General features: G+C 31.2%; 9 protein-coding genes across 11 annotated transcripts in view; 5 read left to right on the top strand and 4 right to left on the bottom strand.

Annotated features, from left to right (window-relative positions):
• LOC112734327 (BTB/POZ domain-containing protein At1g30440) overlaps positions 1-4,253 on the top strand; it is a 4,387-nt gene extending 134 nt beyond the window's left edge. Inside the window, exons 1-6 of one of the 2 annotated variants that reach the window (XM_025783583.3) lie at positions 1-185; positions 295-342; positions 868-1,579; positions 1,693-1,762; positions 2,073-3,287; positions 3,539-4,253. The exon at positions 1-185 is cut by the window's left edge and continues 134 nt beyond it. In XM_025783583.3, the coding sequence (XP_025639368.1) occupies positions 1,521-1,579; positions 1,693-1,762; positions 2,073-3,287; positions 3,539-4,087 (1,893 nt within the window). In that variant the 5' untranslated portion in view covers positions 1-185; positions 295-342; positions 868-1,520 and the 3' untranslated portion in view covers positions 4,088-4,253. Of the gene's footprint in view, positions 343-867; positions 1,580-1,692; positions 1,763-2,072; positions 3,288-3,538 lie in introns of both variants that reach the window. The other variant, XM_072233627.1, reaches the window with a different exon arrangement.
• Positions 4,254-5,557: 1,304 nt separating this feature from the next.
• Positions 5,558-8,948, bottom strand: LOC112734326 (protein LSD1). The gene is made up of 7 exons (XM_025783582.3): positions 8,416-8,948; positions 8,073-8,186; positions 7,606-7,719; positions 6,718-6,830; positions 6,334-6,414; positions 6,145-6,216; positions 5,558-6,038 (listed from the first exon to the last, which is right to left on the bottom strand). Exons 2-7 carry the CDS (start codon positions 8,182-8,184, stop codon positions 5,997-5,999), a joined length of 534 nt encoding a protein of 177 aa, XP_025639367.1. The 5' UTR covers positions 8,185-8,186; positions 8,416-8,948; the 3' UTR covers positions 5,558-5,996.
• Positions 8,949-11,515: 2,567 nt separating this feature from the next.
• On the top strand, positions 11,516-13,146 carry LOC112734325 (CASP-like protein 1B1). Its single transcript, XM_025783581.3, has 3 exons — positions 11,516-11,824; positions 11,933-12,056; positions 12,635-13,146. Exons 1-3 carry the CDS (start codon positions 11,592-11,594, stop codon positions 12,851-12,853), a joined length of 576 nt encoding a protein of 191 aa, XP_025639366.1. The 5' UTR covers positions 11,516-11,591; the 3' UTR covers positions 12,854-13,146.
• An 11,047-nt stretch (positions 13,147-24,193) lies between these two features.
• Positions 24,194-30,013, top strand: LOC112734324 (lysine-specific demethylase JMJ18). Its single transcript, XM_025783580.3, has 12 exons — positions 24,194-24,452; positions 24,626-24,702; positions 25,203-25,274; positions 25,530-25,607; positions 25,697-26,209; positions 26,299-26,517; positions 26,838-26,999; positions 27,307-27,675; positions 27,825-28,647; positions 28,736-28,839; positions 28,937-29,134; positions 29,227-30,013. Exons 2-12 carry the CDS (start codon positions 24,673-24,675, stop codon positions 29,590-29,592), a joined length of 2,934 nt encoding a protein of 977 aa, XP_025639365.1. The 5' UTR covers positions 24,194-24,452; positions 24,626-24,672; the 3' UTR covers positions 29,593-30,013.
• Positions 30,014-39,531: 9,518 nt separating this feature from the next.
• On the bottom strand, positions 39,532-42,038 carry LOC112734323 (gamma-soluble NSF attachment protein-like). The gene is made up of 9 exons (XM_025783579.3): positions 41,875-42,038; positions 41,689-41,756; positions 41,512-41,596; positions 41,266-41,424; positions 40,974-41,111; positions 40,789-40,867; positions 40,580-40,659; positions 40,342-40,471; positions 39,532-39,780 (listed from the first exon to the last, which is right to left on the bottom strand). The coding sequence occupies exons 1-9, from the start codon at positions 41,919-41,921 to the stop codon at positions 39,676-39,678; spliced, it is 891 nt and encodes a 296-aa protein (XP_025639364.1). The 5' UTR covers positions 41,922-42,038; the 3' UTR covers positions 39,532-39,675.
• A 1,644-nt stretch (positions 42,039-43,682) lies between these two features.
• LOC112734322 (subtilisin-like protease SBT2.2) lies at positions 43,683-50,281 on the top strand. Its single transcript, XM_025783577.2, has 10 exons — positions 43,683-44,245; positions 44,737-44,896; positions 45,034-45,431; positions 45,590-45,685; positions 46,342-46,414; positions 46,840-47,122; positions 48,040-48,371; positions 48,522-48,792; positions 48,971-49,252; positions 49,477-50,281. The coding sequence occupies exons 1-10, from the start codon at positions 44,025-44,027 to the stop codon at positions 49,908-49,910; spliced, it is 2,550 nt and encodes an 849-aa protein (XP_025639362.1). The 5' UTR covers positions 43,683-44,024; the 3' UTR covers positions 49,911-50,281.
• Positions 50,282-50,601: 320 nt separating this feature from the next.
• LOC112734321 (uncharacterized) lies at positions 50,602-54,001 on the bottom strand. Its single transcript, XM_025783576.2, has 2 exons — positions 51,346-54,001; positions 50,602-51,264 (listed from the first exon to the last, which is right to left on the bottom strand). The coding sequence occupies exons 1-2, from the start codon at positions 53,912-53,914 to the stop codon at positions 50,843-50,845; spliced, it is 2,991 nt and encodes a 996-aa protein (XP_025639361.1). The 5' UTR covers positions 53,915-54,001; the 3' UTR covers positions 50,602-50,842.
• An 8,225-nt stretch (positions 54,002-62,226) lies between these two features.
• Positions 62,227-64,171, top strand: LOC112734320 (beta-amyrin 28-monooxygenase). Its single transcript, XM_025783575.3, has 3 exons — positions 62,227-63,229; positions 63,359-63,546; positions 63,667-64,171. Exons 1-3 carry the CDS (start codon positions 62,290-62,292, stop codon positions 63,958-63,960), a joined length of 1,422 nt encoding a protein of 473 aa, XP_025639360.1. The 5' UTR covers positions 62,227-62,289; the 3' UTR covers positions 63,961-64,171.
• A 499-nt stretch (positions 64,172-64,670) lies between these two features.
• Positions 64,671-69,609, bottom strand: LOC112734318 (UDP-arabinose 4-epimerase 1). 2 transcript variants are annotated; one of them, XM_025783572.3, is made up of 11 exons: positions 69,280-69,609; positions 68,497-68,660; positions 68,065-68,189; positions 67,493-67,606; positions 67,285-67,392; positions 67,078-67,169; positions 66,544-66,685; positions 66,189-66,283; positions 65,571-65,700; positions 65,294-65,438; positions 64,671-65,197 (listed from the first exon to the last, which is right to left on the bottom strand). In XM_025783572.3, the coding sequence occupies exons 2-11, from the start codon at positions 68,558-68,560 to the stop codon at positions 64,959-64,961; spliced, it is 1,254 nt and encodes a 417-aa protein (XP_025639357.1). In that variant the 5' UTR covers positions 68,561-68,660; positions 69,280-69,609; the 3' UTR covers positions 64,671-64,958. The 2 variants fall into 2 exon arrangements, with proteins under 2 accessions (XP_025639357.1, XP_025639358.1); XM_025783573.3 differs by lacking the exon at positions 69,280-69,609 and having other exon boundaries at positions 68,497-69,185.
• Between the last annotated feature and the right edge of the window lie 558 nt (positions 69,610-70,167).

The raw sequence follows: 70,167 nt of genomic DNA, 5'->3' as shown, positions 1-70,167 counted from the left end.
GCGGAGGAAACCGCCGCCTACAGCCGGCGCCGAAGAAGCCTCCGAACGCCGCCTTCGCATTCTAAAACCCTAACGTGTCCCTTTGTACGGTTCCGACGTTCCTGCATGGTCGTCACAGAACGCGCTTGGCTTCCTTCCCCGGCATTTGCTCCAATCCAAGACCTCTGGAGCTGAGGAAGCCATCGGTTTTTCTTACTTAATATCTACACTACTTCCCGTTACATGGTTTTGGAAAATCGATAATGCATTACAAGTTAATTTGCCTAACTTCTTCTCCATCATGCTTTCTTTCAGGCAGGAACTGATATAACAGACTTAATAGCTCTTGAGATGTCGAAGCAGGTGAATTAGCTAATTATTGTTTTTCATTTTTTGTGACAATTGGCAATGTTCTTCCATTTTCATGGACTAATGTTTGTGAATTTATGATTTAAATTTATATATCAACTTTGGATTTGGATTTAGATTTAGGCGAAAGCTAGCGCATTATGTGAATGCATCGAACACACACATTCTTTTCCACTAATGAGCCAATTATCTTTTTATCTTTGGAACGATTTCATTCATTTAACCCCAAATATACATAAATTATTATCCACTGATGTCAGTACTGGTCCCCTCCATTAAATGACCTAATCCTGTTCTTTTTCCTAATCCCAAGACAGAATTGCTATTATAATAATTTCAACGATCATCCTAATTTTATTATCTTTGCCCCCATATGGCCTGGTTGGTAAAGCTAACCCACTAGCTAAGCTGTTACAAAGAACCTGACACCAGCATTAAACTGAAATTCTCCTTAATAAATACAAAACGGTTCTTGTATATAATTTTTTAAGTCTAATTGAGTTAGTGCTTGATTTACAGATTCTAAGTTCGAGGAATGCAATGAGTGTCTTTGAAGCCAAAGGACCCCACAGATGCTTCGTTAATCAAATAAAAAATTACCCTATATCACATCCAAAGAAAGTGCAGTTTTGCCAGAGACAATTACTTAAATGCATCTTTCTTAAACGGGTATAAGTAATCATGGCTCCCTGAGTCCCTGGGTTATTACTTAACTCTGTTTATGCTTTTTCTTTTTACATAAACAATCATGATTTCTTTCTCGTAACAGAGATATTTGGTACTAATTTATTTCCTTTGCAGAAGACTTATTCTTTATGTGCAGTAGGTAGCTGTTTGATAAGGTGGTTTTGGGGATTTAGTATTTGTATTTTTGACAAGCTGGTAAGAGCACCATTGTAGGATTTTCATCTATCCGCTGGTGGTTTTGTCTCTGTTGGGTTGCAGAGAACTGACATGAATGTTTTGCTACTCTACTTTTGAGGTTGTGGGAGACAAAGTTTCACAGACCTTCTGGTGTCAGATATCTTGCTTCGATGCTTGTCATATAATTGAACAATAGGCCTTTATTTGGCGCTGCTTAATAAAAAGATTTAAGTATAAGGTGTGATCTATTTTGGACACTGGTTATTGAGTTCTTCTTTTGTAGCTTTGAGCCTTTGAGCGAATACTCAATGGCTTGCATGAAGTTGGGTTCCAGAGCTGATGTATTCCAACGTCAAGGCCAGGCCTGGTATTTAATCTCTTTCCTTATGCATCATAAAATTCTAACGTTGATATTGCTTTCACTTCATTGATAATAAGGCGCTTGTATAATGTCTAACCTCTCGTTGATATGTAACACAGGTTCTGCAGAACGGGGCTACCAAGTGATATAGTTGTTGAAGTTGGTGACATATCCTTCCATCTTCACAAGGTATCTCATATTTATTATATTAATTTAGTTATAACTTCTTGTTGATGATATCCATGGGGATAGTGTATTGTTCTAGTTTCTTGAATGTATAATTAATTTTTTCTAAAGTCTGGTTTTTCTTGAAGACTCACTGAAGCTTACGCGAGTACAGACAAACAAAAACAGATTTTATGCAACTAAATTTGAAGTCCTTGTCTGTTTACAATAAGTACAAAATAGTAAATACGTGATGCTGCTACAACTGGAATCTTGTTCTACATATAATATACCAAGTCCTAACTCAGTTTTCCTTCAATTATCATCAATGCAGTTCCCTTTACTCTCTAGAAGTGGTGTTTTGGCAAGACTGATAGCTGAAGCTCCGAAAGAAAGGGAAGATTGTGTCATAGAACTTCCTGACATTCCAGGTGGATCCAAAACATTTGAACTGGTAGCAAAATTCTGCTACAATGTGAAATTCGAGCTTACTGCCTCAAACATTGTACACCTCCGGTGTGCTGCTGAGCATCTTCAAATGACTGAGGAATATGGTGATGCCAATCTTATTTCACAAACGGAAACCTTTCTTAACCAAGTAGTCCTCAGAAGTTGGAAAGATACACTTAAGGCACTTCAAACCTGTGATGGGGACGTTTTACCATATGCTGAAGAGCTTCACATTGTGAAAAGTTGCATTGAGTCACTCTCAGGAAAAGCGTCATCTTCTGGTCCAAACCTCTTTGGGTGGCCAATAGTGGAGCAGGGTTTGTGGTCAATGCAGAGCCCTGGCGGTAGTGTTTTGTGGAATGGAATAAGTATTGGTGCAAAACCAAACATCTCAAGTTCAGATTGGTGGTATGGAGATTTAACAACTCTGAGTTTACCTCTTTATATGAGGCTTATAGCAGTAATGGAATCTCACGGCATTAGCCACAAGATCATTGCTGGTTCTCTTGTTGTCTATGCAGAAAAGTTTCTGCCAGGTTTCAATCGTCACAAGGTATCTGATGAGTCTAGTAACCATTTGACACCATTATCTGAAGAAGAGCAGAAGATTTTGCTGGAAGATATTGATAAGTTACTTCCATTGCAAAGAGGTCTTGTTCCAACCAAATTCTTGCTTGGTCTACTTCGCCTTGCCATGATACTCCAGCTTAGCCCCTCTTGCAAATCAAGTTTGGAGAAGAGGATCGGGATGCAGCTTGATGAGGCTACTGCAGAAGATCTCTTGATGCCCAATTTCACATGTTCAGATGAGACACTTTACAATGTTGACTGTGTGCAAAGAGTACTTGAACACTTCCTTGCCATGGATCAGGTGGCAGGTGGTGCTTCTCCGTGTTCGACTGACAGCAGCCATTTGATTGGCTCACCATCACAAACACCAATCACCATGGTAGCCAAGCTGATTGATGGTTACCTCGTAGAGATTGCCCCGGACGTCAACCTGAAACTTCCCAAGTTCCAAGCCCTTGCTGCAGCAGTTCCAGAGTTTGCCAGGCCTTTGGATGATGGTCTATACCGCGCTATAGACATGTATTTGAAGGTAATAACTTAATTGTATATATACCATGAATAATAACTTAAATTTGCATACTCCTAAAGAGTATTTAACTTGTACTATAGGAACACTTATAGCCGCTCGTTCTCATACTTTATATAATTTTTAAACATTATATACGAGTATGAGTAGCTATGAATCTTCCTGGAACATGCAAAATGGTGCTGTTTTGAATCCAACTGGTAAAACACCTGTATACTGGACTGACTTAATGTTGATACCATTAAAAAATGCAGAATCACCCATGGTTGACAGAATCTGAGAGAGAGCAATTATGCAGGGTGATGGATTGTCAGAAGCTGTCGTTAGAAGCATGCACACATGCTGCACAGAATGAGAGGCTACCCTTGAGAGTTATAGTTCAAGTCCTGTTCTTTGAGCAACTCCAACTTAGGACTTCAATTGTTGGTTGCTTCATGGTTTCAGATAATCTTGAAGGGTCCAGATACTTACTAAGAAGTGGGGCAACAGCTGCAAGGGAAAATCAGATTCTAAAAGTGGGAATGGACAGCATGAGGATGAGGGTGTGTGAGCTTGAGAAGGAATGTTCAAACATGAGGAAGGAGATTGAGAAATTGAGTGGCGTAAAGAATTCTACTTCTAGCACTAGCTCTTGGGGAAATATGCCAATGTTGCTTGGGTTTAAGATGTGTAGTGCCAATGAAGGATCGGTTAGAAAACAAAAAATTGGAGAGAGTAAAGTTAAGACATTGAAGAACAGATACGGTAAACATAAGAATTCTTCTCATGGTGATAAGGCATCCATCTCTTCAGCTCTTTCATAGTGTAACCTTTCCATTTGCTAAAAAGTGGAATCTCCATTTGTATATATGGTATCCTGTGTAATGTGATTTCCACTGCCTGTGCAGATATAATGTTTATACGCATCTTGCTAGCAAGTATGAACCGAACACATTCCGCCCCCTAAAAAGAAAATTTTCCTTTTGAATCTTTGCCCAAGTTTTGACATAATTGTTGGTTCACTTAATTTCTTCAGTCATACAAACGTTTTTGTAACTAAGTCCAACAAAAAAAAAATGTGTGCATGCATTACCGCCTTTTTCTTTTCTGTACTTTTTCATCACATAAATTTTTGTTGGAGAGCACAGAAATTTATTGACATAACACAAAAATGTTTGCATATAGCACAAATTTAATAATTTATTGATATAGCATAAAATATTTGCACATAGTACATAAAATTTTTATGCGAATATATTTTTAGTTGCGTAAATCAATTGTTGTCTTTCAAAAATTTATGTGCATAAAAAAATTCTGTTGTATTTGTACACCAAAATTTCTACACTATATGTATTTTGTTGGTTGGGTCTCAATGTTTTAGAAATTTAGCTCTTCAAAAATTTGTACCGCGCACCAAAATTTGTGATGTGCACCAAATTTTTTATGTTGTGCGTATTTTGTTGGTTGAGTGCCAAAATTCTAGGCATGTGGTCTTTTAAAAATTTATGTTGTGTTTGTGTTATAGTTTTGTGAACATATATAAGAAAAGAAGATGACGATGACAATGGTAATAATGAAAGAGGATGGAAAGGAAAAATAAAGAGAAGAAATCAAACAAGAAAAGAAGACGACGTCATTGAAGAAGTGCGTAGAAGAAGCTCGAAGTAGTTGTTGAAGACGACGACGACGACCACGTTTAAAAAAGAAATGCACGTATCTGACTTGGTTGGGACTTAGTCGGTAAAATTACTTGGCCGTGTAACTTTATTGTAATTTTTTACCCCAAGTTTTAATCAAACCCGGGTTTACAGATTAGATTCTTGTTTCAAAGCAAAATTGGAATATTCACATTCCAATTGCTTGATATGTACAAATTTTTAGATTTTGATTCTCTAAATTTTGAATTTAACTTTAGAGGGTAAAATATGATCTATCACTATTTATTTTATAGATGAAACCAAGAGAATACATGAGAGAGAAAACATTCAATGGTGAGAAATCTTACTTTATTCTCTAAAGTGTAAATCTAAATCTAAAATTTAGAGGATCCAAATTCCAAATTTTTAACCCAAGGCAACCAAATTGCTAACAAAGAAAGTGAGTATCAATATTAGAAAAAGTGCATCTTTGTTACTTCAATATGCTTAAGAGAAATTTTATATCCTTTCTGAGATACGTTTTTGCTACTTTTTCCCTTTAACCTTTTCATTTAAGATACTTTTTGGTTCTGGAGTAGCATTAATGCATGATATTCACTGCAGCACCATTATTGGTATTATCCCAGACATTTCAAATGATTGGTAAAAATCTATCACATAAGCCACCTCATCATCAGTGGGTACATCATATCAAATAAATCTCAACAAATTGTTCTTAACATGTCATCATGAAAAGCACAAGCTTCACAATCCATGAAATAAATATAAGAAAAAAGACCAAAAAGAGCATATGCTAGTCCAGGACTTGTAAGTCAAGAGATAGAATCTGAATGAACCAATAGATTTGGCAATTACACACATATTAATGCCCCTTTACACGACTTGTCCTCCTCAATTCATATACATGCATATATGATATGATACCCTCCAACTCTGGCATTGGACAAAAGATTCATTTCAATTGAAATCATTGCAGGCTGCAACATCATTATACACAAGAAAAAGAAGAAAAAACATCTTCCTATGACAGCACTGTGATAATTTGTTGTACACTATGCTTCTAAATCTTATTCCATTATTTTTTATCTGTTGTAACCCCAACAACAACATTGCTAACCTGCAACATGTCAAATTTCATGTCAGTCAGTCTTGCTGGCTGAAGTTACCAAAAAAAACATATACAAATGAACAAAAAAAAGAAACTGAAAATAGATGACAATTACCAATTTTCCATTTGAATCAACAGTCATGGGATTCTCTATCACAACGGTTTGGGTCTGAGATTGGGGCATCGACTGCAGGAAGTGAAATAGAATCATATACATATTCATGATACCACAATAGAAAATCATCAATTCACCATAACGTTTCATAATCACTATATTTCTATATATTTAAATTTAAAAACATACTGTTGAAGTAGAGGGTACTGTCCCATAGTTGGTTGTTCCATTAGGTCTATGGACTGGGATTGGAAGCCTTCCATTGTTCATCTATAAAAAGATAGGGATGTTACACAAATTGTAGTTACCCTACTCCGTATGAGTGGGTTTTAAAATTCCATTTTGAGATCCAATCAATTACTGTGAGAAAAAATTAGTGGCATGCATATCAAAGAAACCAATTATTTAAAAGAAGAAAATTAAAATGATTTCAGGAATTTATCAAATTTTACATTTAAATGAAGCAACAATAATGGAAAATGAACTTGAATTTTATTTTTTTGGCATATTGAAGCATTGATGAGAATATATAATCAATCCACATATTAACTAACGCTTTAAATGTATACTTACATTGACATTAGTAACATATTGGCAAAGTGCACATTTGACAGAAGGAGCTCCGTAAGGATACATGAGTGTTGTCCGGCAGTTCCCACAATGGACATGGGCGACTTGACTGGGTGCTTTTTAATGCAAACAACAAGATCAAAAGCAGTCAGTCAGTAAACAACAAACAACCTTCAACCAGATAAAAAGCATAGGTTATTACATAAGGTACGCGAAACACAACCAAATGAACCAACACCTCAAAAACAGGCAACATCTTGTAGCATAAGCATTAAGCATGGCTTTGTGCACATAAGGCCCTCATCACTGATCTCTAGATATAGAATGAATATAGTTCCAGATTGTTGGCTACAAACTGATCATGAAAGTGTATTTTTTTAACAAAGGAATGTCAACACCAAGTGGTTGGATATAAATGACATTACAATTGCCTAAGAGTTGTCATAACATAGTCATGATTCTATATCTTCATGATTTAATATTATTGTTCTCCATATTGTAAACAAAAGATGTGAAGCAAGGATAAACATAAAGGATCAAAATAGTCATTTATCCAGTATGATATTTTACCAGAATGAAGACTGTTTCAAAAGTCAAAAGCAATGGCTTCTGCTGGGATGGGAAGGATTTTCTCTCATATCATCACATTTTTATGATTTGCTAGGGGGAAAGAATCACAAAATGAAGTATCATCAACAGACTGCAGGTGAGAAACATCCATACCCTCAGGTCCAAGAACTAAGCTTTAGGTTTTAACTTTTAATCAACCCCTTTTTACTATCTCTTACGGACATACACTCATTTCATTTTCTTAGACCAATTGAAGCACTTAGTAGTCAGCACATAGACAAATAAGCTTCACACAACCGAAAATAAACAAGTATACAGTACCTGGTGGTGCAAGGTTTACAGTTTGACAGCAGGAACATCTCACGCTTGTAGCTCCACGTGTGTACATTAGCAGTGTCCTACATCCCCCGCAAACAAGTTGAGACATCTCCATTCCTGCAGAGGTATAAGAGAAAGGTCCTCAATAAAAGCATCAATTCAGACTCTGGCTACATTTAAGTATTTAATCCAGCAGGCCAAAGTTATCAAACTCGAGAATTCACCTAACTCGCAAAGCCTGGGTAGACTTTAAAATGTAAAATTCAACCCATAAAACCAAAACTAGTAAGTGTTGTTGAGTTAATTCAGGAGTTTGATAACCTTGCCGCAGGCTGCATAGTCCATTTCTAGTTTAATCTTGTCTATACAGAGAATAATGTTGCATATAATGAACGAAGATTGCAGGATAATACACAAATTATCAAGCCCACAAAATTCTCCAATCAAGAAATTTGAAGGACACAGCTTACCAGGTGGAGGAACAGAGGTAATTGTGTTGCACAATGCACAACACACATTGGTTGCCCCTCTAGGATAAAGCAAAATGCTCCTACACCCATTACACACAAGTTGGCTCTGCATAGCTGCCAAACAAAAAAGAGGAAAAGATCAATTCACCAAGATTCTCAAACAAAATAAATCTATGTAGTGCCACATACAATCGTGATTAATAATCTAATCTCAATTAAAAGTTCACTTCTGTACAAAACATCTAATTCTTTATGAATTTGAAATGGCAACCACACCCAGAAACCCCAAAATTAAGACAACGAAAAACACAAAACGGTAAAATAAATGATCTGACAATAATACCTGCGAATGACCCTGCTTCAATAATCCCGAAACCAAGTCAACGGAAAAAAAAAAAACTTTCTGAGAAACAAAGATGGAAGAAAGGGGAAAAACCGATGGGGGCAACAAGAAGATGCGAAATTGAAGAAAGAATCTGGGGAAGAATCGAAACGGTGGCTCGATGAATGAAAAGGGGCCACGAAGGCGGTGGTTTGGCGATAAACTTGATTTTATTTTGGTTAATTGAGGGATTGGAATTGGGAATAGATTGGATTGAAGGAAGGACGAGAAGAGGAAGAAAAAAGGGGGAAAAGGGGGGGGAAAAGTAAACCCAACCAAACACGCCCTTTTTCTCTCTCTTTCTCTTTCTCTTTCACTTTCTCTTTCTCTCAGCCTAAGCTTCCTCTGTGATTCTGTGTTGTTTGTTTTGTTGTGTGCTACTTCGCATATTTTCCCATGAAATTCAATTTCTTCATCCCTTCCGAAAAACACAGATTTTGAAATTTCGATGACCTTTACTTTTGGTCCACTTTTTGAGGTTTTATTATCGTTTTATTATTTACTTAGTCAAAATTACAAAACCCCATTTAATGGATGGATAGTTAAAGTTTTATTTTTTTTATTGGTAAAAACTCAGTTTTGTCGTAAGAATTTTTTTTTTTATCAAAGATAAGAGACTCCAACCCACAATTTCTTAGATGAATATAAAAAGATTATACTATTTAAACTATAATTTATTGGTCTTTTCGTAAAAAACTTAATTATTAAGAGTTGGTGTGAAATGATAATTTGACGTATTTATTTAAATACAAATAATAAAACATTAAATATTTTTTAAATCAAGCTAACCAAATTAAATTTGCATGCTTTTTTTTTCTTGATTTTCTTCTTTTTCTTTTTCTGATGCTATTTTTACCATCATCTCCATTATTATTATATTTTCTCCCTTCTTTTATTTATTTATTTATTTATTTTTATTTATTTTTTTTATTATCATCGTTATAGTCATCATCATCTTTTTATTAATATTATCACATAATTAAGTTAATGATAATAAAAGTGATACAAAAATTTTTAATTAAATACACAAAAAATTTATTAAAAATAATATCAATTTTTTATAAATAACATAAAAAATGTTTAAAATACCATAAATCCAAACTCATAATTAATTATTCACTCAACTAATAAAATACATTTAAATATATTTTAAAACCAAAAAAATATATCACTTTATTATAAATAGCATGAAAATGGTTAGATTTTTTATATATGAGTTAAATATCATTTAAGTAGTTTAATAATAAAAAAATAGATTATTTAACTTAAAATGATATGTAAATTTTTAGTGAATGACACAAAAAAATTTTAAAACACCAAAAGTTAAGAAATTTTTTAATAATTTCTAATTAGTTAAACAATTACTTATGTGATAATTAAAATTTTTCAGTGTCAAGATTAAAAAATAGTGTCACAACTAAAAATTTAGAGATTATTTTTCTAATAAATTCTACCTACTTTAAAATTTCTCCTTCTCTTCTGCCTCCTCCTTATTATCATCATCATCACCATGCTCATCATTCAAAACAACAACTCCTCCTGCTCCTCTTCATCGTCATCATCATTTCACATTTTTACAATTCTTATTTCATCCTCTTGATTAATAAGAATTTGTTTCACAGTTGAAATATTTTAATGTTATTTTTTCTAATAAATTTTACACAATTTAAAATTTTTCTTCTTAATTTTACTTTCTCATAATTTTTTTTATTTCATCCTCTTAACAAAAATAAATACAATTAAAACAGAAGAAAAAAAATAATGCAATAATCTCCAGCAAAAAGAGAAAAAAAAGGAAAAAAAATAAAAAATGCAATAACATCAGCAATAAAAAAACGACGATGAATAAAAAACGCGTGAAAAAAAATGCCAAAAAGAGAAAATGTGTGATTCGTGAATATATTGTGTGAATAATTTTTATTGAGTTTGAATCAACTTTATTAGTTTTGGTTGACGAAAATATTTAAATGTATAACAAAAATATTATTTAAATTACTATATAATGATTTTTAACTAGCTATTAACTTGTATAATGAATAAAATAATTTAAAATAAATTTGTGTTATGGAAATTAATTTCCTTTTTAATATTAAAAGAAATTTATTAGTTACAGTAATTTGGATTATCTGGAAGCGATATTTCTAAAGAGATATAAATAAAATAAGAAAAGGAATATTTTCTACTGCTCCTAAGTCCTATGGTCCCATTGCTTTTGTCAAACACGGAAGCTAAAATCTGGAAGGAAATTCTATCTGATGATTATTCGTCTACCGAAAATAATAGTCAAGAATTATTACATCTATTACCGTATTTGACTAAATAATTTAATATAATATTTAATTTATATTTTAAATATTATTTTTATATAATATATTTTATGTGAATAGTTATTTTTTCATTTTTTATCTAAAGGCAAATACTATTGTTATTAATTTATTATGTTTTTCTTGAAAAAAATATTAACATTAGTTATCTAAGCATTATCATGATTAAAAGTGTTATTTGTAATAAGGTAATACTAAAAACTCATATAATTCTTAACTATTAACTTTCATATGAAGAAGGTTTTATGCGAATTTTTATCTTTCAACAATTGTATAGCTTATTTTCTTCTTTGGAAAATCAACTCCCAAGGAAAAGCTAAAATCTATCCTTTGTTGTAAACTGATTCATCAAATTGAGTGCATTCAATCTCCATAGAGCACAGAAATGATTTGTAACTTTTCACTAGAACGAACTCGTGAGTCTCACTTCAATTTCTTCTTATTTTTATTGCCTTTAAAACTTAGTGTCTTGAAAAACAGTTTATCAGAAATGATTTTTTTTTGCCATATAAAAATAAAACTATAAAACATACATAAAATTTTTACACAAAACTTAAACTTGTTTCTAAAATATTTTAAACATAAGAACTTTGTTACATTAATCTAATTAGCACACTATCACATGTTTCTTACCAATTAACAACCACCAAAAAGTTTAGTTGGTAAGACAACCTACTAAGGAATTTACAGACATAACCAAAATATGTCTTCTTAGACTTACCAAATGATATGGTTCATCAATTTTTCTATCAAGTCTCTATAATAAGACACCCCTCTCTTCTTTCACACTTAATTAGCTTAGCTTGCACAAAAATGGCCTCCGGAAATGTTGAAAAGTTAGAGCTTAGTTTCAGTGCTGTTCCTGACAAACCAAAGAAAGATTGGGTCCTTATGTCTCTAAGGGTTCTTGCATTTTTGGCCACAGCTTCAGCTACACTTGTTATGGCACTCAACAAACAAACCAAAAACTTTGTTGTTGCCACCATTGGTACCACCCCTATAACAGTGTCTATTACTGCAAAGTTTCACCACACCCCTGCTTTTATGTTAGTTCTAATCAATTATCATTTCATTATTCATGATTAATTATTTATATATAGTGCCATGTTAGAGAATATTTTTCATCTATGTAAATGTTATTTATGGTGTGACAGATTCTTTGTGATAGCCAATGGAGTTGCAAGTCTTCATAACTTGGTCATGATAGGAGTGGACATATTAGGACCCCGATTTGATTATAAAGGACTCCGATTTGTATTAATTGCAATATTGGACATGGTACTTTATATATATATATATATATATATATATATATATATATATATATATATATATATATATATATATATATATATATATATATATTTTTTTTTTTTTATTTGTCGCTATAAACTTTTAGTCATGCATAAACCAATATATATATTTGTATACTAAAAAAAGGTTTAATTAAGTTCTATAGTTTCACCAAATTTTTAATTAGATTTTTATATTTTTTTTTTATTGAATCTCTACACTGCTTTTAGTTTTGTAATTAGGTCATTTTCATGTCAAAAACGTTAAAATTAACATAATATATCTTTCAAAATATATGCGGTCAAAGATCTAATTAGGTTTTAAATTATGAATACCTTCAATTTGCAAAAAAAATATTCAGTTAACTCTAATATTTTTTACACTAGAAAGCACCTAATTATAAAACTAAAAGCCGAATAGAGAGCCAATTAAAAGGAAAAAATATATAGAGACCTAAATTACAAATTTGATAAAATTATAGAAACCAACATAATAATTAAACCTAAAAAAAATTATATTATAGTCTTTAATTATATCTAACTTTTTTTTTTTGGGTGGTGAAGATGAATTTGGTTCTAGCATCAGCTGGAGATGGAGCAGCAACATTCATGTCAGAATTGGGAAGGAATGGGAACACACATGCAAGGTGGGATAAGATATGTGACAAGTTTGAATCATATTGCAACAGAGGTGGTGCTGCACTCATTGCTTCTTTCATTGCCATCATTCTTCTCCTCGTTACCACAGTTATGTCCATCTCCAAGCTAAAGCCTAAGAACTAATGTTACTTCTTCATATATATGCTGTGGCCTAAGAATACTTCATCATACACAAAATGTTCTTCTGTATTATTTTTCTTTTTTTTTTCTCTCTTATCTTCCTACTTTGTTTGAGTGTCACAAGGTTTGATATATGTGATTAGTTAATTCAAGACCACAAATAAATATGTAGATTGAGTGGAACTTTATTTTGTGTTTGTATAGTTTGTACTTTGTATTACTAGCTTATGTCCCATTTCAAGTATATGCATGTAATATGTGGGTGTATTTTTATATAAATACTTCTACTTAGCTTATAGTGGTTTATGTCCCTTGATTGACCTTTTCATTTCATTTTTGGTCACTTGGATTGGAAAAGTTAAAAAGAAGAACCATTAACGACATCTCAAAATAATGATAAAAGCTTAATGTCATCTTTCTAGAACTTTAATTAGTGATGGTATGAAGAATTGAAGATTGTGAAAATACATAAGAATTACAGTAAAACACATAGTTAAACTAAACTATTTTTAATATTTTATGGATGTTCCAAAACAAAAATAATTACATTAAAGTTTCATAAACGTATCTATATAAATTGAATTGATCTAATTCGAATTAATCTTTTCAGTAGTAAATCGAATCAGTTTAATTCGATTTAGTACTAATAATTTGATACAAATTATTGACATTTATTACTTTTAAGTTAATATTAACTTTAAAACATAAATGTGAATAAAAAATACTCTTCATTTGCATTCAAATAAAATATCAAAAAAATCAAAACGAATAAGAATAGATATCCAATTTTTGTGTTTTAGTTCAAATTCTAAAAATTCTACATTTTTATTAAAAATCATCTTTTGACTCATTAACATGTAAAAAATTATTACCGAAATTTTTGATGTTGAAAAAATTAATATAAAGTATAGCCCTAAAAGATAGCATAGGGCTTAAAACTTTCATAGTCAAAAATAAAAGATAGTTATACATCATAAAACGACTAACTATATATATTTATACAATATGTAATTTGAGAAATAATATATTTAAAGTTTTAATTATTGAAATATATATTAAAATGACCAACTATATTTATTTGAGAAATAATATCTTTCAATAATTAAAACTTTAAATATATTATTTCTCAAATTACATATTATATATATAGTTAGTCGTATTATAATGTATAACTATTTGTTACTTTTAATTTTGAAAAAAATTCAAGTTTTAAGTCCTATATCACCTTAGAGGGACTATACTTTATATTAACTTTTTTAACATAAAAAATTCTGGTAATGATTCTTTACATGCTAATGAGTCAAAGGATGATTTTTAATGAATTTTTAGAAATCGTTTATTATTCTGTTTTAAATTCATAAGTTTATAAAAATGTAGATTTTTTGGAATTTGAACTAAAACACAAAAATTGGATATCTATTCTTATTCGTTTTGATTTCTTTTATATTTTATTTGAATCCAAACGAGTGGTGTTTTCTTATTGACATTTATGTTTTAAAGTTAATATAGAATAAATAAAGAATTAATTTAAAAATAGTAAATATCAATATTTTGTATCACTACTAAATCAAATTAACCTGATTAGATTTACTATATATATATAGTCATTCGATTTATTAGTATTCATTATGTTTTATGTAAATTGAATTAGGTCAATTCGATTTATTACTGAAAAAGACTAATTTAAATTAGGTCAATTCAATTTACACAGATACATGCATGAAATTTTGATGTAATGATTTTTGTTTTGAGATATTTATAAAATATTGGAGATGATTTGATTTAACTAAATGTTTTATCCTAAGAATTAAATTCATTTATTTGTATTTACTAACAAACAATTATGGTAAGTCTTATAATGGAATCAATAACGAAAAATGAATAATAATTGTGAGTTGACTTGGTGTGTTTATTTCGAACGAGAAAGACGGAAAAAAATCGAAAAAATAAAAGAAGAGAAAGTTAAAAAGAGTAACTATTAATGACGTTTCAATGATAAAAGTTTGATGTCTTTCTACCCATAAAGTGATAAAGACACGAAGATAGCGAAAATACATAAAAAGGAGTTAAGAGCGAGTATGGCTACTAGGTATTCGATTATCTGTTCGAATTCGAATCGAACCAATTAAATTGGTTCTAAAATTAATGGGTAATCGAATCTGATTCGATTCAAATCAATGGTCTTCTCTAATAATTGATCCGGATAACGGTTTTAAAGGTGCAGAATCCGGACCAATCCGTATGTTACCTGAGAAAACGTGTAGAGTAACTTGTTAGAATAGTTAGTAGCTGAGTTAGTTGTAAATAATAATTAGTTAGGATGCTAATTGTTGTTATTTAAGAGTTGTAGCTAGCTGTAAAAGTCAGTTAGAAACCCAATTCAATGAATTGAAATCAGTTTTGAGACTGAGAGAGAACCCCGATTTTCTCTATGGCTACAATTTTCTCATCTTGTGAAGTTCTTCCAGTCCCTTCCTGAACACTTCACCATTTTAACATGGTGCGGTGAGCGTGGAAGGAAGAAATCAGCGAGGAATTGAACTTCAAAAAGGATGAATCGGCAGGAATTTCGTTGAATTTCACTATTGTTGGATTTTTCTCTCCCCTTTCTGAATCTTCTTTCATTCTTCGTCTTCTTTTTTTCTCTTCTACTATTTTCTTCTCTTCCTTTTGAGACTCAAACGATGGAGACTAATGAGATCTGTGTTGTCTGAACAAGATTCAAAGATTCAGGTAACCATTTCTGATTAGCGAGTCTTGGGAAGAAGATTGCACAATTGATTGTGAATTCCAGCGTCAATCGCAAATGGCATCAGAGGCAAATCCAACAATTGATCTGCAAATGCTGAGAAATCTTTTGAATCAGCTAAATCAGATGCAGTCAAATTCAAACAGAAACCAGCAGAATCCAACTTTAGATCTGGTAAGTCCGTATTTCTTGCATCCTGGAAAAATTTCAGGGACAACCCTAATTCCTATTGCGTTAGAGCACAACAATTATCAAGTATGGGAGAGAGCAATGTGGAGAGTGTTGAGAGGAAAGAACAAGATCAGGTTCATAGATGGTTCACTTCAGCGACCAACACAAGAAGATCTACTGTTTGATGCATGGGAGAGATGCAATACATTCGTAGTTTCGTGGATTAATCACTCATTGAGTCTTAACATAGCTAAAAGTTTCCTTTGGATCAACTCGGCGGAAGAACTATGGTCTATGGAGAGAACTGAAACAACGTTACTGCCAAGGAGACATGTACAAGATTGCTGAGTTGGAAGAAGAGATGTTTGCAAGCAAGCAAGGAGAACTATCTGTGACTGATTATTACATGCAATTGAAAACAATCTGGGAAGAACTAGAGAACTTTCGCCTTGTACCAAACTGTTCAAGATGCATTGATATGTGCACTTGCGAGCTTAGTATCATGAGAAATTACAAAGAAGAATCCCAAGTGGTAAGGTTCTTGAGAGGATTAAGTGATCAATTCGCCACTGTGAGATCACAAATCATGCTGATGAAGCCAATGCCGAAGCTAGAATCTGTGTTTGCCTCTGTTTTACAGCAAGAAAGACAGCTAAATATGCTTGAAACCCTAGACAACAATGCACTGATGATGAATGCAAGAAGCAGTAGTGCAAACTCAAGAAGTGAGGTTAATAATGGCAATATGAGAGGCAGAGGCAGAAGCAGAGGAGGAAGAGGTCAAAAACAGTGCACCTACTGTGAAAAATTAGGGCACTTAATTGACGTATGCTACAAGATACATGGATATCCTCCTAATCTCAAGAACAATCAAAGCGCATTCAACAACATAGTTGCTGAAGATGATGATGAAGACAGCAACATGCAGATGCAGTTCCAGAAAAAAAAATAGATGATAGGTCTGAGCCTTATTTTATTTTAGAGCAGAGGGAAGCATTGCTTGCTCTTCTGCAAAACCAAGAAATTCAGAAAGGGACTGAAAGAACTTCACAAGATGAGAAAATTGTGACCAGAGAGGAAATCGGGGTTCTCTCACAGTCTCACAACTGATTTCATTGAATTGGGTTTCTAACTGACTTTTACAGCTGGCCACAACTCTTAAATAACAACAATTAGCCTCCTAACTAACTATTATTTACAACTAACTTAGCTACTAACTATTCTAACAAGTTACTCTACATGTTTTCTCATGTAACACCTCCTCTCAAGTTAGAATCGATGCTTTCCATCATTTTCAGCTTGCTCAAACATTGTTGAAACTGATTGGGAGCCAACGCTTTTGTCAATATGTCTGCCACTTGATTGTGGATGGAGATGGGTAGCAGCTTTGTGACTTGCTCTTGCCATTTGTCTCTCACAATGTGACAATCTATCTCTATATGGGTAGCAACTTTATAACACTGTGAAGTCGATCATGTATTAATTAAATAAATTTTTTTTTTAAAATATATATGTTTTTAATGATTTTGAGTTTTTCTCTATTGCACTTTTATATTTAGTTTTTAATGTATTTGGTATTTAATATGTTTGAATTTTAATATTTAGTATTTAATATGTTTGTATTTTAATGTGTTTGGATTTTATTGCCTTTAGTGTTTAATATGCTTGGATTTTAATGTATTTAGTTTTTAATATATTTGGTGTTTAACATACATGTTTGGATTATTTTTATTGATTTTACATGCTTATTGTACTTACAAAATTTTTAAGATAAAAATCTCGTTTCTTTTTTTTTATGAATTTTTGTTTCACGGGTACCCAATTATCCGAATCAAACCAATCCGTTATTAATCGGTTTGGTTTGGTTCGGGTACATATACAAAAAAACGTAAATCCGAACCAAACCAAACCAATTACAATTCAATTGGTTCGGTTCTAATTTCACTTTAAACTCGAACCAACCCGACCCGTGCTCACCCCTAAAAGGAGCTACTAAGATAAAGAAGTTTAAATTTTTTAAAAAAAATATTTTTAAGTAATTAAAATTTAATATACATATAACTGATTAAATTGTATTATTTTTATTAAAATTAGATTAGATAAATTACTTTGACCAAAAAATTAATAAATCAAATCTTAAACTGGTCTAAATTAATATTTTTTATACAAAATAACTACAATATCTTTATTATAGAAAATAATTAATATATATATATAAAATAAGAGTATTTTAGTCATTTTCTATAATAGAGATATATTGTAGTCATTTTTTATAAAAAAAAAAGGTATTAATTTAGATCGGTTTACGATTTAGTTCATTAATTTTTCGACTAAATCAATTTGTCCGATAAATCTAATTAAAACATAATAATATGATTTAATTACATATGTTAAATTTTAGTTATTAAAAAATATCTTAAAAAAATTATTTTAAGTGTCTTTATTTAAGTGATTTCCTATATAAAAATTAAACTTATTTCTTTCATTTACTTTTCAAAAGACTATATTATATTCTCAAGCCATGTAAATTCAAAAGGAAAAATAACGTGAAAAAAAAATTGATTCACCATGGATGTGCTGTAGATTTACTATTTTCTACTTGTGTAAGATAAAATTAATAAGCACAATAAATTAAATCAGGAGCAAATAGCTATTTCTAATCACGAAAAATTAGAACGCTGATAAAATTATGAATAATTGAAATTAAAGTTATATCTATATAAAATATATTTTGTTCAATAAAAATGATTAATTTTTAAATTTTTATTGATAATTTCGTAAATATTCTTTATTTTTCGTTTCCAAATCCAATCCCTAACCCTAATAATATAATCGTTGTTCTCTCTTTTTTTGTCTCTATCTTCCACCCTTCTTCCTCGTCACAACCACCAAAATTTGAAAATGGTTATCTAGTACCAATTGCAATGCTGAAAATTGAACGAATTGAATGAACAATTAATTGAAATGAGAGAAAATTTAAAAAATTGAAAGCATATAAGATGAAAAAAAAGAACACCTTAACATAGGTATAGTCATTAAACTCGAAAAAAATCTGGTCTACCGTAACTTGACAGTAATGACACTTGACCTTCAAAACTTTACTGTTTTCAATCTTTTTACTGCAACATTATATCTACTCAAAAAATTGACAACCCAAATAAAATAATTATTAAATAAAAAAAAAAGAAAATGGAGAATAATTGACTTCGCTACCGCTCCTTTGCAGCGCACAGGGCATTTGGCCCAGGCCTCGTTTAGCGGAATGCAATTTGCAATAAGCAACGGTCTTTGGGATTAGAGGTAGATGAGGAACCCTTGAACTTTTTCTTTGACTTAAAAACGACATCGTTTGTAGGTTTGAGTTGGGGTGTTTTTCTCTTACCCATTTTGGACAAAGAAGACAAAAAAGAGAATGAGGGAGTGAGTAGACGGTGGAGGTGGTTGGAACTTTGGAGGAGAAAGGTGAGGAAGGAAATGGAACAGTAGTAGTGTTAGAGTTAGTGATAATAAAAGAAAAAGGAAGGATGAGGGAATTGGAGAAGATGGTGGTAATGGAAGGAGATTGTGGCGGCGGAGAAGGGTGGAGGATAGAGACAGAGGACGAGGGAGCGGCGGTTATATTGTTAGAGTTAAGGATTGGATTTGGGAATGAAGTTTGATGAAAGAGGAGGGATATTTACGAAATTACGAATAAAAATTTAAAGATTGGTCTTTTTTATCGAACAAAATGTATCTTATATGAATATAACTTTAATTTTAATTTTTTATTGTTAGTTTTATCGTGTCTAAATTTTTTATGGTTAGAAATGATTATTTACTTATTAAATCAGCTTAATTTAATTTACATATAAATAGTATAAATTGATTTATATAGAAGTATTCGCGTGAAACAATTTTGATTTTGAATATCTATGTAATTTTAAGCTGAAATAATTTTATTTATGTGATTTTTCCATTTTAACTTTTCACAAAACTATTTAAAATTACTATAAGAATACGTTTAATAACATTAACAATATTAAATATAAAATTAAATTAAATTAAAAGTTTAATTATTCTATTGGTCCTTATAATTTCGCAAAATTTTTAATTAGATTTCTATACTTTTTTTTCTTTTAATTGAGTCCTTACACCAAAATTTTTTTTAATTGAGTTCTTTACTTTTTTTTTTCTTTTTATTTGCGTCCTTATATTATTTTTTTTAATCGGGTCTCTATACAATTAAGTTAATTACTGTCAAGAGGGATATAATTGAAAAAAATAATTAGTGCAGCAAGTTAATTAAAAGAAAAAAATATAAAAACCTAATTAAAAATTTCGTAAAATTATAAAAAATAATAAAATAATTAAACCTATATAAAATTACAAAATTTGGAAAAAAAAACTTTACCAAAAAAATGTACTCACACTCAACACATCTCATATTATTTACTTGAGTTATATTTCAACTCTCTCGTTAAATTTAACCACCATCTGAACATGGGAAATGGATCCTCTCAATTGTTAAAAAAATTGAGGGAGTTAAGTGTGATCTATAACCCTTCAATGCACTCTCTCTCATGTTTTCTCTTGATCCCACTTATAATAATTAATGGTGAGAGATCACACTTTATTTTCTCAATTGTTAAAAAAAATTGAGAAGATCCATTCCCCTGAACATGTGCATGATTTATTCAGTGGACAAATTCATCCTTCTCCAGGGTCATAAAAGTTATACTAGTTGAGAAAATTAAACATGGAAAACAAACACCATTGAAATTTCAGAAAATATTCATTCGAGGTCTGTACAATTTTTTTGTCACCCGGTCTCTAACTCCTTTTGTCATTTGACATTACATCACCCACTTTTGTTTTTTTTTTTCTCTGATATTCGTATGTGAGTTCACAAAGTCTTCAATATTTTAATTTCAGCCTATCTTATTTTCTGCTTGCAGTGAATTAGCAAGATCTTCAAGTCAAGAGATTATTATTAATAACAAGAGCTGCATATCAAGGGTATAGTACTCTTTTACCGTATTTACAACAACAATTGTTTTTTTTTTCTTTTCCGAAAACTAATATTCATTTTGAAAGTATTTTTTTATTGAATAGATTCGATTTTGGAATGAAGATATGGTGCAAATTTTTTTTTTCATAATATTAGTTTTGATTTTGCATTTATTGATATGTCTATGAAAAAATAAATTTATCGAGTTATGTAGAAATGGTGCAAAAAAATCTTTTCATAATATTCTTTCAATCTTTGTTTTAGTTTTTATTTATTTTTCTAAAAAACAATTGTTTAATTGATTGTTGAATACAATTTCTTTTTTTTTTAGATAATTGTTGAATTGATTATTGAATTAGAGTTGTTTAATCGACTTTTAAATGTAAATATTTTGCGTGAGAAATTCTTTTTCATAATATTAATTTTGATCATGCATTTATCGCTATATCTATTAAAAGAAAAATTTAACTGATTTTTAGTTTCTTGGACAAGATAAAGACTAATTTGTTGCAGTACTTAACTCTATTTAAATATTTGTTATTGGCTAATAGATTATTGCATACACAAAATTTTCTAATGCTTATTTAAGCAGACTAATAAACTAATCACTAAACTAACTTAACTTAGTTAAAGAAAAAAACTCTAACTAGACAGGTTGAGTTACAGCCTTCCAGTAACACACTTTTTAGTAATACATTTTCTGCGTATTATATGCATTAATTATCTAGAGTTTTTTATTTTTTCCACATATTACACTAGATTTATTGGGGCTAAATATTCATTTTTTTTTTCTGCCACATAAATGATTCTTTTAATCATTTATAATTTTTTAAAATAAATAAAACGAATAAATGTCTTTTTCTAGCTTTAACTATTTATTTCAAAGAAGACAAAATACTTTTGGTCTCTAATCATCCAAATAACTAGCTTAAGTGATCTCATGTTATTAGTTTAAAAGTGGTGTCTGATACATCATTATATCAATATTTGTAAATACCTTAGACCAGTTACTTCAAGAATTAAAGATTGATTAAAAATTTTCTAATTATGAAAAGACATTTTGTCCTTCACACAAATAGCCAAAGATTAAAAAAGGTATTTAGTATTTACTTTAAATTAAAAAAAAAAAAACTTCCATTACATCAGTTAAGGATGACTCTACTTATTAAAACTTACTTGATTGAGTTGGACTAAGAGCTTGTTTGCGTGAATTTTTAAGAAAAGATTTTTTTTAAATTATTTTTTTTAAAAGATCTTATAAAAAAGTAAAAGTAATTTTATGTTTAGATATCTCGTATAAAAAGATCTTTTTATCTATTAATTATGTTTGGATATAACAATATAAAAGTATTTTTTTGTTTATTTATTATATGAAAAATATCTTTTTTCTAAGAAAAAAAGATCTTTTAAAAAAAATATAAATTACAACTTCTCAAAAAAGATGTTTTTTTTTAATATTTTTTTTTACTATTAGAAATTTACCGAACACGTTAAAAAATAAAAAAAATCTTAGTTTTAATATAAATATGGTGGTTACTTGTACAAATATCACTAAGGCCCAATTTGGTAAACAGTTTTAAAAGAAAGAAAGAAATTTAAAAATTAAATATTGTTTACAAGTACAATTTAAGATAAGAATTTTATAAGATTTATATTTAATTTATTTCTTTTTTAATTAATTATGTTATCTTTTTATTATAAAAATAAGATTGTCAAGAAAGATTAAGTTTTTAAAATTTTCGTTATTTATTTTAAATTCATAACAAAATAAATTTAACAAGCTTGAATATTCTTGTCACTCTCTCTTTCTCTATCTCCAAAATTTTTGGTGTCCTTTTTGTGAAAAGGGTTATAACTTAGAACCTAGAAGTAACGTTGGTAGGATGGGGAAGGCGAACGTGTAAAACAAGTGAGACATTAACATTACCAAATGGGTCATTCATTCTGTAGTTAGTTACTTCCACCACTTTCTGTCAATGCTGCTTGCTTTCTACATTTTGAGGAATCAAATTCACACTTTATTTATTTATTTTTTCAGGGCCACATAAACATTAATAAAAGGTAAATGCTATCCTATTCTCTCTAAAATAACATGTAAATTATCATTTTTAATGTGTCATATTTTAATTAGGTGTTTATTTTAATCTAGTTACCTTCTCCACTCTTTCATTATTGTTGCGCCTCTCAAGCATTACCGTCTCATTGGTGTTTTGTTTTTTCTTCCTAAATCATTATTTTAGAAAAGGTACTCAAACCCTCTCTAATTGCGTTTACTCCTCCTCACTTCTTCGTTGTCGGCATTACGCCTTCAAAGCATCATCGTCTCATTGGGTGTCTTATTTCTCTTCACAAATCATTCTTTTAGAAAAGGGCCTCCCAAGCATCACCGTCTCATTGGGTGTTTTGTTTTCTCTTCCCAAAGAAAAGGTACTCCAACTCTCTCTAATTGTGTTTACTCCTCCTCACTTCTTTGTCGTAGTTGTTGTGCCTCTTTTGCCGTCACCGTCTTCCAAATATATTATTAACTCTCATGAGATTAAAATAAATCAGGTTAAAATAAACACCCAATTAAAATATATCACATTAGAGAAGGTAACTTACATATTATTTTAGAGAGGGTATGATAACATTCACCTAAAGATGAATACTACATATTATAGTAGCCTATAGTAAGACATCATTTTTATGCAATGTTAATGTTTCTTCATGTATTTCGTACCAAAACTGAAAAGAAAATAATTGTTTGATGAATGTTTTTGATGCTGATTTATCTGAATTATGGTAAAATTAAATGGTAAAATTATTATTATCATTAAAAAAATGAATGATAAATTGATAAGAAAAATAGTTTTAAAATTTTAACTCATATTTCTATTTTTTTAATTTTTAAATAAAATCTTTTTTTAAATTGTTAATTTTTTTGAAATTTTAAAAAATAATATTTATATTGAAATTTTTATTTATTTAAATATTTAGATAATTAAAAGATAAATTAGGATTCTGATTGATAAAAGAAGTGTTCAAGTACATTGCGTCTTCGAGCGTAGAATCGTAGCCGCTTCGGCTAAGGTTCAGTTACTTTTGAGTTTTTTTCTCAGAAAACATAATAAGATCTTGTTTTTCTTTTTTCGGAAAAATAATTATCATAATTAAAAATCATTTTCATTTTCCATAATTAAAAACACTACTTTTTGGTTCTCACCTGAAGTAGCACCTCGTACGTATCCTTCACCATTATTTCCAATTAATTATTAATTATATTATACCTCCAATTCCACCTGTCAAAAGCATCATAAAAATCATTGTTCTGTTTTTTTTTTCCTCTTTCTAATTTTACTATATATATATATATATAAGAATATAATATATGCGTATTCAAAAAACTATTTGATATTGGGCACAAGAATATAAGGATTCTACACTCTCACAATTCTGTACGGAAATTCTGGAGTTTGATAAATATTGATTGGTGTATATATATTTTTTAATATATACATACATACATGCATACACATACATAGATAAATATTAGATATATATAATTATATACATGCAATTGAATTGCATTTTGGGTATCCTGTGTCTCTGTTAATTTTGTATTGGAATTTTCTTGGTTAATTCATTTATACGCAACTACTCCGTATTCATTCACAACATGGAAACAGAACTTTCTTCGAAGAGTTTTGCTGCATTGAGTACGTTTTGTGTTCTGCATTTGTTGTAATTCTTTTTTCAATTTTGTTGTTGTTTTAGCAGTTATTGAGGTTTCTTTCGAGGTCAGTAACTGTTTGTGGATTGCGTTGATGGTGAATTGGGATGTCTTTGATGGAGGTTGAGTTACAATGGTGCTCTGTTATTTTTGTTGCAGGCACAATAATAACTATTCAATTTGGTTTCTTCAAGATTTTGAATTGAATGAAACAGTTCAAATTGGGTGCCAAAGAGGTTAGTTTCTTTTTCTTCTGTTTGATTTGATCCTTTTAATGAACCTTGGCAATGTGTTTTGTGTCTGTGTTACTGCTCCTCTGTTTCCTTTTCTGGATCATAACCAATTCCAGATCTTATTTTTGTAGTGTTTCTCATTGGAATTTGACAATTTTTGCCTTTTCTTTTTTGTGATTTTTTCATTCTGCTTAACACATTGTCCTTGCGTTTTCATTTATGAGAGCTATTTATGTATCTATAATCAAAATTCATGTTTAGTTGCTGTGCCATCATTTCAAAAGAATGATATAAACTTACCTAAAAACCCTTATTTTAGTTTATCACTGTAGTGTGGCCTAAGAGGTATGATTTTCCCCTCTTTTTCTTTTTGACTGTAAAACTGTGATAAACTTAAGTTTGGTCCATTTTGTTCATGTAAGTTTCCAATTGCACAGTTCTATATGCAATGTATCAATGAACATAGCCAAAATTTCCTTTTTCTTACAAGTGATATTTTGCAGGATAATTCTCTTAGGCACAAACCAAAAATGGAAAATGCTGTTGAACCTCCTAGCAGTCCGCGACACAGAAATGTATGTAGTATTAATCTACTGTGTTAAGAACATCTTTTGATAGATCATGAACAATACACTTAGAAGTGTTTCTACTTTTCTTCTGACTAAACATGAATTAAGTTTTAAAATTAAACGGAATTTTTTTCTTCATTCTATTGTTAATTTTTAATCCCCTGCATTGAATTAGATAAAGTTGTTTAAAGCGGTCTTAATTTAAACAACGTGAATAATTTGAAAATTATGATGAGTAAATGAAATGTCGTGATGCTATAGGTATCAGCCAGGTGGAATCCACTTGAAGCATGTAGGCCTAGAATTGATGAAGCTCCTGTGTTTTATCCTACTATTGAGGTACCTCTAACTACTTTTCTTAGTGTTTCTTTCAATGTTAATTATATGTTATTCTGAATTCTGAATTAAATTTATTATACTGTTATCAGGAATTTGAAGATACTATTGGCTTCATAGCTAAGATCCGCCCCCAGGCTGAATCCTACGGCATATGTAGGATTATACCCCCAACTTCCTGGGTTCCACCGTGTCCGCTCAAAGAGAAGCATGTGTGGGAAAATGCTACATTCCCTACCCGTATTCAACAAATTGACTTGCTTCAGAATAGAGAGCCAATGAGAAAGAAAAGTAAGGGAAGGAAGCGAAAGCGTAGAAAGCAATCGAAAATGGGCTCATGTAGGAGAAATGAAAAACCTAGTTCGGAAGGTGATGTTACTTCTGAGCGTGAAGAGAAATTTGGATTCCAATCAGGTTCAGATTTCACACTCAAGGATTTTGAGCAATATGATAGACTTTTTAAGGATTCCTACTTTGGCCTGAATGATCCCGCCGGAGATCAAAAGATTGGTGATAATGATCAGCAGAAGAGATGGGAGCCCTCTGTGGAGGCAATTGAGGGCGAATATTGGCGGATAGTAGAGCAATCTACAGATGAAGTTGAGGTATTATTTATGGTTTATTGACAACATTGTCGTTCTTTACTTTTAGATAATTGGACAAACACTTTATAATTTTCTCTCTGATTTGTTAGGTCTATTATGGAGCTGACTTGGAAACTGGAGCACTTGGAAGTGGTTTCCCAAAGTCATCATCTTTTACTAAGAGCGCAGATCAATATAGCATGTCTGGTTGGAATCTAAATAACTTCCCAAAATTGCCAGGCTCTGCATTATGTTACGAGGGAAGTGATATCTCGGGTGTTCTAGTTCCATGGTTGTATGTTGGAATGTGCTTTTCAACATTTTGCTGGGTAAGTATTGAGAAACACATATTTCTAAGTCAAAATCTATGAATGAGACTGAAGTTAAGGCATATTGACTAATTTTACCAATCTTTTTTAACCTCTCTTCGCATAATTGGTGGGGTTACTTAGTATAAGTTCTATCCATGAACACTCGGTTGAAAATCCCAACTACAGTTTATTTTATTATACAAAAATTAAAAAGAACTATGTCAGTGTGTTAGTACTCAGAAAATTATGTTGATATATTTGAAATGTTAAGCAATAACTTGCTACACTTTGCATTTCATTTGTTTCAAATCTGAATACCTTCCTTCTCCTTGGAGCAGCATGTTGAGGATCATCACCTCTATTCACTTAATTATCTGCATTGGGGCGAGCCAAAAATATGGTACGGTGTACCTGGAAGCCATGCCACAGCTTTGGAGGATGCAATGAGAAAGCACTTGCCTGATTTATTTGAAGAGCAACCAAATCTACTCAATGAATTGGTAGGACAGTTGAAGCCATGCTTTTATTTTAGTTGCTTTTGTGCTACTCAATTTACAAATGGAAGTTGAGAAAAGCTAATTACAATGACATTTCAAAAGCGGGGGTTATTAGGAATAAATTTATTTGTATGATTATGAGATATTTTCTATTTTCTCCCTGTTGCAGATATAAATAATATTAGGCTTCCCATGTAACAATATAATCTTTTAATCCTCACAACTGTAATATATCTTTATATTCTATGTTCTTTTCATGATGTTTGGTGACTTTATTATGACTATTGGTTATGACTTCATCTTTGAACAGGTGACTCTCTTATCTCCTTCAATTCTTAAATCTGAAGGTGTGCCCGTATATCGTGCTGTCCAGCATTCTGGAGAATTTGTTGTTACTTTTCCAAGGGCATACCACTCTGGCTTCAACTGTGGCTTCAACTGTGCGGAGGCTGTGAATGCGGCTCCCGTCGATTGGTTTTTGCATGGCCAGAATGCTGTCGAGCTTTACAGTATGCAGCGTCGTAAGACATCATTATCGCATGACAAATTGTTATTCGGATCAGCTCAGGAAGCTGTAAGAGCCCTGTCAGATCTAACTCTTCACGGAAAAGAAAATGTCAAAAATTTTAAATGGAAAAGTTTCTGTGGGAAAGATGGAGTTCTGACCAAGGCACTTAAGGTAATGATTTCTTGCACTCTCTCTCTCATTACCCTTCGGCACATTAGAAAGATCCATTATAATTGGGAAGGCTTTCATTATTTATTAATTTACTATGCAATTACCTGTTTAAGTTTTTCTGCATTATTGTTAATTTGTTATTTTGACAGATGAGGATAAAGATGGAAAAGGAGAGGCTTGACTTTCTGGCTCATTTAAAGAGGTTTCGGATGGATGATGACTTTGATTTGCACAAGGAAAGAGAGTGCTTTTCTTGTTTCTATGATTTGCATCTATCTGCTGTTGGATGCAAGTGTTCTCCTGACCGTTATTTTTGTCTTAGACACTCAAATTTGCGTTGCTCGTGTACAATGGATGCAAGATTTGTTCTGTTTCGTTATACTACAGAAGAGCTAACTACATTGGTTGAAGCACTAGAAGGAGACTTGCATGCTATTGAAGTGTGGGAAAATCGAAGTTCTGGAATGGCTTCTGCTAATGCTGAAGATGCTTGCAAAAAATTGGTCATGGACAACGAAGCTATGGCGGAGCAGGAGCTACCTATGGATTTGAACACTGATCTTTTGTCTGGTGAGCATGATTTGCTGCATATTTCTGATAGCCATGACAATAAAGGTGAAGTCTGCTATTCAGTGGCGAAAAAGGAACGAGACAATATGGAACTTGGAGCTGGTGGTATCCTATCAGACTCGGAGAATAAAGGTTTTTCATCGTGTTCAAGAGATGATGAAAATTTCTTTTCACTTGATGGCTATAAATTATTCGGGGTTGATCTGCAAATGCATTCAGATTCAGGTGAGCAGCTCAACAGTGTATTTAAAGAGGGAGATATAGACACCTTTGATAAAACTATATCATTGACAAACCAAAGCTTCTTGATCCAAGAGTTTGGTAATTCTGTTGAGCTTGTAAGTTTGGGCTCAGTTTTGCATGGGAAGAGGTGGTGCAATGAACGTGCAATATATCCAAAAGGTATCATGCTTTGTGAAATACTTTTAAGATCATACCATTAATTTTTTTTGAAGAGCAACTTTTTTATTGTTTTGGTAAACTTATCCAGGATTCAAGAGCCGCGTTAAGTTCTTTAGTATTCTTGATCCAACAAGACCCTGTTATTATGTTTCTGAAATCTCTGATGCTGGATTTCTTGGTCCTCTTTTCAAGGTATTATTTCTGACCTTGTATCTTTCTTTGGTTTTACACCTATGATTGACGAGTTCTTGATCGAAGTTTATTACACATTTTGTAAAATATATTCCAGGTTACCATGGAAGAACATCCAACTGAAGCTTTCACAAACACATCAGCGGATAAGTGTTGGGAAACAATTCTTGACAGACTAAACGCTGAGATCGAGAGGTGTAAGAGTCTAGGTGAACAAGAACTCCCTCCCTTGGAGGTTTTGCAAAGCATTAATGGTCATAAAATGTTCGGATTCCTTAAGCCATCCATTATTCAGGTAACGCAATCTCAAATATTGAAGATCTTTTTAGCCACTGAAGTTATGATCTAACTTCTGAAGTTTTAATCAATTCTGGCGAACAATTTCAGGCCATTGAAGCTCAAGATCCCAGTCATCAATGTGTAGAGTACTGGCATCACAAAGAACTTGCCTCTGAATCTTCAGGCAGTGGAAATGATGCCTCTAAGTGCTCAAATGGTTCAAACAACTCTCTGGGTGATGTCAAGACCAAACTTTTCGGCTTCGATTTGATAAAGCAGGAGCAAGAAGATAACATAGAAGGACATTTTCATTCATTTGAAGAGATGAAGTCATTGCTACAAGGATTCCTAAAAAAGGCCAGTCCTGCTGAGTTGAGTGCAATGCTCAAGTTCTTTAGCTCTGATTCACATGTTACTCAATGGAGAGCGGCATTCGTAGCGTTGATCGAAGAGATCCAGAAAGGTTGTAGATAAAAGAAGAATAAGATCTCTTAGTCATTTTTCAATTTATTCAGTAGTTAGGTCCATTCATAAACTAAACTGAAGAAAATTCTGGGTAAGGCCAAGATATAAAATTTTCTTTTGTTCCTAGTAATAGAGTGAACTTGTTAGTTAGAGATGGCTAATGCTATTAAACACCCATTGTAGTTGCTAGTGCCTTTGTCCCATTTATACTTTTCTTTTTTAGATTTATATTTTTCTTTTTAAGCTAGCTTTTGGTGTCAATTAGGCTTTATTTATTTCATCCTTACTGATCTCCATTTATCTCTAAATTTCTGTATATAAACAGAAAAAAAAATGCTGCTGATATATAATTGATGATTGATATCAGTAGAAACAATACATGGAGAACTTTGCTCCTCAAATAATATGTTATATTATATTAGTATATAAATAATAATATCCAATGTATTGATTATTTTTTTTTACTGAATTAATGTATAATCTATTGAAGGTTGATTTATTATCCAATTTTTTTTCATAAACTTTGTTATATGTGAAAATAGTGATCTTGTTTTTTATTATTATTGAAAAAAAATTTCATAATTTTTTAATTATGTAATTAATTTTTTTTTACCAAAGATAGGAGATTCGAATCTGCAACCTTAGTTGAGTATGGGGAGACTATGCCATTTGAGCTATTACTCATTGGCTATGTAATTAACTTAATTAATAACCTTTATTATTACTTTTATACTAAAAAATATCAATTTATACTATTTACATGTTTTTTCGCTACTAATAAATAAATAAGTATTTGCACTATTATACTTATTGTCCTAGACGATGACTTAAGTTACTTATTTTATATGTTAAATTTATTAAATATTAAGATGAAAAAAAAATATTCAATAAATTATATAAAATAGTCATTACATATAATGTCATGTATATATTAAGATTATCTATTTTAATTATGTGAGTGATTATTGTTATTTTCACTTTTTTTGTTACATTAAAAAATAATATTTAAAACTAAAAAAGAGATAATTAATTTTTTTTAATTTGAATTAAAAAATGTCTTGTAAATATATCCAACTTTTACATATACTAAGTGTTATAATATTAAATAATATAATATTTGTTATAACAATGACTCAAAATATTAATCCAATATATATTTGCACCTAGTAAAACCTCAACGCAAGCTAGATCAACTAAAATTCATTGTTAGGGTCCATATCCAATTTAGGTTCATTACCTTAAAAACCCAATGCAGATAAAGTCCACGCGTCCCCTCTTAAATCGGCTCAGATTGGATCTCCGTTGCTAGTTAGATATGTTAATGAGTACTCAGGAGAAGCCCCTTTCCATCCCTCACTCCTATTTTAAAAAAATGCTCCCGTTCCTTCTCCGTCATTGTAAGTTCCTGTTTAATTACCCCTTAGAAAACGCAGATCTTCTCGGATATCTACGAATATTTTTTTAAAACTTTTGAAAGAAATTAACACAAAAAGATATAATATAATAATCATAAAATAATCAATTTGACATAATTCAACACAATTTATAACATATGCGTTATGAAAAATAATATTTTAAAAGAAAAAAAAAACATAAAAACATATTCCAACATAATAACATAACATAATATTTTTGGAATGATACTGAGCGACGTAGTGACAGCCTTGAGAGACAGAAAAAGTGAGTTAGAGAGAGAGGATCGAGGCTGAGAATGAGTCTGAACAAAAAAAGAAAAAATTCGAATTGGAGGCAGAAATTAGGGTTACTAAATTCAAGAAATGGATTTATGTATATATAAATTAGGATAAATTAATAATTTTATATTTGCGTATATTTAATAGGTTCCATGGGACAGGTACTTATGTCTGTGTCCCCATTAGGGGTGGCAAATGAAAAACCCGCTCTGTCTCGCCAAAAGTCTGCCATCTAGTGGGCTGGCCCGCCCCATCCCGTCTAGTAAAGCGGTCCTGAATTTCTCCCCCGCTCCATCTAGTAGGCTGGTGGGTTGGCGGTGATAGTGGTCAGGAGGGCAGTTTCGTCATCTTAGAGCTAAGGGGACGGAATTATAATCTTGTCATATTCAAGGATCTGAATTCTAGAAGAATTGTGTCATGCCAGTCTTGGACATCAAGAAGGCCAAGAGTCTGTCTCAAAAACAGTGGTGCTAAAAGAGCAACAATTTATAAGACCCATTGGATTAAGGTAGGGCAACAAGAAGTTAGATTAGATCATATTTGATTTAAATTTAAAATTTCTAAAAATACTACTAAGCAAATTAGAAAAGTTTTATTGGGCTTCTTGTTGTCCTACCTTAGTCCAATGGGTCTTATAAATTGTTGCTCTTTTAGCACCACTGTTTTTGAGACGGACTCTTGGCCTTCTTGATGTCCAAGACTGGCATGGCACAATTCTTCTAGAATTCAGATCCTTGAATATGACAAGATTATCATTCTATCCCTTAGCTCTAAGATGACGAAACTGCCCTCCTGACCATGTATCAGGCGGGCTTTCTTTTTTTTATATAAACCATTAAATATTAAATAATATATATAATTTCACAACAATTTCAATAAATTTATAATTTCTAAAAATATAAAAAAATATAATTTTTAAATTCACACACATTAAAGTATTTATAATTATAAATATGTAATAAATATAATTATAAACCAAATTTTTGAAATAAAATAATAAAACCAATATTGTCCAAAACAAAACAAATACTATCCAAAATAAAAGTTTGGCCCACCTGGAAAGTTTGCCCCGCCCCGTCCCGTCCCGCCGAAGTCCGCCAAAACCCATGGATTAGGCGGTGCGAGGTAGGCGGGCTTTTTAAGTTTGGCGGTCTCAAATTTTCAGCATAACCCGTCTTTTTTGGCGGCTTATGCGGGCCAACCCGACGGGTTTCGTCCCGTTTTTCACTCCTAGTCTCCATCCATTTTCGCGTGGCAGATCGTGAGGATTTTACGTGTCTCCATCTATCCCAAAACGCGAGTAATCCCTGCAAAGACCCATTTCGGTTGTTTTGTGATCATCCATATTGCTAGCATTCATTGGTTCGTGACGTGGAGCTATTCTAGCCACTCAATAAATTCTCAGATAATCAAAGTTTAGGTTATATCATTTTTATAAAGTCACATGTATCCTTATTATAACAATATTAATAGAAGATAAATGGATAAACACTAAGCTATTGTTTGGATATAAGATGGAAAATAGGAGGAAAGAAAATGGGAAGAAAGAAAATGTGAGAAAAGAAAATGAAAAGAAAAGTATATATTTTTTTGTGTTGTTTAGATGAAAAAATGAATGAAAAAAAATAGAGGAGAAATTTTCTTTTGCTTGGATGGAAGAAAAAGTAAGAAGAGAAAAAATTATAATAGCATAAAATTATATTAATGTTTTTATATATTATATATAAATTATAATTCAAATGCTCTGTAATTTTATCCATGTTTGCACTTCTGCATTAGTTTTTTTTGCAATTTTGAAGAGAAAAAATTTACATGAACTCAACATACACTTTTATGTTTTTCGTTCAATTTCTTTGTTGATTCAAACAATAAAAATTTGATTTTTCCATCCATTTTCTTTTTCAGCAATTTATTTTCCTACAAATTCTTCTAATCCAAATAATGCATAAATAAGTCACATTTTTCATATATATAACAATAACTAAGATCACAAATTAGGTTAATTTACGTTGATAAATCAAAGCCACCTCGAAATTACATAAATTCTCCGAACCCAAAAATATTACCTAGTTGTCTCCATTTACATTTCTATATAAATCGAATTTAATGAATTCGAATTAGGGTAATAAGTAGTAAATCGAATCTATAAGATATGAATTACTTGACATTGTGATTTGAAAGTAAATTAAATTCAAAGGATTTGAATTATGTCATCCCCTACTAAATCGAATCTATAAATTTCGATTTATATGATCCATGCTAAATCAAAGCAATAAGGTTTGATTTATACTCACTTAGTAACAATCCATCTCATTGTAAATCGAATCTCCTTCATTCGATTTAATAGCATAGATAGCATCCAAGTAATTCAAATCTTATAGATTCGATTTACTACGAAAACACATAATTCGAACTCCATAAATTTGATTTACATAGATATGTAAATCGAGACACATACGTAGCCTTTTTTACTTTGGGGATATACATAAAATTATTTTGCAAATGGTTTATAAAGGTAATTTACCTCACATATTATAATTTGTGAAATCATAATATTTTGAGAAGTGATGTATAGACAACTTATGTTGACAAGTCTGAAAAATTTTAGAAAAAAAAAAATCAAAATATTACATATTGATCCATAAGGATTTTTTTTTTTAAAATTGTCCATAGTCTATAATTAATAACTTTAAGTTATATATATTTTATTTATTTTATATATTTTTTTTATTTTATACAGACTTATAATTTTGTTATCAGCGATCTTAGTGATTATAAAGAGATTTTTATCTTTAAATAAATTATAAAAAAATTAAAAATAAAATTAGTTGCTATTTTTTTTGACAATTTATTTAGTTTTTGGTTTAAATTAAAATTAAATTATATTTCAATTTATATTTGTTTGTTTATCCTAATGATTGTATATAATAGATAATATATTTAAGCATATTTTGAAAGAAACTATTTAATTTTATATAATTGAAAGTTAACTATAAAATTGAAACTAAGATGAAGTAAAATACAATAAACATATGAGGAGTGAAAGTAAAATAAATAATTAAAAATAAGGTAATAGAATAATTTAAAAAAAAAAAACTAAAAAAAGACAGAAAAATAATGCATGTAGTTGATAAAAATACACCGTAAAAAAAATTAGTATAATCAATGAATATAAAAGATAAAAGATAAAAATTAAGATATATTTTTGTTAAAAAATTCAAAAAAAAAAAACATTATAAAAAAGAACCTATTAATCAAGTTTTATGAAAATATTATAAAAAATTTAAAATGTTAGTAAATAAAATAGTAATTCTTTTAAGAACTATTAATCAAAATACATAAAAGTATATTTTGATTCTTAGATATAGAAAATAATAAGAGAACAATTCAAATTAAATTTATTTATTTTATTATTTATTAAATAATTTAATGTTTATTTAATTTTAGTCAAATCAGATAATATAACTGAAACATATTAAAACTCTAAAGGTAAACTTAAAACTAAATATTAAGAATAAAATTAAAATAAAATTACATTTGCTATCTTATAAATTTTTTTTAATAAAAATCTCATTTATACATCTTTAAAATGTATCACTTTAATACCATGATATTTTTATTAAAAATAAAAATTATGATAAATATCTCATATATTCGTTAGTAAATTATATACAAATATTTTTTGAAGCATATCACTTTTATTATATGAAAATAACTTAAATACCTTTAAATATGATTATGATAATTCATTAAGTATTATAATTTTTTTTACTAATTTATATTTAATAATTTACCTCTAACTTTTAATTATAGTAAAAATGTAAGATAGCCAAAAAAAAAATCTAAAGCGACACAAATTTTTTACTAACAAAAAAAGATTTTTTTTTTCCATTTTTTAGACATGTATATATTTTTTTAAGTTATACATTTTAATTTATATAAATTAATGACAATTAAATGTACAAAAAAAATTAATTAATAAAGAAATAAAATCTAAGATAAACATGTCCTGAACAAATTGAAATAAAATAAAGACTTTTAATTATGATAATTAATAATAATCACATATATTTACTTCAAGATTTATACTTTGAAAATTTAGTATATTAATATTTTGTATTTTTATTTCTCAATTTTAGACTATCATAAACATTAGTTACTCTCCAATAATGACAATGCTTTTAAAAAAACTAAACATAATTAAATGATATTAAAATTATATAATAATTTTTAAAATAACAAAAAAATATACAATTATCTAAAATATAATATTTGTGTAGTAACTGAAATTTAATTGCCAATATAAAAGTAACATATAATATCATTTCGTAATCAAATAAGTGTTTAATCAAAGAATTTAATATTTATATAATAATATGACAAAATAAATTAAAGTTTGAATTTAACCATAACAAGCGCTCAAGTTTAAATTTTCATAAATTAATTTATTTTTGTTAAAGTAAATTGCGCAATTAAAAAATTCATAAAAAATTCATATATTAAAGTAGAAAAAGATTTAATTATAAATACAAAATTAAAAAATTTATTTTTAAAAGTTAAATATACAGATAAAAAATAAATTATAACTTACAAAAATTATTTTTAAAATTTATTATAATAAATAATAAAATTGTAAAAATCATGTATCTATATAATTAATTTTTATTAAATTATAAGATAGTTAAATATTTAATCAACCTAATTAATTAGTTTGTAACTGATTTGATTTAATAATTTAAAAAAATTGAATAATCCTTTTTAGAAATATGCTAATCTAAATAATATAGATTGAAGATAAGAAAAATATAACTAAATTATATTATACAACATAATATTCCTAAAAATTTGTTTTATAGCAGATCTAATGCCAATATATTTATTATCATCTATGGTATAATCTAATTTCACAATTATTTAAACGTTGTTTTTATGAAAAAATTATATTATTTATTTTGAAAAAAATATTTACTCACTATTATAATTTAAATAGAATATAAAATAGATATTAAACCAATTTCTTTTTATAATTACTCAGTCACAAATATCTATCAAGGACATGAGATTTAAGAGCATACTAAGTAAATATAATACCTACAATTTTTACACTACCACGATAAAATGATTGTCATAAGTCTTTTTAGCTTAAATTAAACCGAACAACATATAATAATAAAGAAACAATCAAATCCAAAAAAGTTATAGAACACTTATCATACACTATGACTGTTAGTATTGAGGAAGCTTTAACTATTTATTCTTTTATTAGCTATCTTTTTATCTACTCTGCACTTCATTTACAAATATGTTAAGGACTAAACCTATGCTTCAACCTTTCAAAATTTCATATATTCTTGTCAAACACAATATATTATTATGGCTTTTTTTCTTTATAGAAACCATTGAATAGAAGAACCGTTGGTAAAAAGATGAGGTTCTCTTATAATATGTATGATTTTTTATGATAATAAAATAAAAATAAAAAGTATGAAATAATATTGTGTATATTTAAGTTAATTTTAATCTTTTTTAATAACCACATTTTTTATGATGTAACTGATAAACAATGACAGTTAATACGGATTGGATATGTTTTGAGTATGCTATACATTTTATGGTTTTGTACGAAACAATATTAGTTTTAATTTATATATTTATTATTGGGTATTAAAAATAAAAAGCATTTGTATTGTTAGTATTTTTCAAACCTTCCTCAACTCTAACCGTGATTAGGACTAAAAGATCATCTACCTCATTGGAAATAAATGTAATCCAATCAATTTTTATTTGATAGTGCTATACATTCGCATAATTATAAGAGAATTAACTTTAGCGAGATAACAATATGGTATTTAGTTACCACTTGAGTATTTTTATATATAGAATTATCAATCAATTATGTATGGCTTCTAATGAAAATAATATATTCAACATGGATATTGTTTGTTAGGTAAAAGATAACAAATTGACAAAGAAAATTAATTACAATGGATATATTCATTTTAAAAATTATTTTTCTATGTAATACTATATAAAATATCATGGTCACCCTAAATTATTACATGTTCAACTTCCATTGACAACAGTAGAATGCCTAAATTAAGACATTTTCAGACTATAATATTTGTCAAACAAATAATTAATGAAACACTCATCCATACATTCTCATTTTGAGTATATTTACACATAAAAAAAAAAGTTGAAGTAGCAAAAGCGATAAAAATGTTTATTTTTATAATTTTGTGTGGCTATTTATATATAGAAGACCAGAAGACTATGATTATCTAACAAAATTAATTTTATTTATTGCAGTTAATTTAAATAAGTAAAAAATTATCTTATTTTAGTTTAATCTTTAATTCACATGATTTAAATTTAGCTCAATATATATGATTTGATTTGATTTAATTATTAGTGAAAAACATCTCGATAACTTATTTTATTCATAGATTTATTATTTTAATGATTAATTAATTTAATTAATTAATTAATACAGATAATTAGTATAATTAATTTGGTTTAATAAATAAAAAAATAAATTATAAAATACTAACAGAACATTAAAAAAAATAAATTAAAAAATACTACCAAATCAAATTGATATAAAGTAGTATGTGATATTTAAATATTTAATCAAATTAATTAGTTGATATAGTTAATTTATCATAATAAATTGTATTTAATGAGTTCAAAGAAACAAATCGCTAGACACTCTTATAAGCATGTCACGTCAACTCCATCATTAAGTGCAAAAACCTGATTTTTAATAGAATAGATAATAAATAGAATATATAAGAATATGATATGTGACATATTTTAATTATGAAATTTGTATTATATAATAGTTTTTTTCTGAATTCTTATTGCTTGTTCGTTGCTATTTTTTACGTAATTACTTAATAATTTCCACCTATAAAACTATAAACTACCTAATATTATGATTTAATTAATAAAAATGATGACATTAATATTTTTTCATAAGTCTTGTTATTATTTATAATTAAAAAATAGCTATAAATAAATTTATTTCCTTAATAAATGTTAATTTTGTTGTCAAATTCTATATTACCATTAAAATTTTAGCGTAATTGAGTCTAATTTTTACATTTTGAAATAGATTTATTCGAAAAAATTAATATATAAATCACATTATTATTACAAAATTATTTTTTTAACATAATTAGTGGTGATTATTTGAACCGTTAAATTTAGCTTCTAATGATATTAAAATCAACCTATTTTATTATCTTGTGCTTTCAAAAAATTTACACCACTTACATAAAAATATAACAATTGAAAAAAAATTTATTACAATGGGTATATTCATTTTAATAAATATTCTTCTATCTAATACTATAAAAAAAATACATTAGCCACTTTAATTTGCTACAGGTCAACTTCCAGTAGTAGAATGCCTAAATTGAGATATATTCATCAAACAAACAATCAATAAAATACTCATCCGTACTTTCTCATGTTGGGTCCATTTATACATAAAAAAAAAAGAAGAAAAGAAAAGTTGAAATAGCAAGAGCGATAAAAATCACGATTCTTATAATTTTGTGTGGCCATCTATATATAGTAGACTAGACAACTATGATTATCTAACAAAATTAATTTGTATTTATTACGCTCAACTTGAATAAGTAAAAAATTATCTTATTTTAATTTAGTCCTTAATTCATATGATTTGAATTTAGCTCAATCTATATGATTTGATTTGATTTGATTTAATTATTAGTTAAAAATATCTCAGTTGCCTATTTTATTCATAGATTTATTATTTTAATGACTAATAAATTAATCAAATTAATTAATTAGTACACACAAAAAATTTGGTTTAGTAAATTAAAAGAAATAAATTAAAAAATACTAAAAAAATATTAAAATAAATAAATTAAAAAATACTACCAAATCAAATTGATATAAATTATAATAAATTATATGATATTTAAATATCTAATCAAATCAATTAGTTGATATAGTTAGTTTATCGTAATAACTTATATTTAATGAGTTAAAAGAAATAAATCAGAAAACACTCTCAGAAAACATGCCCATCAGCTCACCATTCATTAAGTGGCAGAAACCCAATTTTTATACAATAGAATAGATAGAATAGATTTCAGTATTGTTCTCCTACAGGGCGTAGTATACCAAGACATGTTTATAAAGCATAGCATTCACAATTTTGTCACCTTTAAATTGTTTAATACTATAGTCATAGTGTCTATCAAAGTGAAATTTCTTTTCCTCCGAAAGTTTGAATAAGATTGAACACTTGGTACACCAAGCCTCTTTTGAAGTTTCATTGTTCTTAAGATCAAATATCTGCTATTTAAAATATTCTTATGGTACGTCAGAAACGAAAAATGAATAAAAGAAATGTGTCCCGGAATTGTTAAGTGAGGTCATTTTCATCCAAAGGCTGGTCTTCTTGTCTGGCAGTGTTACCCTTCAATGCACTCACATCTCCTGTTGGCAGTTTCCTTGCTAGCCTAATCATCTGCAGAATTCAAAACTCACATAGTAATTTTCACATCACAAGAATTGTGCCACAAGTTCTTACATCTTACTACTCAGTATGCTTCCATTAGAAATCAATGTAATTAGGGACACAGTAACAAAATATATAGTGAAAAATAAGTAATATCCCAAAATAATTTCTAAGAAAATTTGTAGTCAAATATTTTGTTCTTCAAATATTTTAATCAGTCTTTACATCAAATTGTTCATTTATATATATAGAAGAACAAATATGAAAATTTTAAAAATCTTTAGCAATTGTTGTGTCTTTGTTACATAATAACAGGGATCGATTTGTCTAAACTTTTACCAAAATTTGACGTCTAATAAAATAAAAGGTTAAAGCCTGATTTGGGATTAAAAGTTGTTGAGGATTAAAAATCTTTTAGAAACTGATTTCGGTAGTACACTCTAAAAAATTGATTCTCTGATGTATGAATTTTCTGACTGAACAGTTATTAGAACTTCTTCTAAAACCATCTTGTATGAAATCTGAATATTATCATACAGAGGAAATGCAATATATACAAACTTAGGTTACCGAGTGGTCAAGATTTGAAATGCTGCTTGATTGGGCGATACGCTTGATTTCTTCAATGTCTCCATCTGAGTATGCAGCAAGGAGATTGCTAGCACAGCGATTCTGGTCACTTTTGCAAAAAGCATCAATCCTAGACACACCACACAACCATATTATCCATAGATATTAATAATTGATTAAAGTGACATTCAATCTTTTGTAGTAAAGGAAACTAACAATAGAAGAGGCAGAAACTCACTGAGAGCAGTCATTATAACACATCTCTGCTTGCTTGTAGTCATTAGTATAAAGGTAGATAATAATTGCACTGAGATATGCCTGCATTTATGAGCATCTCTGTTAGAGAAATTTCTCCCTAAAAATAACAAGCAAATTCCATCACAGCAACATACAATATATATACAGTTACAGTTCAAATGCAGAATGCAAAATTAAATCAATCCTAACCTTGCACTGGCTATTGGTAGCATTACACTTGGAAGCTGCTAAGCCCAACTTCAATTGGAGAGGCGCAGCGTCCGAATACCTTTGTGTTACAGAAACATACCCCGGAAAATGTTGCAAAATCAGCATACAAGGAAAATTGGTAGAAAATTTTGAATGGAACTTCATACTTTACTACAAAGACTTACTTCTCAAGTTTTATATAAACAGCAGTAGCAGAACGATACAGATCAAAGGTCATTTGTCCTCCTCCATCTTCCTCAAGAATTGTAATGGCATCAGTATATAGCTGAATAGCTTCTTCAGGCATGATTTCTTCCAAAGCACTGCATAGTGAGAAAATAAAGAAAGCTACATAATATCATTTACATAATTCAGCATCTCCAAGCCATAAAGTCCATTTTGTTTGTTTTCACTTGTTCTTTAACAAAATCCTTAAAGCATAGAACACTGAAAATGAAAACAAAAACCAAACAATACCGGGCACCCTTTGCAAGAGCATCTGATGCAGGTTGTGGCCTCCCACACTCAATGTACAATTCCGACGCCCTTCGAGAGAAGCTCACAACTTCTCTCCAGTTTCTGAGTTCCTTTGCCATATTAGCAGCTGATTCCATGTGCTTAGCTGCATCCCAAGGGCTGGTTTACTTGTCAAGGACACAGAAACACAGAATCCTTTTACTGTTTTACAGTGATTATAGAACAAGCAGTTATAAATAAGGATACGAAGCAAGCATCTCTTGTCCCTTGGAAGCTTTCTCATATGCTGCTTTTGATCTCTCATAGTCCTTGGCAACTCTAAATCGATTAGCTATAGAAAATAAATAGTTACATGCTTTAATTTTCATACATCTCTATCTATATTATAAGAATTTAAGGTATGAATAAATAATGTTGTTTTACCAGCCTGTTCATAAAGGGAAGTAGCACTACTCCAATCTGCAGTCCACCTTGTGCTACTGAGGGTTGTTCTGAATAAAACAAGAAGAAAAAAATATTTACAATTTGATCAGAAGCAAAATAGAAATGTTGCGTGATAATGATTGATGATGATTATATATATATAAATCGGAGATCAGTGATACGCACAAGTTATCAGCTTGGGCTATCATTTTGTGGGGATCAGAGCCAGCCATTGTACGAGGTTAATACCGAAAACCTTAATCAATTGTACGAGGTTGGTTTTGTTTTGATGAACATTGGTGTTTGATTTGTTCTCCTCAATTCTCCCACGAATGAAAAATGTACAAAATATTTAGAGAAACTAACTTATATGCCTATGTTCGCATTCTATTTTAAAGAGTGGAATTAAAATAAAAATTTAATTTTTATGTATTGTCAATTAAAGTTTTATACAAATAATTAATTAAATAGCGTGATATTAATAAAAATAATAATTATTTTGATTTACGATTATGATCCCAGACCTCTTCTTTGATTTCATTAGTTCTACGATTCTTCAAATACTCATAAGCATGCAGCAGCTTCAACCATTTTAATTTCCAGTGAAAGCCTCATCACATTAGGGTTTATTCTCTTATTTCATAGTTGCACACTTCGTTCCCTGTAATTTACGTTCTTACTACTTCATTATGCATTGCATGTCAAGTTTTTTTTTCCTTTTTGCTCCAATCATTTTTCGCACTAGGGTTTAGCTACGCAATTTCAAGATTTTCAGCTTTATAAATTCCAAGATGTTTTTCTTAATTTGCTCTGCTGCTACTTCATCTATGCATTGCATGTTAAGCTCCTCTTTTTTTTTTCCACTCAATCTTCGTACTAGGGTTTATCTACGCAATTGCAAGATTTTCAGTTTCATTGTTTTGCATCTTATTTTCTTAGAAGAATAATTACGTTTGAGCCTTTCAAAATATCTCTATAAACTTTAGAATGTTTTCTTTTTCTAGGTTTTTCAGAAAGAAAGAAAGAATAGAAACTTGAAGGTCCAAAAAGACGGAAAAGACAAAAGCAGAATCATGAAATATGGTAATGTATATCGTAGAGTTGGTGATTGACGTGACAGAATCTCATACCGTACATTTTTCTTTTTGAATTGAAACGCATGCAGGAGGTGAGGATCGATCACCAATTGTTCCTAAAAGAGAACAGGGCAACGCTGAAACTGGTAATGATTGAAGAAGATGGTGCTTTTGCGACATGAGAGCATGGCCTACCATCACTTTCAAGAAACAATGTTATCATCAGCACGGGTATGCACATGAATTTTCCACTCATCATATCTTTTTAATTATCAGATTACATGCTATATTGTTTTTAACTAGAACCTTCTTCATATTAAAATATTGTTCTGGTTCAGAATTTTTTTCGATTTAAGAAAAAAACTTATCTGAGGCATGCGTGGATCGCATAATTATAACTAATCAACTAGGCTAAAAAAGATTCTGAAACATGCAGTTTTAGAATGCTATATTGGACTGGTGATGCACTATCACTAAGTATCACTATGACATGTGCACAAAGGTAGTAGCACTTATGTGCCACCGAACCCCAGCCACAATGTGTCCACTTTCTTTGAGGCATAGGCAAAATTAAAAGGATTGCTTTAAATATTTGAAAGTTGGTCTAGGAGGCAATATTTGGACAAACCGTCCATCAAATTCCCTTACACGCCCCACCAAAACTTTCCTAACTGATTTTTTTTTTTTAATTTTCTTTCAAAAATTGCTTAGAATTGGTACCTGTGATGTCACAAATCTGATATGTACCTTGGTAATTGAGCGTGATGGCCGTCTTTTTTCTTTAACAAATATGCTTCTTTATTTACAATTTAGTTCCACCTATATACTATAATAAGGAATGTTAATTTTTTTTTTCTGTGTAGTATCTCGGCCAATAAACAAAGCATTTAAAGTTACAACTTTCTCAGTATCCAAGGTAGGTTCTAGATTTTCCATACTTAAGCTATTATGAATACTGATAGAAGTCACAGACCCTCCCTTCTCCAAAAGTGTCCTCGGCTGGTTCTTATCTCACAGAATAGAGTTCACTGCTTTTTATCTTTTTCTGTGTTGAGTTGACACTTGGATTCATTTTCTCCACTTCTGCTTCATGGGCTAGACTCTAGGAGAAACTATAAAACAATGCATTATTTTGACTCTTCCACTAAATAAATAATATCTAATTATATAAATGTTAAAGGGAAATCTTGCCAGGATGAGTTATATGTGCTACTGAAGAATTGTTCTCAGCTTCTTGTTCATACTTGTACCAAAACACAAATGGGGAACATTTATTGGGTACATGTGGGGATGTTGTGTTTATATGGAATGCTTATACTACCTTCCTTTTGTCAAGTTGATTCAGGTGATGCAGCTACTGCTGTCTACATTGTTACTCTGAGACAAGCTCCTGCTTCTCATTATCAGGATGAGTTGGCAAGAAGGGGTCACAGCTTCAGACATGGTACTTCTTTGAGAAGAAATAGACTCCATAGAACAAGGTAACCCCATCACTTTCACAGTTACAAAAGAAAAATGTTTGAAGGATTATTTTTATCTTTTTGGTAATTGTACTGTTAGATTCTTTCTAGTTACATATTTTTTCCTTTTTCGGCTCTCTTGTTCTTCTTCATTTTATTTTCCCAGTTTCGTAGGACTTATGATGTCGGAGTGAGTTAGTATTCTGTGTCTCTCTCCCCCGCCCCCCACCCAGCGCGTGCGCCCCAGTTGGTTAAAAGTTAAAATCAGAAGTGGAAGTTTTATATTTGTGGAGTGATGATATGCAATTATTAAGTGATTGTTTAATACAATGTATATTGTTCTTGGTCGTTTGCCTGAAAAACTTATCATTATATTTTCATTCCATGTTCTGAATTCTAGGTACTTTGTATCATCCTTCCTTATCTTTCCTTTTGCCAATTTCTAGAATTTTTGAGGTTATTTGTGAAATGAATGCATTTATTTGAGGGATATGGTATTTTGCTGTTCTTAGACATCAAAATCTTACGAAGCCAGTTAGGAGCCACAGCTATTACATTGCCCGAGCTCATGATTCACTTTTGAAGAAAGTGTTAGGAGGAGAGAAATATCTGAAGCTCTATAGCTATCATTACCTGATTAATGGATTCGCTGTGTTGGTTACCCCACAGCAGGTATGACACTAATTTTCACCATCTTGATTATCTCATTTTGTGTTTGGTGCATTTATGCTTATTACTTAGCTTATTGGTTCTGTATGTGATATGAGTAACTGAAACATGTTCATTTTTTGAATTACTTAATGGTAAAGGCAGAGAAGCTATCAAAGAGAAGAGAAGTGTCAAATGTGGTTTTGGACTTCTCTGTCAGAACTGCAACCACCCATACTCCACAATTTTTGGGTCTGCCAAAGGGAGCTTGGGTTGAAGCAGGTGGATTTGAAACTGCTGGAGAAGGAATCACCATTGGTTTTATTGATACTGGCATTGATCCTACACACCCCAGTTTCCAAGATGATAAATCTGAACATCCATACCCTGTTCCTGCAAATTTCTCTGGCATCTGTGAGGTTACACCGGATTTTCCATCTGGTTCTTGCAATAGGAAGCTCGTTGCGGCCCGTCATTTCGCAGCGTCTGCTATAACCAGAGGAATATTTAATTCAAGTGAGGACTATGCTTCTCCATTTGATGGCGATGGCCATGGCACGTGAGTTTTTGGCATTTCCAAATGGATCTTATGTCTCATTGTTTTTTCAATCACATGTTCTCAGCATAATAGTTACGTTAAGTGGTTGCACCAGTAAACTTTGACTTGTCAATCTTTCTTCTACTAATTATCCATTCTGATGTATCTACAATTTGCAGGCACACAGCTTCTATTTCATCAGGAAACTATGGGATTCCAGTGGTCGTTGCTGGGCATCATTTTGGAAATGCTAGTGGGATGGCTCCCCGTTCACAGTAACTAATTTCAAACTATCTGATTTAAAAAAGTTGTCTCATGAGCATTTCATGTATGATAATTCAGTATCTGGAGTTTTGCATTGTTCTGCTTCATCCTATAGTTGCACTCTATCAGGGATGTAAACTTATTGTGTACCTACACCAACAACTTAAGAATTTATTTGAAGTGGTCCTTGATCAAGTGCTCTACAACTTGATCAGTGCCAACCCATTCTTATCTACATTGTTGCTTATTTTCTCTAAGCCTTGGGTTTTTTTTTATTACTTCTATTTTAGTTGACATAAGAATGTTATGCTTATTTTTGTCTCCACATAGTTTTCTGGCAACAAAAAACAATTTATCCCTTTAATAAGTTATTCTGCATTTTCAGTATTATAGAGACAATTTCATTATTTATTTATTTTTTTAATCTGAAAACAGACATTTTATTTATCTAGCCTGGATTTCTAATATTTTCAGATGAGCATAATCAATTCTTTTGTTTTAATCTTGTTTATGTGATTTATGAATGTGAAAGGGAGCCTTGGAGCAACATTTTATCTCTTCTAGCCTCGGACCATGCATTAACGGGGGATGCTTGTGCACTGGCTGGCTGGCTGCCTTTTTTTTCTTTATGTGATTTATGAATGTGTTTGATTTCAATCTTTTACAGCATTGCTGTCTACAAGGCATTATACAAGAGATTTGGTGGATTTGCTGCAGATGTTGTTGCAGCTATTGACCAGGTACATGTATTGATAAATGATGCATTGCCAACATAATATGTTTTTGTCTGCAATATATGATAATTCTATTTGTTAAAATGTCAGTTGTTGTCATATTCTATTCTTTTGTATAATTATCGTGGATTTATGCTCATTTGCCTTGTACCTTTTAATGAGAAATATGTGATGAATGACTTGTTAACTATATAGCTATTGTTATCCATTTAACAAGGGCCTTTTTACTAGCTTCATACTACTTTTGCAGAAGTTCATTTTTTCAATAGACTGGATTGGAATTTATTCATTGACTTTTACAATGCTTCTTCTTGGTCTTGAATATAATAGTTTAAAGATAATTTTCTTTTGCCTTAAAAATATTATTCACGTCAAGTGCATCGTCAATTTTATATCTGGTAAGGCTTACAAGTATGGTTCATCATTTACAGGCAGCTCAGGACATGGTTGACATAATATGCTTGTCAATCACTCCAAATAGGCGCCCTCCTGGTATTGCAACTTTCGTCAATCCAATAGACATGTCATTGCTATCAGCTGTAAAAGCTGGTATATTTGTAGTGCAAGCTGCTGGCAATACTGGACCCTCACCTATGAGCATGTCCTCCTTCAGTCCATGGATCTTTACTGTTGGAGCAGCCTCTCATGATCGACTTTATAGCAATTCCATCATTCTTGGAAATAATATGACCATACCTGGAGTTGGACTCGCACGTAGGTTTTCTTTTTTTTTTTTACTCTAATCCTGGTTAGCTATACATTATTTTCCAGAGAAATGCCAAGTATTTTAGTTGATTTCTTACCTTATAATCAAACTTCAAGGTGAAACTTACATGTTTAATATAGAAAAGCATAGAGCAAACCATTTCTTTTTATTTTATTTTCTTTTTCGCTGTGTTCTATGATTCTATCATTAGTTTTGGACTCATGATAGATTAGGAAATATTTTCTGTTCAAAACAGGATTTCTGCATGATCAAGGTAAAGGTTCCAAACTTTCTAGGACTGTTCTTGGCTTATATGTGTGTTGGTAGGAGTTGGTAGGTTGGGTTAGTTATGTAATGTTTTTTGTAAAAATCACAAAAATGGAGTTCTTTGTTTTGAAGTTTCAGTTGTGGAAAAGCTTAACTTTTCTTTGAACATTCTCAGCTGATTGAGGAATTTGTAGTATCTAACTTAGCAATATTTTAAAAAGAATCCTATTTCGCCAAATTTCCTTATCATATTTACATCATATAGAGGATGCTTTTCAGTGCTTGTAGTTATTGCACTGCATGAGATGTAAGCATAGTGCATCTCTGCATTCTTATTCCGTTGATATTGCTGATTTAAAATGTACTAAGTTGCTATCTTTCACTGGTTGATGAACAGCTAGGAAGAACAATAAATCAGATATCGGAGATCGTCACTCATTCATTCATTATATTGTTGAGAACCAGTTCTTGTTGTCTTTAAAGATTTCTCAGTAACCATGTTTCATTGATGAAATTCTCTCACAATTTTTCACACATTCCATTTGTAAATCATATAATTGAATTGCTAATATGTGCATTATAATTTACTTTATCAATATGGCTATTGGTATTTGTTTACTACTCAATTTTTACATATTTCTTCTGTGACTTTCCACAGCTGGAACACCTAAAAACATAATGTATAAACTGGTTCATGCGCATCATGCTTTGAACAATGACACAACAGTTAAAGATGATATGTATGTGGGTGAGTGTCAAGATGAAAGTAAATTCAATCAGGATTTGGTACAGGGAAACATCCTGATCTGTAGCTATACGATCCGATTTGTGGTTGGGCTATCCACCATCAAGAGTGCCTTAGAAATGGCCAACAATCTTAGTGCAATTGGTCTTGTTTTCTGCATGGACCCTCTTGTGACTAGTTTTCAGCTTAACCCAGTTCCAATGAAAATGGCTGGCATAATAATTGCATCTGCAAATGATTCCAAGGTGAAGTTATTCCTTTCTTCTTGTTATATGCAGGATTAAATATACATGTGTATTTTATGTTCTGTGCATACCACATTTGATGCGCTCATTGAGTTCTTAATCTCATAAATTCTAAAATGATCCCCTCTCCCACAAATTTCAATTGGACAGATATTACTGCAATACTACAATTCTTCACTTGAAATAGATGAGACTTCAAAGAAAGTTGTTAAACTAGGGGCTGTTGCTAGCATCTGCGGTGGACTAAAAGCAAACTATAGCAATGATGCTCCAAAGGTTATGTATTACTCTGCTAGAGGACCAGACCCTCAGGACAGTCTTCCTCATGAAGCTGATATTTTGAAACCCAATTTGATTGCTCCTGGAAATTTTATATGGGCAGCTTGGAGTTCTCTTTCCACTGATTCCGCTGAATTCCTAGGTTTATAAATAAGTATAGCTAGTTTTTAGTAGAAAAACAAAACACAAATAATTTTTAGGTTTCTTTCAAGTTAAAACATGACACCCTTTTTTATTACAAATTTATAATCTGTTACTATTTTTATTGTTATGGTGAATTTTTTACTATCTGATCTGCAATTGGTTTGGTGAATTTTTAGGTGAGAATTTTGCTTTAATGTCTGGCACAAGCATGGCTGCACCTCATGTTGCCGGTCTTGCTGCACTCATTAAGCAAAAGTTCCCCCATTTCAGTCCTGCAGCCATTGCGTCTGCTCTTTCCACCACAGCTTCTCTGTATGACAGCATTGGTAAGCCAATAATGGCTCAGCGGTCATATGCCTCTCCAGACTTCAGCCAATCTCCGGCAACTCCCTTCGACATGGGAAGCGGTTTTGTGAATGCTACCTCAGCATTAGATCCGGGATTGCTTTTTGATTCCAGTAAGTCACTCAAAAGAATTTCTAAATTGTCATGAAGTTAAGGAAAGCTTCTACCTTATATTGAAAATTCAGCAATTATTGCAGTTTAGAGAGGTGTGTCATGTGTGCACCTTTGATACTTATCGCTTAACATGCATAAAAAGTGCACTGGGATCTTCAAACAAAACTTAGTGAAACAGTGAATTGGTGTCTTTACATGTTTATATATGTCTTTGGCTTTGTAGGTTATGAGGATTATATGTCATTTCTATGTGCTATCAATGGCTCAGCTCCTACAGTGCTAAACTACACCAATCAAAACTGTTTGCTTTATAACTCTACTTTATATGGCCCTGATCTGAACATTCCCTCAATCACAATAGCAAAGTTAAACCAAACTAGAGTTGTCCAGAGAACATTCCAAAACATTGCTGGGAATGAAACTTACGGCGTTGGTTGGAGTAATCCATATGGTGTTTCAGTGAATGTGTTGCCAACTCGCTTCTCTCTTGCCAATGGGGAGAGACAAGTCTTAACTGTGATCTTCAATGCAACCAGCAACAGCACTGCTGCAAGCTTTGGAAGGATTGGGCTATTTGGTAATCAAGGTCATGTTGTAAATATTCCTGTGGCAGTCATCACTAAAATCTCATATAAATATAACTTCACTACAAGCTAACAGGATTAGTGTCTTTACTTCTTTAGCAAGTCATTTCAATTTTTTATTTTTCGTCTGTCTTTTCTTAGCTTACAAGGTTTGATAAGGATGTTCTTTTTTTAAATTCATGTGCAGTTATGTAGATGTTACAAATAATGCTACACAACACAGGTTATATAGCATGGATGTGTACCGGATACAAAAACCAGAGATTGATTCCATTTATATACTGATCTGGTACACACCCGGGCTAGCCTACATTGTGTTGGAAGAGGCACTAGATGTAATAACCCTTGTGTTTAGAATACCTGTGTTTGCTCTATGTTTATGGCTGAGCATGCAAAGAAGCATATCTTATGCGGTGCCCATAACAGAATTTTTCCCTCCTACCATGATGCTTTCACTCTTCAAAATTATATGATTGGTATTTGTGTGGACTAGGACAAATACAAATTTTAAGAAAGAAACAATAATTTCTCTAGATGACAATTTGTGTGTCAAAAATTGCTATAAGTAGAGTATAGCAGCAGCAGGCAGCCGTCTTATTTATTCATATATACATTAATATAGTAGTCACCTTATTCATTTATACTTATATCGTATGTAAAAACCATAAACCTGCTGTTAACACGTGCTTTTCTTATGTCTATGTGTTGGGAAAATTTTGCCGAAATGCGACATTATTTTCCATTAAGAATAAACCTTAACAACAGAGAAATAAATTTGGCGATATTTATATATATAAGAGATGCTTACATACTAAGTGTTTCATTCTCTTTTCTATGGAGAATTATTACGTTCTCTCATTTATATTCTACGAAAGTACCATGCTATATATGTACTATGGCAAGATTTCAATATCAAGTTACAACTTGACCATTATTTGTGAAGTGTAGCTGCAAAAGAGATAAAATGGTGCCAACCATGAGTCATACGAGTGCTCTCCACAGTATTTATTCTGTTGAAACTTGGTAGTAACGTTTGCTAGTAGCTGCAGCATTCTTACTGTCATTGTTCTTCAAAAAAGAGTCTCTAACTGATTTTAGTTGGCGAAGAGCTTCTCGAATGCCAATTCTCGCATCTGGGGTGTCTGCAGCACAGGACAAACCAACTCCAAGAATTCCATCCAGACAATAGAGTTGTGGATTTGGACCTTCAGCAGGATCATGATCATCATCAGAAATGAGGGAGATCAGCCGAGGATCAATGACCTCCAATTTCTTTACTTTGTATGCTGATTGCACCCATCTTGTTAGGCTTAGGCCACCGGCGAAGCACTCATCTGTCGGGCTCTTCCCAGAGAACAGCTCAAGTAACACTATCCCAAAACTGTACACATCTCCAGCTGAAGATGGTTTCTCTCCCCATCCATACTCTGCATTTCAAGTACCCTTTTGGTTAAACAAAGCATTTTCATGATCTGTTATTCAATTAAAGATGTTGTTAGGCTACTAACCTGGTGGAATGTAACCAATTGAACCCTTAAGGACATGAGTGGAGCTAATGGAGACTTGATTATTTGTTGATCTTTCAATCAGCAACCTAGCCAATCCAAAGTCTCCAACCTTGGCAGTCATGTCATCATCCAAGAGAATGTTGCTAGGCTTCAAATCACAATGCACAATCGGAATTTCACTATCATTGTGCAGGTAATCCAATGCACAAGCTGTGTCAATAGCTATATTCAGTCTCTCCATAAGCTTCAAACCATTTCCATTTGCATGCTTTCTCTTCCCTTTAATCCAGTCATCTAAGCTCCCATTGCTCATGTACTCATAAACCAAAGCCAGAAACTCATTGTTCTTGAAGTCAACACTAGAGCAAGATGTGATCACCTTAACCAGATTTCTGTGCCTTGAGTTCTTCATAGCCTCACACTCAGCAAAGAAACTCTTCAGAGAACCAGTTCTTAGAATGTTAAGCACTTTCACAGCAACAATACTTCCCTCGCGTAGAAGGCCTCGATATACTGAGCCAAAGCTCCCAGATCCTATTAAATTTTCCTGGCTGAACTCGTCAGTTGCCTGACGAAGTTCATCATAAGAGATCATCGGAGCATGAAGCTTTAACAGCTCAGATGCTGCCGCAGATGTTACCTTGACTCTTCTGTTCTTTATGTATAGTATCAAGCCAATTGTGAGACATAGTATCAATGTCACCACCAAGGCTACGATGATGTAGATGGTCCTTCTTTCATGGCCATGAGGCACACATGAGAAATGCAAGCAGAGTTTTGTATTACCTTCTAAATGGACAGCAGAGAGATTCTGGAATACTCCACCACTAGGAATGGCTCCCTCTAAATCATTATAAGAGAGGTTTAAAAGCTGAAGGGCATGTAGATTTTGAAGTTCACCAGGAATGGATCCTGAGAGTTGGTTGCAGGACAGGTCCAAAGTTCCCAAACCTTTCACATCTCCAAGACTACTTGGAATGGGACCTGAAAGCATATTCTTTGCCAGAGACAGTTTTTCCAAGCTCAGGCAATTGCTAAATGAGCTGGGAATCTCACCATACAATTTGTTGATGGAAAAGTCTATGGTGGCAACACTAATCAAATTCCCAACTTGAGGTATTGGTCCACTCAAGAGGTTCATTGACAAATTTAAAACCTTGCTCAAAGTTTGGAGATTGAGTATCTCCCCAGGTATGCTTCCACTGAGTTTGTTGCTGGATAAGTCCATAAAGAGCAGGCTTTGAAAGTTCCCAAAATTACTTGGTATTGTACCCACAACTTCATTTCTTGAAAGATCAATCTGGTTTAAGTTAAGGAGATTACCAAGAGACTTTGGAATGGTACCAGATAGCTGATTTCCAGCTAGAATCAGCTCTTGTAGATCCTCTAATTGGCCTAACTCTTGTGGGATTTCTCCGGTGATCAAATTGTAGCTCAAGTTCAACAATCTCATGCCACTAAGATGGCCAATGGAAGAGGGTATGCTTCCATTGATTCTATTCCCTCCCATGTATAATATTGAGAGATTCTTGGAGAGGTTACCAATGGCTTCAGGAATCACACCTTCCAACCTGTTACCATCGATCGCAAGGAAGTTCAGTTTGGTGCTGTTTGTCAAAGAATGAATAATGTAATCCAAACCTCTTCCTTGAGAGCTAACTATCTTGTTGTATCCAATGTTATACATGCGCAGGAATGGCAAATTTCCTAGACCAGGAGGCACTGTCCCTTCCAAGAGGTTGTGAGCCATTCGGATGACCCTAATGTTAGTGAGGTTGTGCAGAGAAGCCGGAATTCCACCGGTGAATCTGTTGAAGCAGAAGTTGAACACCAAGAGATTTGGAAGTGTATGACCAACATCTTGAGGAAGCTCACCCCAGAAGGAGTTTGCAGCCAAGGCCAAGTTAACAAGGGAAGTTATGTTATATATAACTGGTGGAACAGTCCCTGTGAGATTGTTGATGGTGAGATCAAGCTCTATCAGATTCTTGAGCCTTCCCAAGTCACTTGGAATCCAGCCACTGAGATAATTGGTGCCAAGACTGATATTCCTGAGGGAAGAAATGTTTCCCAGAGAAGCTGGAATTGCACCATGCAGATTATTCTTTCCCAACTTCAAGACTTGAAGATTCCTCAAGCTTCCAATGTCTGTGGGAATGCTGCTCACAATCTTGTTTGATGATAAATCAAGAATCTGGAGCTGAGTCAAGAGGGTGATGTTAGAAGGAATCACTCCTTCAATATTGTTAGAGCTCATGTTGAGAACTCTTAAACGGATGAGGTTGCCAATGGAAGAGCTCAATTGACCTGAGAGTCCTAACCCTGAAAGATCAAGGCTAGTTACTCTTTGGCTTAGTTTGTTACACTTGACACCAGTCCAGTTGCTGCATGGGGAAGTGTTCTGGTTCCAAGAAGATAGTTTGTTGGAAGTGTCATCACTGAGCTGAGACTTGAGTGTGATCAAGGTTTGTTTATCTGTGGTGGATGATACACCAACCACATGGTTGTGAAGGAGGAGGGTGATTAACAAGGGAAAATGAAGTACAAATGCTTGAGAAAACAAACCCATGCTTTATTGTTTATTTGGTTTGGATTTCATGCAATGCAGGCTTAAGATATTATCTATTTATAGTGATGGAGATTCTCTTTTTTTCAAATGGCGATGTATGTATGTATGTATGTATGTATGTATGTGTACTCAATTTCAACATCCACCGTCTCTGTTATAAGTTATAACGCAGAAGCAGCCAAGTTCTCATATAATAAACTTTAGCCAAAAAGGGAAGTCAAACTTGAATTGTGTTAATGACCAACTTTGTCTTTGAGATGTTTATAATATAATACAATTAAGATTATAATTAATTTATTACTTTTCTTAATAAGAATCTTTTAAATTATTTTTCAAATTGAAGAGTTTTATTAATTGTGATTTAATTGGGGTTTTAGATTTTTAAGAATAATTTTGCAGAATACTGTTGTGATTCTTTATATGAGTTTAAGTCATCTTTTTTTTATTAATGATGTTACGTTAGCAATTCTAATAACTTGGCAAAAGATGAAAATTAACCAATCACTATTTAGTAAAATATTTTAAAAAAATTAAAACAAAAAATTCTGATCTATTATTATTCAATTGAAACATCAAGTACTAATTAAATACAATAAACATACATTAAAAGTGTCATAATAATAATAATAATTATAAAAAATTTCAGTTACAAATATTCAAATTCTACAACTTATACATATTAAGTGATACGTGCTTCAAATGTTCGTGATATAAAGAGATCAAGTGTTATTTAGAAGATATTAGTTTACCATTTTAGAATATTTTAATTTAATATATTTTGATTTTGTTTATTTAATTACTAGATTAGGCCTTATGTTTGTGGGCTTTAGGTTTTTCTTTGTTTTAATTTAATAAGAAGTTATAAATACCTCCTTAACTATTGTAGTCGTAGATAGAATATTTAGAGGTTTCAAAATTCCTTTTTTGGTTTCGTGATGAAACCATGGTGGTGTGAACAATTGAGATTGAGGACCTCTCTTGTTGCATCGGGGAATTGGGTAGAAAGTTGAGGAGTCCATGCGATTCAATTTCCAAACTATGGCGTTGACAAGTTAGGTTGAGGAGTCTCTTTCTTGTTGCGTCAAGAAATTGAGTAAAAAGTAGAATGATTCTCTTTCTATTCAATTTCAACATATCCTTTTTTGTTTTTATTTCAATTTTAATGTATATTTTCTATTCAATTTCAATTCTTGCCTTATTTATCTTTTTATTTCTTTATCATCAAGACTCTTACCACTCTTCGAACTTTTTCTTTTTTATATTGTATTATTAAGTGTAAAATCCTCGGTGATGGACCAAACTATGTGTTAAATACTCTTATGATCATTTACAAAACGTCAATAACGTTTTATATTTTTATAATTAAAATAATATTTTTTAACAAAACGTCGATCACGTTTTGTGTTTTAATAATTAAAATAATATTTTTTATTATAAAACGTCAGTGACGTTTTATTCTTTCATAATTAAATTTTTTTTTTATTAGAAAACGTCAATAACGTTTTGTGCTATTATCACAATTGTGTAAAACACTAAAATAATCAAATACTTTTGTATTTCACTTTAAAATTATTTATATATAAAAATTTTAGCCCTATTCTTTATTTTTTAATTTCTTATACTAATTGTTAAAAATTTCTTAAATTTAATATAACATTTTTATATGTTTTCATTCTCATTCATTTATTTTTTTAATTATTTACAAACAAAAAAATCACAAAAAAAAACAAAATATAGCCATTAATGTAAATTAAAAAATAAAAAAAATAAAAATACAGTTTTGTATAACTCTAATATAAATAACCTATATCTTTTTTAAAAATAAATAAATTCAAAATCCATTTATAATATGTTTTCTAAAATATTTTTAATATAACATTTATTAAAATATATTATATAGTATAAATAATTTACCTCGTCGTACATTTTGCGGGTTTCATCCTAGTTAATTTTTAACTCTACGTACACGTCGATCTTAAGCTATAAAATCGAATTCGAGACGTGACACATAAGCAACTCAAACAACTATAACTTATATTAAGCATTATAATTTTGTGATTCTCTGTTTATTGAGCGTTTTGGAGAGTCTAAAAGTGTTTTTTTTTATTATATATTAGAGTCTAAAATTTTTAATAAGCCATAACACTACACTATTATATTAAGCCTTAATTTCGACATTTTTCTTATATTGACTTCCAATAATAAAATTGACAAAGACAAATAAATGTTCTCACTATACACCTAACTGGTTGCTAACGTAAAAAACAGTAAATAAATAAATAAAAAATTTAGGTAAACGGTAATGTTAATTGTCAGAAAGACAATAATTTAAAATTATTTTATTTAATTTAATATTTATAATTTTATATTTGTAACATCTATAATTACATATTTATTTTATTTAATATTATATAATTAATCTAATAGTAATTAAAGAATGCAAAATAATACAAGCAATAATTACAATACATAATAAGATAATTTTGAATTATTTTAGACTAATTTTTTTATTGTTTTCAAGATATTTTTGTTAATTAAAATGTGTCTTAAAAACATATATTAAGATGATTATTAATAAAAATTTTAAAATATTTTACTTAATAAATACATAACAAATATATTAAAAACTTGAAAATTTTTTCAATTATTAGCTAAATAATAATAATAATAATAATAATAATAATAATAATAATAATAATAATAATAGAGTCCTGCTAGAGAATTAATGGAATATTTGTACAATGTGTATAATGGGCTATTTATTTGGCCCAATATGAGTTAAAAAATGAACATCACTCATACTATTCAGAATAACCTCTCTTGACCTTTCGGATCTAAAACTCTGATACCATGTTATGAAACCACTTATCCTAAAAGCTTAAACTGATAGAAAAATATAACACTAATGGTTATATCTCTAATAATGAATCGAACATTCCTAAATCTCTATTGTACATATTATACAACTATTCTATTGGCTCCCTATACTTTCTCATAATAATAATCTTTCTGGCTAAGAGGATTATATTCTTTATATTATTTTAGAATAAATTACTATTTGTGGTGACATAAAAGATGCAAATCTTGACAAAATTGTCTGTAGAAGAATTAAAATAATCTTATATCCAAATATTAAGACTGTACGAAATGTTAAATTTTCAAATTAACATCTTCCTCCTCATTATGTGGAACATCAGATTGTCAACTTTTTTTTTTTCTACAGAAAATTCTCACCTTATCTTTGAATTGATTTGACCTCTTCTAATAGCAAATCAACTCAAACCCTTCCAAACTTCAAACTCTTCTTCTCTCCCTTTATTTTTTTTCTCTAGAGTGATTCGTTTTTGGAAAAGTACAGGTAACCAAGTATTTAACTAGTCAAAAAATGAACAACTTAATTAATTATAATTATTAATAATTAATTTTAAATTTTTAAATTTTAAATTTAAAAAATTTTAAACTGATTGCAATGTGAATCACGAAAACTAATTCAATTAGCTTCCGTCTCTTCACTCTCCTTTCCTCTCCAAATGCCTAAAACATAATAAATCAAAAAATAGATTTAGAACCATCCAATTTACAAAGAAAAGAAACATCCTAATGCTTAGCATAAGCACCATCCACGTAGAAATTTTAGATTCAGCTAGAGTAATTTGACTGATTTTTGGCTGATATCTTTTTGATTCCCTAACATTGTTGTTGATTTTTTGGGTAGTGTTATTTAAACTATTTTTTAATAAAGTCTAGAGTTAATATTTAGGCACTTTCCTTTAAAAAACAAAATCATTTTTCTATAAATACAATATGAATGGAAATCATACATAGAGAATTTTATCAACATAAAAATATGTTAATTTATTCTATATTCAGCATTTTGAGAGTAAAATGTTATACCCTCACGAAATCGAAGGACTTGAGAATATGAAATTGTAATATTCTAAAAATGCAATGAACAAGGACATGGTCGGGAGTGAGTGAAGGAACATGTATGAATATAAGTCTTTCCATGTAAAATGGCACTCACAATTGAAGTGACAAAGTCATCATACAAAAATATAGACGGAGTCAACACTCAAATAAGAACTGGATTACCACTTGACCCAACTGAATCAAAGCGTCACAAATAGTAAACCCAAACGGGTTTTAAAAAAAAATGGATTAGTTCTACCGTTGAGTTGTGTAGACAAAAACTAAAAAAAAAAAAAAAACTTTCCCATATCAACACTAATTGATTGACCGACTTAGATTGGTCAACCAGTCATTCATTCGTTTAAACAAGTGTCGAGAATTTAAATTTTGTGTTGTACATACAGTAATTTATTTGTGAGCGACAAGCCTTTAAATGAAGCTTTGATTCTTAATGAATTAATTCTTAATTTGTTGGATTAGAAAACACCGCGAAAAAACAAAAAAAAAAAAGCCTATTGGTTCGTAAGGTGGCTATTTTTTCTAGCGTAGATGTGAATACGATTTATGGTTCCTGCAACGACAATTTCATGTGAATAGTTCGTGCTAATTAATAATGACAGTAAATTACTTGAACGAGCAAATTCTAAGCTGAATAAGTCTTGTACATGAAAATTCTAAGCCCCAGTTAGAAGTTAACATATGAAGTCCTTTAATTAGGAGGGTTGGTAAAGTAGTTAGTAGGTGTTTACTTTCCTTTCCTTAACCAGATTACACGAATTTAAACATTATCTTTGGGAATATCCATAAACTCCTCCTGTACTAATTAGTCAAGCAAGTCTTAGAAGTCCAAAACCCGGCCCCAATGGCATGATGGCAAAGCATGTTTTGCTTCTTTGAGTGTTTGCCCCGTTGGATGGATACCAAGTGGAAAAAAAGAAAGAACCAAGTATCTTCTTTGCAATTGTGTTGTGTGGTCCTTATGGTTAAACAGAAATGATATTATATTATATTATATGAGTCCCGTTAGGGAGACAATGAACTATTTGTACAATGTGTATAATGGGCTATTGAGTTACAAAATGAACATCCCCATATTATCTAGAATAACCATCCGAGTACTAGGGATAATAAACATCTTCCCAAAAGTTTAAACTGATTTTTGGGTTTACCAAGTATCAAACTCTTAACATTTCGGATTTAGAGTTCTAATACCATGTCATGATACCACTCATTCCAAAAGTTTCAACTGATGGGAAAAAATAACACTAATGGTTATATCTCTAATACTCCCTAAACTTCCATTATATACATTGTATAAATATTCCATTGGCTCCTCTACTTTCTTTTATTATATATATTTGAAGAGTTTGATAGGTTTCTTTTAGAAAGAAAGGTTAAGTTTTATGTAATTTGTTATGACTGGTGTTTGCAAGTGTCAGAAAAATATTAGTTTTTTATTTGGCTTTGTTTTTACAATGGGTTTCGTAGTTTTACAACATTTGATGTCTGTCATAAATGCCAACAAATTCTTAAATCTCTTTTTTATTACTGTCTCAGAGACGATATCAAAACTAGAAAAATTTAAACTCTCTTGGATATGTATTTTGCAGGTCCTAACTTAAAAAACTAGTTGAAGCAGAATTTTAACGAACTTTTTAATTTTAATACGGAGGGAGGGTTGGTGTATAGTAGAGTTATGAAGATATATGGTGTTTTAACAAGGTACGAGGATGTACTGAAAATTCTAGGTCCGATTTGTGTACCGGTAAAAAACCCTAAATCCGATTTGTGTAAATCCTGGGTTCGATTTATGTACTGGCAGAAAACACCGGTCCGATTTGTGTAAACCCTGGGTCCAATTTTTTCTCACTAAAGCAAAAAATTAAAAACTGTCACAATCGTGTATATCTCCCCAATACTCCATAACTCAGCATAACTCACAATCAATTTCATATAAAAAAAATAGCTAGAGGAATACTTTCTTATTTTATTCAACTCTTTAGTAGATTTAGAGAGATAAAAACAATCATCTTTTTAACTCTGACGATGAATAAGGTGCCAACAAAGTGGCGCTTTTTAATTTACATATGGCGCTAGAGTACGTGCTGGACTCCATTATGAGAAAGGGGTGTGCTTAACATATTTGTGGTGTTAGGAGGGAACAACTCGGACCCTGCGAGTTGACACCACCCACACGGACAGTCCGATTTCATTCACCATGTGATTTCAGCTCTCAGTTCACCAAAACAATTTCTATCTGTACTCAAAACGGAGGGTCCGAGTTCTTTTCAAAATCAAAGCATGGAACTCGGACCATGCGACTTGTACTACATTGCATATTAAAAAACTACGTTAAGATAACACGGAGGGTCCGATTTAGAGCACCTCAAATTTTATTTCTCATTAGCATACAAATCGGACCGTGCGATTTGATAGGCAAAATTTATAAACAAAAAAAACGCACGGTCCGAGTTCTTCTCTGTGACACTGACAAAAAGCTGTCCCACATATACGTCTAGTCCCCCATGCTTCCATATCCAAGAAAAGCACACGTATAGGTTCCATTTCGATAAAATTGAGCCACAAAGTGGCCAGTATGACTCAAAACTCAAAAAAAAGCTGCATGTCATTTTTAATATGCATATTTTTTTTATTTTTTTTGTTATTTTTTTTTTGGTCCCTTTTTTTATACACTCGCTTAAAATGAATTGTGATGCTAGTTAGAGCCTTTTTTGTGAGTAAATAGATTTTGGTTGCCTTATTTATAACTTAAATGAGTATTGAGTGAAAGGTTATTTCAAAAAGTTAAAAAATGCTAGTGTTCTTTAGGTTGAACTTTTAGGAGGGACTTAATCCTTGTTTGGAAATGTGATTTTTGTTTTCCGTGAGATGAATTATTTAGACACTTTTTCTATGATGCAAAGAAGAAATTTTGATGATATTGTTCTGAAAAGAGACCTAAAAAAGAAGATTGAAAAGACTCTGGATTAGAATTGAAAGACTTGTATCACTTTAATTCAAAGAACAATCAATCATGCAGTTGATATTATAGCTAAAAATACTAAGAAATATGTGGAATGGCTCCAACTTTAAAATAAACTTTTATCATTTTATATACTTAAATAAAAACCAAGCCTATTAACTTGGTTTTTTTTCTTTCTCCTTTTCTTCTATTTCTTTTTTTTTTCTTTCATATGTAAACACCAAAAAGAATAATTTTATTTTTTATTTTTTCTTTCATTATTCTTGTTAATTTTTTATAATCATATTTTTTATTATTATATTTTTCATCTCAAATTTTTTGAATAAAAAAATTGAAATTTGATAATTTATTCTAGTTTATCACCAAACAGAATATAATTTTCAGGATTTTGTCTTGTCATATTCTCAAGAATAAATGCAGCCTTGTAGAGTTATAGATATCGAATTAGCTTATATATTTAAATTTTTGGTCATAAAAAGTAATAATATATTATTTTAAAAATACATTTAATATGTGCTTTAAAAGTTACCATAATCATACCTTCTTGATATTTAATATAAGTTTTAATTAATATAATTGACCAAGCAAAACACAGCCATCACAGTTACAATTGAGAAAGTATGGGGATAAATACAGATAATACATGTCACGATATTGCTACTGAAGTTAGGTTATTCGCATAAGATGTTAGTAACGACATAATATTCCTGGACCATACATGTATATATACTGGACCACCACGACAACATCATCTAAATTATAAAAATGACAATATAGATATACAATAAAACAATTAAAAGGACCATATAATTTCAATTTCAATGATATCATACAACCACGAAGTCATTATGATTCCGAAATTTTTTAAAATAATAATGATAATAAATACTAACGTAACAACTTAAACATTTTTTTTCCATGCAATCATAGAACTTAAAATCACAGTTTTCTTTTTCCCTTGTTTACTTAGCGGGATTGTTTTTTTTTTTATTATGATCTTAAATTCAATATAGCTCGCACGATGCTATAATTTATTTATGTTAAACTTGCGCCAGTCTCGTCCATGTGGTTTAGCATTGATTCTAACTAGAAATAAAGACGTTTTTATGGTTAGTTTACCAATTTTTATTGCTATTATTCAATACATTATTTCAATTTTAAAAAAAAAATGATGAGATCACATTGTTGATCAACGATATGATAGCATGTCCAAAGTGTTTGGTTGTATATAATGTCGACAAAGAAAACAGGTAAAAAAAAAAAAACAATAAAAAGGTCCATGCTCTCAGCATGTTTATAGGAATGAGTAGATATTATATTAAAATTAAATCTTGATCAACTTATAGCATAGCAGAAGTTAAAAAAAAATGAAAATATAGAAATTTTATGATGTCAGCTAGAGATGGAGTCTTGTTTGGAGATCAATTTAAATGAAATTTGAACACAAAATCCATCCTTCAATGAAATTGGGTAGAGTTTGAAAATGGATTTTTTCATGCAATCTTTGTTTCTAATTATGATCACCTTTGTTATATCCATCTTTGTTCTGAATAGAAAAAATCATGATGGCACCAAAACCCTGCCCCAAGGTAGTTTTGGATGGCCTATAGTGAATGAAACCTACCAATTTCTGTTCCATAAAATTGATCATTTTCTTCAAGAGAAACAGAAAAAGCACTCCTCAGATATCTTCAAGACCAAGTTACTAGGAGAACCAACAGTGGTTCTTTATGGTCCTAGTGCAAACAAATTTATCTCCACCAATGAACCAAAACATGTCAAAGTTTGGTACTTGAGGACACAAAGAATGCTCTTCAATCTTCCTGATCATGATCAGCCGCGTGCGAAAAACTCGGCCGCTGTAGCTGCGGCTCCAGTGAAGATCTTAGGGTTCTTGAAACCAGAAGGTCTATTTAGGTACATGGGGTGCAACATTGAATCCATCATGCACCAACACTTCATGAGAAATTGGGAAGGAAAAACAGAACTAAAGGTTTATCCTTTGGTGAAAAATTTTGCTCTTTCACTAGCCTATCAGTTCTACTTAGGAATTGATGATCCACTCCATGTGGCAAAATTTATCAGCAAGTTTGATGATTTGTATTCTGGAATTTATGCCGTTCCTGCGAATTTTCCGGGGACTACATTTCACAGGGCAATGAAGGCTGCAAGTAAAATCAGAGAAGAGATTCAATTATTGATCAATAAGAAGATTGATTATTTGTCAAAGGGAATTGTTATGAATGATTTACTAGCTCATTTAGTTGGTGCTGTTGAGGATGGAAAATATGTGCCAAAAATTGAAATAAGTAACATCATAATGGGATTGATGAATTCTAGCTACACATCAATAGCAATCACACTTGCTTTCATGATCAAACACATTGGATTGGATCCTCATATCTACCAAAAAATTGTATCAGGTAATGTAACATAGCAACTATATTAATATAGTGTAGCTGCTTTAATAGTTTAGGATAGTAATTGTGTAACACTTTCTAACACAATGACAAAGATACTAATATTTTGTGGTTTCTTTCTAATTGAATCAGAGCATGCTGATATTACAAAATCAAAAGGAGCAGGTGCAGCACTAGATTGGGACACCATACAAAAAATGAAATACACATGGTGTGTTACACAAGAAACCATGAGACTGTACCCAACTGCACCAGGAGCATTCAGAGAGGCAGTAACAGATATCACCTTTGAAGGTTTTACTATTCCAAAGGGCTGGAAGGTACCCTTTTCTTTACATTAACAAACTTGATACACAAGAAAAAATTAATACTACATTTATTTAATAGATGAAGAGAAAACATTTAGTAACTTGTTGGTCAACCTTTTTTTTTTTAAACAGATATTTTGGGCAATGATGGGAACAAATAAGAACTCAAAATACTTTGATGAGGCTGAAAGTTTTGATCCATCAAGATTTGAAGAGAATGGCCCTGTTCCATACAGTTATATACCATTTGGTGCTGGAGCAAGGTCTTGCCCTGGAAAGGATTACACAAGGTTTGTGATTCTCACTTTCATTCACAATCTCATTACCAAATTCAGTTGGCAAGTTATGCATCCTCATGAGCAAGTCTTAGGTTCTTTGGTGCCTCTTCCGGCGAATGGAATTCCCATCCGAATTCGCCACCTCTAAGGCCTAGTTTGGTTAAAAGGTAAGAATAAGATAAAACTTGTTAAGATGAAAATTCACGTATAGTTGTCTTCATATGAAGTTGATAATTAAAAATTATTAGATGATAATTTAAACAAACATGTTAAATCATCTAACAATTCTCAACCATCAACTTCGTGCATGTAAGTCTCTACCAATTATAAAATCTATGGGGTCTATAATTAATCCATCACCTTCAGTGTACATTGTATGAACATGTGAATATTATCATGTCCTAAATTTGTGACTGCCGTAATATTTGTACCATTTAACTCACAGTACATCCCCATAAATCTCATAAATCCAAGAATACAAACTATAAAGCATAATAATGGTTGTGTCAATCAATGCTTCGATTAATTGTGCTCCTATAAGGACTTTTGTGGCAACATATGGAATTGATTATGATTAAAGTCAACCAATAATTGCCAACATGATACTGGACCACAAATTCATGGGTCCCAAAAGCGACAATCTGCAATAATAGTAGGTACATCTAGGTTCTAGATACCGGACCAGGACCACCTTTCACTCTTGTCGTTTTATTTTTTAAAAGAAAAAAAAATTTATTTGTAAGTTCAAACTAGTAATGTCACCTAATGAACAATCATATAATTTACTAGCAGCAATGTATTATTAATTTATTATTGTTATTATACAACTGAGAAGGTAAGAATCAAAAGCTAAGAGAGTGAAAAAAAAACTATACCATTGGCTGGGCATTTATATTATTGAATCATATTATGTGGTTAATACATATAACGAATGGACTAATAATTCCCTAACAACCACCTACTGAATACCAAATCACTGTAGAGTGAAAGAAAGAAAGAAGAAAAAAATTAGTAATAATAATAATAAGTATGTAGTAACGATAACCCCTCTTCTAAGATAGCAATAGTAACTAGTAAGTGCAGCTGACATATGAGGCTGCTGGGGTTTCTTCTCTAGTTTTCTGCTATGTTAGATCTCTAAATGATTCAAACCACTGCATTTGAAACACCATAACCGTTATGATGAGATTTCTGCCATCTCCATGCAACCTTCAAACTCTCTAGAAGATCCGCGTGTTGAGCAGTCCAATTCAACTCATTTCTAATCTTTGTCGGATCGCTGTATACCTCAGCGTAATCACCAGGGCGACGAGGGAGGTATTCGACTTTAATGTCCACCCCTGTAGCCTTCTTACACGCGTCCACAAACTCCTTCACTGATCTACCTGATAAACATAACCACCACAGGGGAACGAACATTTGAGGCAACTAAAAAATATACCAAGCAAATTGAGGCATTGTATTCTGAATTGTTAACATACCCTTTCCAGTGCCAACATTGAAGATCCCAACTTTACCAGATTCTGCCTTTTGAAGAGCCTTGACATGAGCATCGACAAGGTCAGTTACGTCAATGTAATCTCGCACACAAGTTCCATCGGCTGTCTTATAGTCCGTGCCTCTAACCTGCAGGGTGGCAAAACATGCAATGAGAAAACTTTCAAGTACTATATGCATTCAACAATTACAAGTTTATGAGACTAAAGAATAAGATGTTTTCCTTTTATATGTGAACTCAGAAATTTAAGCGAGATATACCTTTAAGCCAGGTATAATACCACGAGCTGCATCAAAGCAGGCACCTGAAATTCGGCCTTGCTCTCGTAGTTCAGGTCTTGGAGCTTCACCTAGTCTTCCCTCAGGGTCTGATCCAATCACATTAAAGTATCTGGCGGTTTCCCATATGAAAACATATTATTAATGATCAGCATACATAATTCCTAAGTATCCAGTGACGGCCTATATTTCACTTAGAGACACCTCAAACTGTTACCAATAGTCCAAATAACATACAGTAGTCAGTTTTGTTATGCCAATAAATCCAAAAAGTATTATTTTTAATTGTTTTCTGTTTGATACATGCTAATTAGAAAGGTCCACAAGCTCCCTACAATCTTCCCAAACACACATAGATAAACCTAAAATCTAGGGCGTGAAAATAAGAAAAAAGCAGAAAGCCAAAGATAAAAAAATTCTGCATTAGTTACATGGACCCATAACCCAACCATTGCGCATTTGTTCGCAACCCACTTTTCAAGGCATCCATACATTTCAAAATCACTTCTAGCTAGCCTAAGCAAGGAAGACCACGCTGAATAAAGTATGAGCAAGTTATTTAAAAGGAAAGAGCCGGGAGGATTTATGTAGAATACAAACCTCAGAATCATTACTGCCATGTCTGAAGTTTTAGAAAAATCAAGGATGATATCTTCGGCCATCTTTTTGGCTTTCCCATACGGATTGATTGGGACCTGACATTAGAACATTAATTTTATCACAAAAGCGTTAAAGCCAATACAGATACAATGAGAAACGTAAAATATTCTCAAGCAACCTCCATAGTTTAGAGGAATGTTATATGCACTCCTCTCTATATACCTTGCACTTTTGGTATTAAAGTGATTGATTAGAAATGAGAGAAATGAAAAATGTCTTTTATACCATAAAAGAAAGGTATACACTTAGTGGTGTATCAAAGAGTGGTGCAAATATAATCTCATAATTTAATCACCTGCTGTGTTTCTTCCGTAATGGGCATCTTTTCAGGTTCACCATACGTTGCACATGTACTAGAATATATCAATGTCTTCACATCATGTTTAGCCATAGCTTCTAATACCAACAATGTATTTGATGTAATGTTGTGATAGTACCTGACGATATGAAAAAAAGAAACGATTAAATATATATTCAATAAAACTGAAGTAGATGAATCATAACCATCAATTAGCATTATCGCAAGTATTACAATTTGATACTGCTCAAATTTGATACAACTCAAGAATTAAATCTAAATTAGAACCAACATCAACAGCAAAACAGCTTTAAATAAAAATGTTGTTATAGTGACTATGTTATCAGGAACACATTTACAAGGCCGGCACAATGATAAATCTCATACCATATTTAATATGCCACTAAACAAGTCAATCGGTATCTAAATAGACATGTTACTTGTGCAACTTGGAAGGAGGAGCAAATTACAAGCAGAACGCAAACATTCAACTGAGATTGAAGTGCTTGAATAAACTCCAGAAGTACTTACTTGAGAGGATCCGCAGTGCTTTCCCCAACATATGCAACAGCAGCAAAGTGCATCACAGCATCAAACTTATTCTCCAAAAATATTTTATTAACCTGGTAACCAGTTAAGTAGAAAATCTTTCTTGGGTATTCTCCACATAGGTTTCAATCAAAGTTAAAAATACGACAACAAAATATTTCTAGTGATGAGGAAAGTGGGTAAGGATACAGATGTCCGATCTCCCAAGTCAGCATATATAAATTGAAGCCTTCCTGGTTCTGGAAATAAATTTTGAAGAACTCTGACGGCACCCATATTTCCTCGTGACAGATTGTCCTGCCAAAAAGGAAAAAACAATGTTATGCCTGTCGCAACCACACTGATAAGTGCATTTGATTTTGTCAGAGAAATATTTCATTTTTATTAATAGACATACTACTATAGTGACACGATAATTTTCCTTCAGAAGCCGAAGCGTAGCATGTGAACCAATGTAGCCTGCACCGCCTGTTACTAAAACATGAGTTACCCCAGGTTCGCGAATGGCAAACTGGAAAAGGGGGAAAACAGAAACGAAAATGATAAATTAGCTTAAATAAATAAAGAAAATTAGCTTTAGAGAAGGCAAACTCTTATATCAGGATAGTTCAAAGAAAGAAGAAAACTATAACTGAAAAATATATATCGTCTTTCTAATTTTTCCCTTACAAACCATCCCCTTTTCTCCTTCTTTCAACTATCTGGCTGACAAAAGTTGTGAATGGTAACTAAACATAACCAAGCTTCACTCTTTATGGATAAAAAATTAAAATAGTTCATATCATTCATCAATTCATCTCTATCAACAATCTACCACTTTTAAGATATCTTTCAAAGGGTAATAATCAAACCGCTATGAAACTATAATGAATATGTACATCTCTGGTGTGGAGGGGACAAAAAAAAGGGAAAGAAGCAAAGACATAAAAAGCTCTCAAAGAAAACATGTGTAAGATGACTAGCGATTACCGGACTAGTGGAACTCAAAGATGGAGATTGCTTGATCATGATAATGCATAATGCTGTTAATCCAGCAGCAAGAAAAACTTTTCCAAGAAAATTGCCTTTCCTTTTTGGATCAGCATAATCCAAGCCTAAAAGACAGAAAAACATAAACAGGAGAAATTAAATTGAAAAGGATACATCTATGATAAGCTAAACAAATCCAATGGCATGAAATAAACTACAGAACTTTAGAACTAATGAATCTGCAAACACCTTATGACTGTGCAGTCATATACCAGCATTCATTCTATCCTAGATTAAGGTGTTGAAAAAGGCAAAGCCTTCGCTCCAATTTTCAAATTGATTAATGATTTGAGTGACCAAGCATGAAGCATCTTTCAAGAAAAAAGGAAAGTTAACACCATTCATGCTCAAATTTGGAGGACATAATCTTACCTCCCATTGGTAAAGGTCTAGCTCCTGCCCTTGGCTGACTTCTGGACCGGACAAAATTTAGCATTTGCAAAATCCTTATTATTTATTGCAGAGAATAAGGTCTTTTCACTTGATATGAATGATTAAATCAAGCTTCACTTCCTTGATAGATCTTCAGAGACACGCTGCATTAAAAAAAAAGGCCATGTAAGGAAAAAATTTCATTGTCAACGTACAATGAAAACAACCCGAAAAGAAGTTGAAAATGAAAAGTCACCCAAGCAAATTAACAAACAGATGGAAGACAAAGACACAAAGAAAACGAATAAAGGTCAACATTGAAAGCAAAAGAAACAACATAAAACATGAGATGATTAAAAGCTTCTCGTGGCTGCAATTCCCAGCAATAAATTGAAGATCCAAATAAAGCAGCAGAGGAAGAAATCACTGAAACGATTGATTGAAAAACAGAGAGAAGGCAAGTTCTGCATAATTCACAGCAATGGAGATAAGGCACATGCAAATCAATCTTCTGCCAGAGCTTTAATTGGGAGAAAACAAGAAAGAAGGTAAGTAAAATGGTTACAAAATGTTTGAGTTGCAAGATCCAAGACATGACGAAAACAAACAAAAGCACACAATCACATGTTTTCAGTACAACTAAAATTAAAAAGAAAGGAAACTGTGAATAAATCAAAATTTGAAAAACAAGAAACAAAATCCTTTGTCTTTTGGCGAAGCATGATTAATGAGAAAACGAAAAAGAAGTAGCCAGAGATAGTTGGAGTAGCAGCAACAGTTTACATTAAGAAGGCAAAAGCAATAGGAAGATGGAAACGGGAGCTTTCAAAGTTAGCGATAATAATATCTCAGAAAAAATTAAGAGAAGAAGAAGGTAGAAAAGGTGTGAGAAAGAGAAAGATAGAAAATGGAAGGTGAAAGGAGGGTCCCAAAAATGTTGGGGTTGAGAGAGAGAGAGAGAGAAAACGAAGGGAGGAGAGAGAAGCGAGGGAGTATTGCAATGGCTCTGTGTCGACCGACTCCATTTTGTGAAGCCATTGCCCTGTTCCTGCCGGACATCCATTTGCTAATTGCTAAGGAACACCCCTTTTTTTTCTTTAATTATATCATTAATAAACATTGAAATAGTAAATACACTAGTACTTATTAATAAATTAGTAAAAATAAAAATATATAATATTTTAAAAAATTTTACTAACAAATATCCCTATAGTATCATAACTAAATAATTTTACTAAAAGACATAAGTTTTTAAAATAGAGGTGGAAAACTTTTATGTTTAATGTTGTAAGCAATGTCCATAACACCAAATCTTACTTCAAAATGGGAAAGCAACCTAACTACTTGTAAATCATAATGGCGGCCGAAAATAATTCCTAGGTTGATAAGCCACCTTGCCCTTTGTAGTTGTATCTATTTTGTAAGTGGGAGCAAATGAAAAAAAAGTAGCACGAGAAACGAGACACAAGTAACAGAGAACCAATTTGGATTTATGCCAGGCAGATCTACCACTAAAGCGATATACCTATTAAGAAGGATGATGGAGAGGTATCGTAGTAATAAAAAGGATCTATGGTATTAAGTGGGAGCAAATGAAAAAAAAGTAGCACGAAAACTTGAAAACTAATTCTATGGTATTTATTACTTAGTATTTAATTTTTGTTTATTTTT

This window comes from Arachis hypogaea, chromosome 3 (assembly GCF_003086295.3).
Source record: "Arachis hypogaea cultivar Tifrunner chromosome 3, arahy.Tifrunner.gnm2.J5K5, whole genome shotgun sequence".
NCBI lineage: Eukaryota > Viridiplantae > Streptophyta > Magnoliopsida > Fabales > Fabaceae > Arachis > Arachis hypogaea.
This window is presented reverse-complemented; position numbering and strand designations above follow the sequence as displayed.

Bases quoted from the DNA above. Each gene is read 5' to 3' on its own strand.
- LOC112734321 (XM_025783576.2), bottom strand. From the start codon at position 53,914: ATGGGTTTGTTTTCTCAAGCATTTGTACTTCATTTTCCCTTGTTAATC. The intron at 51,265-51,345 runs GTTAGTAGCCTA...CTTGAAATGCAG, and splicing joins AATTGGTTACATTCCACCAG to AGTATGGATGGGGAGAGAAA.
- LOC112734318 (XM_025783572.3), bottom strand. From the start codon at position 68,560: ATGCTAAATTTTGTCCGGTCCAGAAGTCAGCCAAGGGCAGGAGCTAGA. The intron at 65,439-65,570 runs GTATATCTCGCT...GCCACCCTGCAG, and splicing joins GTATTATACCTGGCTTAAAG to GTTAGAGGCACGGACTATAA. The intron at 65,198-65,293 runs GTATGTTAACAA...TATGTTTATCAG, and splicing joins CAATGTTGGCACTGGAAAGG to GTAGATCAGTGAAGGAGTTT.
- LOC112734324 (XM_025783580.3), top strand. From the start codon at position 24,673: ATGAAACAGTTCAAATTGGGTGCCAAAGAG. The intron at 24,703-25,202 runs GTTAGTTTCTTT...GATATTTTGCAG, and splicing joins TCAAATTGGGTGCCAAAGAG to GATAATTCTCTTAGGCACAA. The intron at 27,000-27,306 runs GTAGGACAGTTG...ATCTTTGAACAG, and splicing joins CAAATCTACTCAATGAATTG to GTGACTCTCTTATCTCCTTC.
- LOC112734320 (XM_025783575.3), top strand. From the start codon at position 62,290: ATGGATTTTTTCATGCAATCTTTGTTTCTAATTATGATCACCTTTGTT. The intron at 63,230-63,358 runs GTAATGTAACAT...TAATTGAATCAG, and splicing joins CTACCAAAAAATTGTATCAG to AGCATGCTGATATTACAAAA. The intron at 63,547-63,666 runs GTACCCTTTTCT...TTTTTTAAACAG, and splicing joins CTATTCCAAAGGGCTGGAAG to ATATTTTGGGCAATGATGGG.
- LOC112734322 (XM_025783577.2), top strand. From the start codon at position 44,025: ATGGGGAACATTTATTGGGTACATGTGGGGATGTTGTGTTTATATGGA. The intron at 45,686-46,341 runs GTAACTAATTTC...AATCTTTTACAG, and splicing joins GGGATGGCTCCCCGTTCACA to CATTGCTGTCTACAAGGCAT. The intron at 48,372-48,521 runs GTGAAGTTATTC...TCAATTGGACAG, and splicing joins CATCTGCAAATGATTCCAAG to ATATTACTGCAATACTACAA.
- LOC112734326 (XM_025783582.3), bottom strand. From the start codon at position 8,184: ATGCAGAGCCAACTTGTGTGTAATGGGTGTAGGAGCATTTTGCTTTAT. The intron at 7,720-8,072 runs GTAAGCTGTGTC...ATACCTCTGCAG, and splicing joins TACCTCTGTTCCTCCACCTG to GAATGGAGATGTCTCAACTT. The intron at 6,217-6,333 runs GTATGTTTTTAA...CACTTCCTGCAG, and splicing joins CAGTACCCTCTACTTCAACA to TCGATGCCCCAATCTCAGAC.
- LOC112734323 (XM_025783579.3), bottom strand. From the start codon at position 41,921: ATGGCTGGCTCTGATCCCCACAAAATGATAGCCCAAGCTGATAACTT. The intron at 41,597-41,688 runs GTAAAACAACAT...TATTTTCTATAG, and splicing joins TTCCCTTTATGAACAGGCTG to CTAATCGATTTAGAGTTGCC. The intron at 39,781-40,341 runs GTAACCTAAGTT...TGAATTCTGCAG, and splicing joins TTTCAAATCTTGACCACTCG to ATGATTAGGCTAGCAAGGAA.
- LOC112734325 (XM_025783581.3), top strand. From the start codon at position 11,592: ATGGCCTCCGGAAATGTTGAAAAGTTAGAGCTTAGTTTCAGTGCTGTT. The intron at 11,825-11,932 runs GTTAGTTCTAAT...ATGGTGTGACAG, and splicing joins CACCACACCCCTGCTTTTAT to ATTCTTTGTGATAGCCAATG. The intron at 12,057-12,634 runs GTACTTTATATA...TGGGTGGTGAAG, and splicing joins TAATTGCAATATTGGACATG to ATGAATTTGGTTCTAGCATC.